The 72089-nt window shown below is 35.2% G+C and overlaps 1 protein-coding gene across 1 annotated transcript; it reads left to right on the top strand.

Moving 5' to 3' along the window:
• Positions 1–34006: 34006 nt before the first annotated feature.
• On the top strand, positions 34007–38935 carry LOC145671432 (uncharacterized). Its single transcript, XM_081740618.1, has 2 exons — positions 34007–35979; positions 38816–38935. Exons 1-2 carry the CDS (start codon positions 34007–34009, stop codon positions 38844–38846), a joined length of 2004 nt encoding a protein of 667 aa, XP_081596744.1. The 3' UTR covers positions 38847–38935.
• Positions 38936–72089: the final 33154 nt, after the last annotated feature.

Raw genomic sequence — 72089 nt, 5'->3', positions numbered from 1 at the left:
TACAAGAAAATTTTTGCCTGAAATATATTGGATCTTTTGATTAAAAAAACAGTATTTGCATATTTCTAAGGACAAAATCATGAGATGGAAAGCTAGTGAAGTAGAATTATTTTCAATGAATTTCTACGCATATTTGTACTGTGAAACAAAATAAAAGCTTTTGGGGTGATTTTGGAACTGGGGGGCCAAAATCAGGTAAAATCACCATACTTACAGGAGAAATGAGTTGATGTTACGTAAGTGTAGTTACTAAGTATTAACATAACATAACCTAATCCAACTTGAACTTACCTAACCTAACCAAATCTAACCTAACCTAGCCTAAACCGTAAAAAAAAAAAAAAAAAAAACAGAAAGTATAGGAAGGAGGTACGAAATTTAAGTAAAATATTCTGGCCCCCCAGTTCCAAAAGTATGCCAAGCTTTTGGTTAAAATAAGAAAATAGAATATGAAAGAAAACAAGATTTTAAATTTAAAATTAGTGTGTGAACGCGGTTTAACTGTATAATCTTCTATAGCTTCAAATGGAGAAAGAGTTAAGTTTTTTTTTAACAATTTTAAAGAAAGAGACCACAAGTAGTCAAAAATTTTGTTCTCGTTCACGTCCTAAAATCGTATCGTAGTTTCATAACTGCGAATAAGAATCACGGAAATTCAGATCTTGTAGCAAGAATCCTAATCGTTCACCTATATTAATCTATGTAATACAAACTTTTTTTTTTTCAAATTTCAGTTACTGATCAAGATGAAAATAAGTTAAGAAAAGAGAAACATTGAAGCAAATATTAATCACAATGTCGAATTATAATCGACTTGGACCATGGTTGGATATGAGCATATCGGATGAATGCTTCGTAGAATTCTGTCCAGTAAAAATGAACCCAAAAAATGTAGGCTTTCTGAACCGATCCTGAATCGATCTTCCTAAACCAACGAATGCAAATATAAAACCCGTGACAAACTGTGAGATAAGGTCAAATTGAGCCAAGAGGTAGTATGGCAAGTGGGCTATTTAGCACGAAGGCCACAACTTACTACCTTCAGTCAATATCTAGCAAGGGGGCCGGGGGGCCCGATCCCCAAAGCTCATATGGGGCCCCTTATTGTACAGGGTTTTCATAAAGTCTGGACGGATTTAATTTGCTTATAATTTTCATAAAAATGCTCATAATGAAATCAAATAAAGTGCAAACGGTAGCGGAAAGATTAAATTTTTAGTTGGCAACACTGTTAGATAAGCGGCAACTCTGAACACGTTGAGAGAGGGAGAGGGAGGGCAAGGGTCAGTTTCTTACCAAATTCCATCCATTGTTGTTTCAATGTTGACTGTTAAAAGTAAGTTGTAAGCTGTATTGGTGTATGTGTCTTTTAAAGAAATAAATAAATGAAAAACTCCTCTGAGAAGACTATTTTTTTAGCGTATCAAAGATGGCGTCGGTGAAAGAGAAAGCGCAATGTGTTCTGTGGTACGCAGAGCTAAAATCACCAATTCTGGTGTGTCGAAAGTTCACCAAAGAGTTCAAAAAGCCGGCACCGACTGAGAGTGCAATCCGAAAGTGGCATGCTAAGTTCTTGGAGACAGGAAGCGTCCTGGACCGTCCTCGAAGTGGGAGGCCGCCAACATCGCCTGCAACAGTGAGCAGGGTAAGGGATTCCAGCGCCGCCTACGCGAATGTGTGGACGTAAATGGCGCCCAGTTGGAGGTGTGGCGGTGAATGAACTGAGCTGGTGCAGATTACAGGTAAAAATTTAATCCTTCCGCTACCATTTGCACTTTATTTGATTTCAATATGAGCATTTTTATGTAAATTATAAGCGAATTAAATCCGTCCAGACTTTATGAAAACCCTGTATTTATGAATATACGATATTTGGCATAATCTGAAAGCAATTTGTCTTTAAATCCTTATATACCTTCTGCATCTGAATGCCCCCCCCCCCCCAATTTACAGAGAAATCGGCGCCCTTGATTTCTAGTATTAGATACGATGGTGTTTAACAACGTCTGATACGTGAAATGTTACTGTACGAGTGTGAACTCAAGCGTAACGCTGCGGCTCCAAACCAAAATATTTGTTGTGCGAAAGAGGTAGGTGCAGTGAACCACAGCATATAGGAACTCGTTGGCTCCAGAAATTTTGTGCAGGTTGTAGATGTGTCTACGATCAGTCAAGGTCCTCTCCTTTCCCAGCTTAGCACATTCTAAGGTAATACGAAACTCCATTGAGGAAAACATATCCACTAGCACACGACCGTTGTCAAACAACTCGACTTGGCCCAGTCCGCCGTAATGCGTCACATTCACGAACTTTGGAATACCATCAGAGACTGCTGCATTGTATCACATGAGTTGATCCCAGCTGAAGTCGAGAAAGGAGTGAGTGTGTGCTAACAACTGTGCAAAATCTATATGGTCTGCGTTTCCTGAAACGAATTGTCACATGCAACGAAAATTGTGCGTTTTTCTGATATCCGAATGTGCACACCCAAGGGCTGAGCAACTTCCAGAACCGGTCTTCGAACAGAGCCGTTTCGATCATAAAGTCGACTACTACTTTACCTGCTTTTATTCTACTGTAATAAATACAGGTATGTTGTACACCAAAAATTGCAAGAATTGTGACTGTATACCTGAGTCGAACGACATTTAATTGCGATTTTTTAATCCTTTTGCTTACCAAGCTCACTTTACATAGTGACACCGTTGGTGCTGGACCGATTTTTAGAAAACAAAATACATATTTCTCAAGGAACATATTTTTGAATCTCGGGCGAGTAAAGATTAAACTGTTACCGTATTGAGCGATATAAACCAGAAACAGTGCTAATTATGGGAAAACCTAAGATATACTGTACTATTTTTCCATAAAAATATAAGTAGTAATTATTCAGGGTGGTAGAAATAATACAGGAAAATTTTTACAAAATTAATTTTAAAACACCAAGAGAAAAAATTCGGAATTTCAGTGAATTAAAATCAAAGGATCATTGTAAGTTCTTCATGAGCCAGAAACCGACGTAATAGTGTAGCTTTCTGATGATTTCTCAGTAATATTATTTTTGAATGGGCAAAAAAGAATACTTCAGTTAGATATAATGTTGAAAAACGTTTGAAAATGTTATTTATTTAATGAAGTATTATGCTGAACACTTAATATTTATAATTATCTTAGAAATTCAATTTTAGAAAAAAAAATGTCCAAACCCATCATAGGTATACATTCGTGCTCGAAAGGCTTAAGCACTTTATGCCAGGAAGACACTTGATTTCTGGTTTATTCTGTATATGTATTGAAGTAGTCGAATATATTATTGGATATTAGTACTATTATTATGCTCTTCAATGCGGCTGAAGTATTCATCCAGTAATATAATTTTACAATGTTTTTATGGCTATTTGAATAACCCTTTAACAAATTAAAATAAACTACTCTGTGAACAAAATTTTGTTGTAAAATGCTTCGTATTTCGTGTGAATAAATGAATGTTACTGTTCCAGAGTAATCCAGATAGCCATTTTGCGCTTTCATGGCCGGAAGATAACGGACATGTGTCTTTGTACTAGTAATTATTGTTTTCAATACCCTGTGGTACTATACAGTATTTCTCTTCCATTTTATTTCCATTTCCTTCTCTACTTGAAATTTCAAATAGAGAAAAAGCGGACTTTTCCCTTAAGCACGACATAATAACGATATATCCACGAGCGGGTGCTGAAAAGTTCCTAGCTTTTTCCCCTTTAAATTGAAGCAGACAAATAAAAGGGTTGGCATATGAAAGCCTCATATCTTAATATGTAACTGTGTTAAAATCATTTGAATCCTGATTGTACAGTCCGCAGCAAAAACCTTGCAACATGAGCATGTAAGTTAATTGTGAAACTGCGCCTAACAGTTTAAGGAATCAACATAACGTCTAAGTGGACGAATCAGGCCAGGAGAAACTTCGGCGTCCTCCCCTGCACACTTAGTTTGGAGCAAAAGACTTCGTCGTTTCACAATACACTTGTGAGCAACATCTGTACAACATCTGTCCTTGCAGGTAGAAGATGAGGTGGAAGAGACACGAGAAAGTTCACGTCGTCAGAGCTGATAACTGTTATGAAGTCCTTATGAAGTCCTTATGGTTCCAGGGAAAGTCTACTAAGGACGTTCATATCGAGATATGACAAACACTAGGGGAGAAATAGAAATGTCCTTTATACAGCTGTGTAAAAACATGGATATCACGTTTAAAGACTGGTCATTTACTGTGGAAGATGAGTTCCGCAGCGAATACTCATCAACCTCAAGAGAACAGCAAACATACGATCCTGTCCGTGCGCTAATCCTTGAAGACCCTCGAATATTCGTCAAAAAGATTGTCTACATACTGGACATCTCCAGAGAGCGAATTGGTTATATTATTATCACAGTCCTAAACATGCACAAGCTTTCAGCGAAATGGGTGCCGACACTTTTGAGTGCGGATCAAAAGAAGGAACGTGTTGAAGCATCCAAAGCCACCTTGACCCACTTTGAAAAGGGAAAGAACTTATTGGCTAGAATAGTGAGAGAAGATGAAACCTGGCACCATATTTATGATCCCGAAACCAAGGAACAATCAAAGGAATAGTGCCATATTGGTTCCACCCGTCCCAAAAGATTCCGTACCTACAAATCGGCTAAAAAAAGTCCTGGCGTCCGTTTTCTTGGACAAGGATGGCATTTTAATGGTAGACTATCTCCTTTATCACCGGAGAGATTTATGCTAATCTTCTAGACTAGTTGAAAGAGGCAATTAAGAGGAAACGCCATGTAAAGCTCACAAAAGGGGTCACGATGTAGCACGATAATGCATCGGTACACAACATTGTTGCTGCCAAATTGGTCACCCTGGGATTCCAATTGTTGCACTATCCACCTTGCTCCCCAGATCTGGCGTCATCTGACTATTTTATATTGCTCAATCTAAAGAGCCACCATAAGAGTCACCGTTTTGAGGACTTTCTGACGTCACACAGGCTGCTGAGAGCTGATTTGAGGGACAATCAAAGGATTTTTTTTGTATGAGGTAGGAAAGCTTCAACAACGCTGTCAAAAGTGCATTGGTCTCAATGGGGAATACGTTGAATAAATATGTAATCTTGGACCTCTGAAACTTGTTTTTCTTGGCAAAGCCAATAACTTTTCAGCACCTCTTTGTATATATGTTGTTGACCGACAGAAGCTTTGCCTGTTAACAAACGGAAATAAATCCTGAATAAGTCCACTTCGTTTAGCTTTCTTCACCATCTTTCTTACTCAGAATTTTACTGTAAAACAAGCCCCAGCAGAGCATGATGTGAAATGTATCTTCCTCGAATAATACTGTAAAAGTAAATTCTAAGTATTGCATACTTGTTATTCAGTACTTCAATTAAAATAAATAAAACTTTAAAAATGCTTTTTAAAAATTATAATACATATAAATGAAAATTATTTAAAATCAAATCTTATAGAACAAAGTTGGGAAGTATCTGTTTGTAAACTCCTCCTTCGACAAGTATCAGATCTAAAATAATAGAAGATAGGAATAAATGTTTGTTTGATATACGTTCACCGAGATAAGAATAACTTGTATCTTTGTCTCGTTCTTCTATTGAAACGAAAAAGTACGGAAAATGCTGTAGAAGTTATATAGCGACTACGAAAATTCAATATGGCTGATAGTAAAGGCAACATTAAATTGAAAGTCTGAATGGAACATAAGGGACGACATGTATTACGTATGTAATTCGATTATGAATATCCCCGACAGATATCGTCATTAAAATGCAGGAACTTATGGAAAGAAACCGAGAAATAAATAGTTGGTAATGATAATGACATAGAAAAATAAATAATTATTTTATTATAAATCATTTCCTAGATTACATTCTCTGCGTACTAATGAGGGAACGTAATGATCCTTTTATCCACTCGCACTTAGTGATATGCTTACAATTAAGTCTACGAAATGTTAACAATACACTAAAAACGGATGTTGTTTCAACATCTAAATTTTAACACAAGACAATGATAAAAAGCATTACTACTATCTCACAATGTTATTTCAACACTATAGGTCTGGTGTTCCTGTTAACACAGCCTTAGTATTACCAATATCCAGTGGCGTATTTACGATTTTGTTTCGGGAGGGGCTTTGCTATCTTTCGGGGGGGGGGGCTTTGCCTGAAAATATAAAAATTCTGCAAGATATTTCATATACTTTACTATAGTAAGTAAGATTTCGGGGAGGGCTTAAGCCCGGAAGCCCCCCCTAAATACGCCACTGCCAATATCACACAGACCGTGTTGAGTATGTAAAAATAAGACCGCAGCGGTGTTACCCAAGTAGATGAATGAACGAAGGAATGTGGAAATAGCAACTGCACCACTGCACATAGGTCATTGGTCTAAGCATGACTCTACCACTTTAGCGTGTTATTTCAACAATAAGGGTCTGGTGTTGCGGTTAACACAGGCTTGGTGTTACCAATTTCACACTTACACGTGTTGAATGATGTGAAAATAGCATTGCACCGGTGTTACAAAACTACGTGAATGAGCAAAGGAACATGGAAATAGCTAGTGGTGAGCAAATGCAAGACCAAGACCAAGGCCACCCCGGTCTTGGTCTTGGTCTTGGTCTTGCACATCCAGTCTAGGTCTTGGTCTTGCATGGAATCCTTGGTCTGGGTCTTGGTCTTGGTCTTGCACACCCAGTCTGGGTCTTGGTCTTGGTCTTGCACACCCAATCTTGGTATTGGTCTTGGTGTTGCTTGCAAGAGTCTTGCAAGTCTTGCTTTTAACAAATCTTATGCTTTTCAAAGGCAAATTATACTCTTGATATAAGAGATAATAAATTCTATAATGCGCCAATAGTAACGGAAATACAACGTATGTTTCTAAATATAATATAGTTTACCTTCTTGTAAGTATGATGACAGTGTACAACATAGGCGACGACCTTTATTTTTCTTCAATGGATGCCCATGCTTCATTACTTATAAGACAAATCACAACGTGTCGAATCTTTTTATATTTTTAACAGATCCAACACTCCACTGGTTCCCAAACTGGGGAGGCTACCCCTGAGACGCATAAAAGATAATCAAGACGGAACAGGTTACTGAAACACCATGAACTGCAAAATTATTTTTACGCTCTAAAGGAGTCAGATTTTTTCTTTTCAACCACGATTAGCTAATCTTTGTATTGAACAAACTTCTAATTGTTTTATTGATTCCAATATATGCTCTATGGGGCAGACACATGGACATTACACAAAAGCGAGAAAAAATGGAGGCTTTTGAAACATGTACACGTGCACATGAAGAAAAAAGGAGAGAATTAACTGGGTTGAAGGTAAGACGAATGAGAAGGTATTAGAAATAGTAGAAGTAGGGGAGAAAAGAAGAATTTTAGATGTAATTAAGAGGAGAAAGAGAAACTGGTTGGGACATTGGCTGAGGAGGAACTATATTATGAGGGACGTGTTAGAGCCGGGCTGTCCAAATGGCGGCCCGCCAAACCATTTTCTGCGGCCCACAAAGCTTTCATGATTTACGATTGTTATAACATAATATTTAAATTTATATTCATTCATTCTTTTAATGTTTCCACTCTTCTTTCGGAATAAGGCATCCATTTAGCGCTTCTGTACAACAAAAAGGCGCGAGCATCCCTGGCAACACTGGAGTCGGTAATGTAATCGCTGCTGAAAGGGACGATTACTTCAATGAACGAATATATATTTGATCTAGCTTTTTAAATCAGACCCTTTCTTCCTCGAGCTTTGCCTAGAAGCCATAGCGCGCAAGAAATACACCACTTCTTGTGATAAACACAATTTAGCATACTTTCCAAGTTGCAATCGTCTGACATTAGATTTTGAAAAGAAAGCATTTAATTTTTCTGAGTTTTGTAGAGACATCGATAGTATCACGAATGGATTTAATGCGAGATTCTCAGATTTTGACAAACTAAAAAACGACATTGCATTATTTACTAATTCATTGACCGTAGACATCGAAGAACATCCTCCAAACTTACAGCTCGAACTTTGTGACTTTCAGGCTGATCCATTCTTTCAGACAAAAACAAAGAAAGGAGTAGATTTTTCAGACTACTTTCTAACAAACGTTTCCGTAAGTTTTGTGAGTTGTGTCGGAAAATAGTGTCAATGTTGGGTAGTACTTATCTGTGTGAAAGTGCATTTTCCACCATGAAAATTGTAAAGAATCGCTCCAGAAGCTACCTTGGAGATTCTTCTCTTTTACATCTTCTGCGGGTTACATCTTTTACAACAAGAGGAATGGATGTAGATACCCCAGCCGTTGTAAACGCTGCTAGTCATCCTCATTAGTCACATTGAATAGGTACGTAATATTTCAAATATATTTTTTATATTTTTCTTTTGTAGTGTAATAATAATAATAATAATAATAATAATAATAATATTATTATTATTATTATTATTATTATTATTATTATTATTATTATTATTATTATTATTATTATTAGCTGCGGCCCTCCACCTTACTAGCAAAGACGGTTATAGCCCTCAGGCTCATTATAATTGGACACCACTGTGCTAGAGGGGATGGTGGAAGGAAAGAGAGGGAGAGGTGAAGGAGACAGTATTTGGAGGAAGATATTAAAACAGAAAATTGCTACCGTCGAGACGAAGAGACTAGCTGAATGCCACTGTGCATCCAAGCTTTTCAGTTCCAGCAAGTAACCTGCCAATAATGGCAGAATAGCTATGATGATGATGAAATTTTTAGAAATATTCGCCAAAAAAAGAGAGAGAGAGAAAATTAGAATAATAATGATTATTAATCAAACCTCTTAATATTTTAGAATAATTTAAGTGAGACCTGAAAACGATTCAACTGTCTATGTATTTTGTGTAAATTCAATTTTTATCAATACTTTTGACCTATATTAGAAATATAAAGTAACGGCATCAAACTCCAAGTTATTTGAAATAATTTTACAAAATCGGTCTCACTTGTGAATATGGGTTATTTATTGTTGTATAATGTTATATAGCTCAATCTTCGATGTGCCGTATACCTAATTAGGCTAAAAGTTATACTGACAAACAATTATTCAAGTATAAACATCCGGCTTCATAGTATAACAATCAAACTTGCGGTTAGATGCACTAAGTTTTTGTCAATATCATGAAAATGTTATTTCGATATTAAGCACAATTCGATATGATCACACATTAAAAATTTTCAACGGATGCTTAAGCCTCGGAGCCAAGACCATACCCATGTAGTCGGCACCTGTGTTGTACGTAACTACTGATGTTCAATACCACATTTAGTTTTGGAAGAACAACACCACGAACATGTTTTGAAATGAAACAAAGTATCTAGTTTAAAGTCCCATGATTATGCACCGAGGCTAAGGGAGGCGGTGATAATGAGAAATGAATAAAACGGTGGAATGAAGAAAGTAGGATGAAACGGGTAAAACTAGGAAAACCCACGTGCACGGCATTTCTCCAACAAAAAAGCTTACATGGCGCAATCTGGGATCGAACCATGGACCCCGTACACAAGAGGGAAACGCTCTACCACTGACCCGCTGCGGCCATAACATGTTTTAGTTTACTTTTCGCTTATCCGCTTCTTATGGAGACAACTACGTATTATTCGTATGATTTCCCAAAATCCAATCATGGGCTGCAGTAAATGAATCAAATGATGACCAAAGTAAATCAGACACTGAAATTCTTATACGTTGTAACAATTCATATTATGGTCTCGGTCATCTTCTAAACGCAGGGATGCATCGTAATTCAGCACCAATGATAAATTTCTTTGTGTGCAACAAGCTTTGATTAGAATGACACATGTGTAGCTTGAAAACGAGTTATAACTACAGAAAACGGGAACAACCGATTCAGAAAAAAATATACTGGACGTATATGCTACAGGAGCAGATTTACACACATGGATAGCATTGCTGCTGGAAACATATTCGCTCTAGCGAATTTTTTACTAACGACAAAAAATTCAAGTGAAAGATGTAATGATTTTTTCCCCTACCTTTTTACATCTATATAACAAAGTAAGTAGTATCGGTACTTGTGCAAGACTCTTGCGCAAAAGTCTTGGTCTTGGTCTTGGTCTTGCAGGTATAGTCTTGGTCTTGGTTTTGGTCTTGCACCCTTGGTCTTCGTCTTGGTCCTGCATCGGGATTCCTGGTCTTGGTCTTGGCCTTGCATGCAAGACTCTTGCAAAAACTGCAAGACCAAGACTCTTGCGCTCATCATTAGAAATAGCTACTTCACCACTGCACACAGGCCAGTGGTCTAAACATGACAACCACTTTACTGTGTTATTTCAACAATAAGGGTCTGATGTTGCGGTTAATACAAGCCTGGTGTTACCAATTTTACAGCTACACGTGTTGAATGATGTGAAAATAGCATTGCAGAGGTGTTATAAAACTACGTGAATGAGCAAAGGAACATGGAAATAGCAATTGTGCTATGACATATAGACCAGTGGTCTAAGCATGACTACCACTTTACTGTGTTATTTCAACAATAAGGCTTTGGTGTTGCGGTAATAATGCTCAATGATTCCAGCATGACAATCGTTTAACTTTGTTATTTCAACACTAACGGTCCGGTGTTCGGATTAACAGAGGCCAATGGTTCCAGTATGACTACCACTTTACTGAGTTATTTGAACACTAAGTATCCGGTGTTGCGGTTAACACAGGTTTGCTGTTACGAATTTCACCTAAATTGTGTTAAGTGGAGTGAAAATACATACATAACTAGGCGAACGATGGGAACGATGAAATAGCAAGTGTGACATGACGTCTTTCTTCATACACACAATATATCGTGTGTTGTTAGTAATATCATAAGTCGTATGGTGATAACTTTAGTCATCGATCTGTTAAACCTTTCATTTTCTACGAATTCAGCAAAGATATTACAGTCGCTTTAAAATCCTGTGTATCAAGCAACTACAAGCTGTACTCTAAGTCCTTCAAATAAATGGCTTTACAATCACGTCAATTTTCTGATAAAACGTGCATTAGAACAAGTGCTGGCATCTGTTTTTAAAGTTCTTACACCTATTCTCGTCGTATTTCAACCGATAAAGACTATATCAGGTAGTTGATTGAATGACTACTACTTTAACAATTTTCTCCAAAATTCGATGGAGCTGAAGTAGCAACATGCATATGTTAAGCGCTAACACAGAAGTAAAAACAGGCATTTGTTAAACGATAACACAGAAGTAGCAACATGCATATGTTAAACGATAACACAGCTGTAGCAAGAGGCATATGTTAAACGCAAACACAACTAGGGTAACACAAAGTCATTCTGCTAAATTAACACAGCAATTTTTTTTCCTTGTGTATGAATGAGGGGATATATAATTATTTTTTTATTCTGTAGGGTTTTGTAATACAATTAAGTTGTTTCATTTCAAAATGTTAATAATGAACACTAGATACGAAGCCTTAAACATGTTGGTCATCGTTTTCACATAGAAAATATCTCGTTTCGAAAGAGAAATATTCTGCAGTTTAGTTGTCTGGACCAATTCTATGTCTTATGTATATAGAATACGGACAAGTTAGTTAACAATGGGCAACATACTGAATTGTAGCATTTTAGAGAGCCTTGAAGCAAAAGGTTAATTTATAGGGGGGAAGAGAGGAGGAGTACGGAGACAGGATGGTCTGAAACACAACAAACTTTTGTATTAGTTCCTTCCTCTCTCGCGGGAATGAGGTAATGTTGCACAAGAGAAATACAACTCAGGATGTATGGATGTTAATCACATGGACTCCCGTCAGAGTTGCTCTGCGAAGGATTTTTTTTCTGGAATTCAAAAATAAAATCAACTGGAAAACATAAGCTGGCTTCTGTAACGTTCCTTCTCCAACACAACATTGGGAGACAATAAAATAAAGAAAAATAAAAGCATCTAAATGTAAATTAATATGTAAAAACTTTCTTATAGTCTGAGCTTTAATTTCTACATACACATGTAAAACAAGTAATCCTGACCGCCCAGACCAAAGCGTTTAAGCTAGAAACTTCACATTTGGGTAATACACAGGATTTGTGATATCAAGTATCACTAATAAGAGAATTTGTAAAAATTCAACACGAAACAGGAATGAAGTTATCAATTATTATAATAAGATATCGACATCTTAGCGTCCCTTAAGACTACAGATGAAATTTGATATATAGACTTTACATTTAAAATAATTAAATTCGTGTTATATGGTCTTTTTATTTTTTTGATATTTGACATAGAAGGGAAGAAAAGGTGTGGAAAGGAAAAACGTATGGATTTTAATTATACTACAGTATCGAGCAAAAGGACCTCTTGTATTTCAAAAGGTAATTACAGACAAACGAAGAAAGATACAGAAGAAAAAATACTTTTATTTGTGTACAAGTACTATACTATTTTACACTACTTGGTCTTAAAAATTATGTTTGCTAAATGGCGTCCTCCATTGTTGACACATTGACGAAGCTATTTTTAGAAATCGTCCATCCATAGTTCTTGTTGCTACTTCCGATGAAATGGCAACCACTGTTTGAGTGATTGAATCCTTGAGCGCATGCAGGGTTGTGAGACGATATTTGTGCACTTGCGCCTTTAAGTGTCCCCAAAGAAATAATAATAATAATAATAATAATAATAATAATAATAATAATAATAATAATAATAATAATAATAATAATAATAATAATAATAAACAAGATGATAAATAGGTTGACCTTGAGGGCCAGGCGATGTCTCCTCTCATCGTCCAAAAGAGAAGACGTCCAAGAAAAAACAATCTCTCAAAATTGCTAGAGAACCCCACGAAGTATGGGCTGTGACTCCGTCTTGTTATAACCAGTCTTAATTCTTGGGTAACCATTATTTTGTAACGGTACATGTGAAGATTTCTGTGCAGGATTCATCTTGCAATCCTATTAGTTCAGGCCCTGGCCATAGGTCCCGTAGGAATTGGATGTCTGACAACTGTCTTCTCCGGATCCGGTATCTAGAATTACAAACAAGTAAAGAAAACTTGGGTAGACATTCCGAATTCCGGGCAGATTTTTCTATGACATCATCAATATGGCCACCAACAAATTTAGACTTACCGAATTTAAAATTTTATAACTTCCTTACTATTCAAAAAAAAAAAAAACTTCGTTCTTCATTTATTTATCAGATAATATATTGGGCTTTTATTATAATAATAAAAATATGCCTTCTATTGCCACCATTTTTAAATATCGCCGCTCAAACTAGAGAAATGATAATTTTCACATTATTTATTGCAGTTTTATGGCAAATAACTTTGAAACGGCTATGTTTAAGGAAAACCATTCTGCAACAAATGTTATGGGACATTCCGATTGCTTTCTAACTCGACCAGAATCATTGATGTATCTCAATTAATAACGGAGATATTTAATTTTATGTTAGCTTAAGTGTAAAATTTTCTTCAATAAGTTTGAAGTATTAAAATTGTTTCTATAGTTGTCGGTGCCATGAACTTTCGGTACCAGAGCTGAAAATCCCGAAAAGTAAGGTTTGCAGAAGTGTTTAGAAATAGTAAGGCTGGATAGGTTAGGTTGAGGGTAGCTTTAAGCGACTAAGCAGCAAAACTCGAAAATCAAAATTGGTTGGGTTAGATATATTTTAATACTGATTTCGAACCTTTTTAAATGCCTTTTCGCCTTAGCTATCTTAGAATTTCGGCTGTAATTCCTTAAAAAAAAAAAAAAAAAAAAAAAAAAAAAAAAAAAAACACTGGGCTGCGAAATATAACGTACCCATAACGTATTCAGTAGTCTGACACAATTATCATTATTTTCTGTAAAGTAAGACGATATTTAACATAAACTAATCAGTTTACATTCTTTCAGATCTATAACTAACTAACTAACTCTATGGCCTATGGAACCCGGAGGTTCAATGCCGCGTTCACAAAACCTCTCCACTGACTTCTATCCTTAGCTAACTGCATCCAGTTTGTACTTTGTATTCCAATCTCTGCGAGATGTATCTTAATATTGTCCTCCCATCTGCGCCTAGTTCTTCCTAATGGTCGTTTTCTGATTGGTCTCCCAGTCAAGACTTTGAAAGCGTTTCTACTTTCTTCCATTCTAGCTACATGACCCGCCTACCTAAGCCTCCTAGACTTGACGACCCTAACAATGTTGGGTAAACCGTATAAATTATGTAGTTGCTCGTTATGAAGTTTCCGCCATTCCCCATTCCCGTTCCTCTTGGGTCGGACTATTCGTCTCAGGATCGTGTTCTCAAATACTTTCAGTCTATGTTCTTCCCTCAGAGTAAGCGACCATGTTTGGCAACCATACAGAACAACAGATATGATTATCGTATTGTATATTTTAAGCTTCAAATTCCTCGACAGAATTCGCGACGACACGAGATTTTGAACCAAATAGTAACACGAATTCCCTGCTTTTAGTCGACATTTAATTTCTCCGTGAATATGGTCTTCCTCTGTTAATATTGATCCTTAATATTATTGCTACCGAAGTTAGGAATTTCGTTTGATATTTACAAAGTACTATTTCCACTTTCAGGATGATGGCGAGAGGACCAATTTACGTTTAATATTATTTATTCAGCTAATATATATTCCAATAATTCTAATTATATTTTTCCTTGTTTGCGGCTATATGAAATATTCAATCTGTAACGATCAGAAACATCCTATACCATGGCAACAAAACCATATTCATCTCAATCATTAGTTGGAATTAAATTGGCAGCAGAAAGAATGACAGATCATTAGACTGGTATCCATATTGACATTGAAAAATGTATTACCTTTCCACAAAACACGAAAACAAAAAACATGTACATCAGTCCTTGGAAGGAAAAATATTCTTCATGCTGCTGAAATAAGGAAAGATGTAGTTTATCAACGAATTTCTGGAGGAATTTTGCAACCAGGAGTAGAGTTTATTTATCATTGCATGTGCACTAATACATGTTACAAACAGTGCACTTGTTTTGTTCCAAGCTGTCAGTGTCATTCGAGGTTTTCGTTTTCCGCATTGTTTTGTAACTGTAATAAACTTTGGGAAAATATATCCAAGAACATATATTATTGATGTCCAGGATTGTTTAAAATCTTCGGAATTACCAATTCTATGATTCAAACAAAATTCACAATTTAAAATAGACTCACGAATCAATATTTCTGTATCCCTTGCACACATGTGTTTCGTATGGCTTCAGCTAACTGATCAACACTTATTTTGAAAGAATAAATAAAACAAGGTTCAAGGATTTCTGACCGGATTAGACATTGTATATCAGGTCCAAAAGGTTTTAGAAGATAAAGTTTAACTTCCTTGTTTGTTACCTTTATTTCTTCTTTCTGGTTTGTTTTGTCAAATATATCAGATAGTATCAAACCATTACCTTTATCTAGAATATCTTTAATTAATGGAAAAACATCTTGCTACATTTCTTCTTTGCTGACTTTAATTTATTTTTATTTTCTTTCTGTTTTCTTCTGTACTTTATAAGGTGAGTTTCAAAGCTTATCTTGTGATAGAACAGGTTAGCTCCAAACAAAGATATTTCATCTTCCAAATGTTAACAGATGTTTCATCTTCGAAGTATATACATCATTTTTCAAACAGAAAGTTGCTTCAAGAAGTACTGAAGCTCTAGAACTTTCACCAATACGATAGTTTTCTTTGATATTGCCACGTTTCTTATAATCACATACTACATAATTCATTTCAAATGGATTTGTTTTGGGATGGCTTTACTCGAGATGCGATATCTGATAGATTTTTTTTCCGTTCCTGCTCAATATTATCAAGTCCATCATCATCATCTTTCCAATTAAACTTTTCTCGAACTTCAGAAATATCTTCTTTAAAGTGCACTGTTTGTAACATGTATTAGTGCGCATGTAGTGATAAATAAATTCTATTCCTGGTTGCAGAATTCCTCCAGAAATTCTTTGATAAACTGCATCTTTCTTTATTTCAGCATCATGAAGAACATTTTTCCTTCCAAGAACTGATGTACATGTTTTTTGTTTTCGTATTTTGTGGACAGGTAATACATCTGTCAACGTCAATATGGATACCAGTCTAATGATCTGTCATTCTTTTCGCTGCCAATTTAATTCCAACTAATGATTGAGATGAATATGGTTTTGTTGCCATGGTATAGAATGTTTCTGATCTTTATAAGTTGAATATTTTATATAGCCGCAAACAAGGAAAAATATAATTAGAATTATTGGAATATATACAGTATTAGCTGAATAAATAATATTAAACGTAAATTGGGCCTCTCGTCATCATGCTGAAAGTGCAAATAGTACTTTGTAAATATCAAAAGAAATTCCTAATTCCAATAGCAATAATATTAATTTAGATCTGAAAGAATGTAAACTGATTAGTTTATGTTAAATATCGTCTTATTTTACAGAAAATAATGATAGTTGTGTCAGACTACTGAATGAGTTATGTGTACGTTAAGTTTCGGATCCCAGTGTAGTTTTTAGGAATTACAGCCAAAATTCTAAGATCACTAAGGTGAAAAGGTATTTAAAAAGGTTCGAAATAAGTATTTTAAGTATCTCTAACCTAACCAATTTTGAGTTTTGAGTTTTGAGGCTTAGTCGTTTAAAGCTATTCTCAACCTAACCTATCCAAACTTACTTCTCATTTTCAAGGCAAATCTATTTCTAAGCTCTTCTGCAAACTTTACTTTTCGGCATTTTCAGCTCTGGCACCGAAAGTTCACGGCACCGACATCTATAGAGACAATTTTAATACTTCGAACTTATTGAAGAGAATTTTACACTTAAGCTAACATAAAATTGAATATCTCGGTTATTAATTCAGATACATCAATAATTCTGGTCGTGTTAGAAAGCTATCGGAATGTCCCATAACATTTGTTGCAAAATGGTTTTCCTTAAACATAGCCGTTTCAAAGTTATTTGCCATAAACTTTCAAAAAATAATGTAAAAATTATCATTTCTCCAGTTTGAGCGGCCATATTTAAAAATGGCGGCAATAGAAAGCAAACTCTTATAGTTACGATAGAAGTCCAATATATTATGTGATAAATGAAAGAAGAACAAAGTTTTTATTTTGAATAGTAAGGAAGTTATAAAACTTTAAATTTGGTAAGTCGAAATTCGTTGTCGCCAATATTGATGACGTCATAGTAAAAACTGCCAGAAATTCAGAATGTCTACCCAAGTTTTCTTTACTTGTTTTTAATTCTAGATACCGGATCCGGAGAGAACAGCTGTCAGATCTGTCATTCCTACGTGACCTATAGCCAGGGCCCGTACTATATCAGACTATCCCAGAGACAGCTGCATGTTTAAGTGCTGAACGCTTTGGAGAATGGTGTATGGACGCTCTCACACGCTCCACATTTTCCAGTATTGTTACGATCCGAGGACAGCCAGGCGATTTTCTTATCAGTACTGAACCTGTTGCTCTTAAGTTTGTTGGGCAGCGGTGGTTCAGTGGTAGAGCGTTCACCTCTGGTGCTTGGGGTCCCGGGTTCGATCCCAGCCCCGCCAAGTGAACTTTGTGGTGGACAAACACCGTGTGCGTGGGTTTTCTCGGGGTACTCCCGTTTCCTCCTACTTTCTTCATTCCACCATTTTCACTCATTACTCATCATCACCGTCTCCTTTAGCCTAACCGGCATAAGCGTGGGAAGTAAAACTCAAAGATTTCATTTCATTTCCTTTCCTTTCTAAAGTTTGTTACCCACGCGCCATTACGACTACTGGAAATAGCATGTAACACAGCTATCAATCGATGCCCCCTCTGCCACCGTATCCCTACCACAAGTCACACAGCGTCCTCTCCAAATACGGGAAGTTTTTATGCCGGTTCCTGTATCTCGATATCTTGAATCAGGCCGGTAGCCAGCCCAAAAATGTAGGGGAGAGGAGGTAGAATTTAGGGGGCCGATCCAACCATGTTATAGTTCATCACCATATTATAGTTCATTTGGAAGCCTATCGTGAAAATTTTAGGGGAACCCGGCTCCCCTTAGACGGCCCCCGTGGTTACGGACCTGTCTTAAATCCTTGAGAAAATCAGATATTTTGAAATCTGTTAACTTTAGACAGATGGAATTTGGTATGTGAACACGTATTTCAGTTTTTTTTCTAATATTTGACATAGATGGAAGAAAACGTCACTAACGTAAGGATGATTCACTGACGTTTCCATATCTAAGAATTCTTTGGGTTTAGAAAAATAATATTTGGTATTCGCACTTCTGATTTAAAATAAGTAAACAGTGTTTCAGTGATTTTTGTTTTAACCTCTTGCGTGGCAAATTTACGTTTTCTTTTTACACTCATTGAAGGAAAATGTATAGTATACTGCATATAGTTTGCAACTATTTGTTTTAACAATAAAAACCTCCCAACAGTCACTCAAATGAGGACTAGCTCAGGAGAGTAATGCTGCCGGAAGTAGGAACGAAAAAAACAGCTCTGATTGGTTGGCGTTATCCATTTCTTGCCACGTTGCTTTTCAATAGCAGAAATCAAACAATTGTTGTTGTCGGTCTTCGTGGCCCAGTGGGTTAGTGTTATTTGTTTGTAACGAAAATCTCTTTTGGCGTGAGTTCAAACCCAGCCCGAGGGAAGTTTCTTTTTTACGTTTTTCTTACATTTTATAACACTTTTTAAATTAAAAGAATATGAAAATAATACTCAAAAAAGTGATTTACTTACTTTTGTGCAGATAAGTAGTAGTAGTAGTAGGAACGGGTTAGAAGCCCCGCAGGACTCCTTTTGTTCCCCTTGTACTCCATGATATAAATTTTGTGACTAACTTAACACAACTGGCTAGGATAGTACGTAAAACAGCTGGCTAGAGTAGCGCGCGAAAAAAAAAACGTACTTCCGCGAGCATTACTCTCTCGAGCGGGTCGTCTCAAATGCATTTGTGTTTATTGAAATGCAGTGTTTGTTGTTCATTGTAGATTGTGCATAGACAGTGTTGCTACTTGTACGTCAAATTGAACTACTAATGTGGCATTGTCTGTGCTTGGTGAAAATTGTGCTTTCCTCGTGTTTTAAAACTGTTTTTTTATTGAGTAAACAGAGCTGATCAAAATAAACATTTGCTCGTTTGTGCATTGCAGAGGACTAATTTTGAATATTATATGCCAAATAATACTCATATTATTTTATATTTGCGTTAAAACGTATTTGAGAAAAAAACATGTACAGTATACTGTACATTTTACCTTAGTCCCGTTGGAAAGTTCTACTCCGCACAGTGTGTTTCTTGTTAAATTCTGGTTGCAACGTAGTTAAAAATAATAAATAAAAAAATCTTTCAATTTTACGTCCCACGAATATGCCGACTAGGTTAAAAGAGACGGTAATGATGAGAAAATTGAGGAAATGATCGAATGAAAGAAGTGGGAATAAACGTAAGTACCCCGAGAAAACCCACGCACGGTGTTTGTCCACCACAAAGTTTACCGACGAAGCGTAAAAGTGGCAAAGTAGGCCATCTTCCTATTCATGATGGTCGGGATGAACCAATCCGTCGCAAATATCAGACATGACGGAAATTTCAGATCTCACTTTCTTTGTCAAAAAATACCAAGTACATTTGTGTCTAAACCAAAAAAGAAATTGTTTCTATGAATTCCACCAAAAGTGATTTCTTATGGTGCGTAATGACAAAAGAGACAGACCTTTTTATAGTATACTTTTTCATAGTCGAAAATCTAGTACAGTGTTCTGAAATTGGTCATTTTATGTGTAGTATATACAAATGCTACAAGGAAAATGTACATTATAGTGTACATTTTGAAAAATATATGTAGATGTATACATTTTTAAAATTTTCATTATAAAGTACCTTAAGGGTCCAAATAAATGTTAAGACGAATAATGATAATTTTATCGCAAATAAATCAATAAGTGTCCTTAAAGCATACTAAAGTTCGATGTACAGTATACTGTACAAATCCACGGATGAGGTTAAAGATGTACACTCATGTCCAAAATCATTGTCGCATGCCTATAAATATATTGTTGTAAAAATATAATTTGATAACGAATTCGCCCGGTATTTCTTACAATGTTAGTATGTATATAATCGGCAAAGATAAGTATGTGGAAAATTTCATGTCAAAAGATCAGTAAATAAGAACAATAAAATGAAAATGAAAGGACGGAATTCTGAGGTTTAGACTCGGGACTTCCAAGTTGTATATTATTACTTTATTATTATTATTATTATTATTATTATTATTATTATTATTATTATTATTAAATTTCACTGTTAGATATCAAATTTTACTATTAGTTTTCTTGGCTTGTGGATATGTTTAACTTACATGTGTTTTCGTGATAAACTAAACTTTCAACATACCGATACCAGTCTCCTAGATTTTCGTAAATAACCATAAAGATGATCCTAAATCTTCCAAATAAGTGCAGATAACGATAACTAAGGTTCATAACTGACTTTTTGAGAGCATGCTGGCCCTAATTGATATATCATATGACTACCTTTCCATTAAATATATATATATATCACATATTTCAAAATGACGGATTTCAAGATGGCGGCGGAGGTTCGTGATCTACTCTGAGCATTCTTCTTTTGTCAATATGTGAAACTATCACCGTTTGCATTGTCTATCTTTCACTATTTTCACGATTCAATAGTTTATTTGATGTATTTCTATAACATAGCACAGCCCATCTCCCACCAACTTTGACCCCCTTCCGCTTCGTTTCTTATGGCGCTCAGCCGCTATAACTTTGCATATGTAAATATGTTCACATCCTCTATCAGGCGCGCTATGTCTCATCCCGCAACTCAAGTTTGTGCTGGAGAACATCGTGTCCGTGTGTTTTCTCTGGGTGCTCCCGTTACCTTCCACAATCTCATTCCAAAAAAACTATTCCATCATCATTCACTTGCCTTAGTCATCATGTCCCTTAGCCTAACAGGCATTATTATGCGACGTTAAACTGAAAGATTTCATTTTCTGTTGGGTGGTCAAATCAGTAAATCTAGCACTGAAGTTTCACGGCTCGTTGCAATCACTATAACATTGAATGTGTTTCACTTCACATCCCACGAGGCTGCGCGACACACTTATTGGGAGATAATACATAAATTCAGGATACAGAAATAGAATGTTCATTTCATATCGGTTGATAATATCAGTGACATTTTGTTTTTTTTCTTTCATCTTTTTACTTTCTTTCTCTAAATTCAGTTCTAAGGTCGATGTTTTTGAAACACGAGAGCTACGCAATTAAAACTTCCGTGTCGGTGTAACAGGAGACATTTTATTATTTAAAAAGTTTTCCTAGAAGTTGTTTCATTTTTTAATTCGCTTTACGAGATGAGAAAAGAAAGAGAGAAACACAGAGAGAGGGAGAGAGAGAGAGAGAGAGAGAGAGAGAGAAGATAGCTAGGCAGAGAAGGAAGTCCATTATCATTTTGATAGAACGAAAGTGAAATTAAGTTAGTAATTTTTTCTGTAATACTTATTTCGTTTTTACTTACAAAGTTATTAAACAAGTTCTACTTTATCTATCTCTATTCAATTTGCCTGTCAATGATTGTTTTCTACATAGTAAGTTTGTTTTTTAATTCAATAGCAGTTTCTGAACACAAACTTCTATTTTAGTAGTTTTGCATAGAATGGAAATTAAAAGCAGACTACTGTTTCTTTTTGTGGTATATTTCAGTAGTGGTTTGTAGTTCGTAAAAGGAGCAGTTGCAACATCAGTGGCTTATAAACAACACTCTTCCCTCTGTTCAAATGTTGTGATTACATACCACAACTGTCCTCAACTTCACCATCAATTGTGTGTTTATATGCCATGCTCGTCTCTAAAGACCTTTGGGGACGATTATCAGTCTTCCTTCAGAGACGTAATAAAACTTAAGATCCTAAAAGTTACTCAAACGTATGATTGGGTGCTCAATGACAAATTAATTTATTTGACAAATTAAAGACAAATGAGGACTACAAATCATATCCGTTCTCCCAGTGCAGATGTTCTGCTTATATGTCACTATTCAACTCCTCAAATAAACGATTGGTTGTATGTTTATATGCCACGCTCGTCTCTAAAGGTTCCTTTAGGAACGATTGTCAGTTTCTTTAGAGACGCAATAAAATGGACGTTCTAAAAGTTATTCAAATGTATGATTAGGTATTAAAAGACTAATTTCACAAATTAAACGCAAGTGAGGCTTATAAGCCACACGCTTTATCTCCATGCAGATGTTGTGCTTATATTTCACACCTGTTCTCAAATGAACGATCACCTTTGTATTTTTATGCCATATCGTTTTTAAACTCCTCTTTAGGGACGATTGTCAGTTATCTTTAGAGACGCAATAAAGTGGGCGTCCTAAAAGTTATTTCAATGTATGATTAGCTATTGAATGACTTATTTGATAAATTAAAAGCAAATGAGGCTTATAAGCCACACGCTTTATCTTCATGCAGATGTTGTGCTTATATGTCACACCTGTTCTCAAATGAACGATCACCTTTGTATTTTTATGCCATACTCGTTTTTAAACTCCCCTTTAGGGACGATTGTCAGTTATCTTTAGAGACGCAAAAAAGTGGGCGTCCTAAAAGTTATTCAAATGTATGATTAGGTATTGAATGACTTATTTGACAAATTAAAAGCAAGTGAGGCTTATAAGCCACACGCTTTATCTCCATGCAGATGTTGTGCTTATATGTCACACCTGTTCTCAAATGAACGATCACCTTTGTATTTTTATGCCATACTCGTTTTTAAACTCCCCTTTAGGGACGATTGTCAGTTATCTTTAGAGACGCAATAAAGTGGACGTCCTAAAGGTTATTCAAATCTATGATTAGGTATTGAATGACTTATTTGAAAGAATATGATGCAACGTCTGCTAACAGACTTTCATTAATTTTGATTAATAATTTCCAGGTTAATTTGGCGAGAATGTAACATTTAAGAACATGTTTTGATTTCTCTTCATGTTTATTGATCGGTGACACGTGAAAAGCCAAACTAAAATTATCCGTCTTTTTATGTCAACAGTATATTTAATGAGAGAAATACGTAAAGATTACGTGACATAATGCTATATTAATATTCTCTACAAAAATAATTGCTGAAGTATTAAAATGTAGAATGTACTTTGGACTTAATTTAGAATGGAAAGGAGTTAATAAGCTATTGCTGAAGACAATATTAAAAGAAGAAAAAGCTGCTCTAATAACAGGATATTTCATTTCATTAATATTTACGTTTTAGTGTAGAGTAATGAATTCTGAGAAACTAGGTAAATATTGTTTATTTGAAACGTTTACTATAAATTTACAGGAATGATAGATTTTTCAAAGTTCTAAGATTTCACGGAAAGAACAATGTTAAGAATGTAAGAAAAATTGAAAGTGTATAGTTAATAAACTTTAAAAAAACGTTTCTTTGTGTAGTTTCGAACGTTAGAGATGACCTGAAATGTTTGGGTTGAAAAGCAGATAGAACCTTATAGAACTTAAAGATTATCAAACATTAGATGCATATATTTAAGCAATATCAAGCCAGCGTTTCCTCACAGATTCCCTAAGGACGTAAGGCAAGAGCGCTTGAATGGACTCGTTATGATTTCTATTGAAAGTGAAACTACAAAGAAATTGCAGGAAAAAGAATGGATACACGAGTTTGATATTAAAAGAGGAAGAAGACTATCTTTCATTAAATGTAACTCCCTTTGGCTCAAGTTGCCAACATAGCTACTAATTCTACAATGGATAATAGTTCTTCAATATTATTAGGAATTAACGATAAAAATATTTTAAAAAAATGATACGAGGGTGATTCAGTAAGTAATGCCTCCAAGCCTACTACTTGGTCAATAGTACTGTAAACATTCTGAACTATTTATCATTTATGCACTAGTGTTTAAGCTATAGAATGTTGCTTGTTTCACCTTTCTATATTTTCCCATCCCAGAATAATGGAGCAATCTATGGTATCCAGTGGTAACATCCGGTCGAAACAGTGGGCTGTCATTGAATTTCTGACTGCAGTTTACAGGGATGCATGTGTCGACGTCAGCACTGTACGGATGTTGGCGAGCACTGTGAAAGACCCAAGACCAGCTGCATCAAATCTTCATCAGAAGCTCCGAATTGGAGGCCCGCAACGGCCTCTGATGATGGTCACCAACATCAGGTGGACCAGTTGATTGCGACTGTGGGCCAGATTGCAACGTACTTGCAAAGATAAACCGGTAATTTTTCACCACGGCAATGTTCGTCCGCATACAAGCCACACAACTCATGAAGCCCAGCAGCGCCTGAAGTTATGAGACATTCTGCGTGATTCTGTTTATAGTCAACATTTTGCGCCCTGCGCTTTTGGTTTTTCCCCAGACATAAGAATTATCTTAAGGGCCAATGCTACAGTTGTAACTCGGAGGTGGAAACAGCAGTTCGCCAGCATGCACAGAATTCTTCGCTGACGGTATGAAAAACCTTCTTTCGCGTTGGCGCAAGTGTGTTGTCTGTATTGGAGACTATGTTGAAAAATGATACTACCATTTGTAGCTGACACTGCAAACTTTCCAGACTATGATAGGCATATCATGAGTTTACTATAAACTTTCAAAACTATATAACAAGTAGCTTAAATTATTTTTGTCACTCAAAAAACTGGGGGAGCCTAGGCCCCCTGGCTCTGGCCTAGATCCGCCATTGGAAAAAATAAGTACTCCCAGAAGACCCACGGGTGGATGCTTAAAGAAAACAACATTATCTAGACAAAAAGGGGTTGAACGGAGCAGATATCCGTCATATTGATAGTACACTTGAACTCCTAATAACACAAAGGGCAGTCCTATTTCTACTCGAATTAATGGATCAGAGTCCTTAAGAGCGTAACAAATAGCAAATAAAACAAAAATTAAAGGGATAAATGGTATGTGAGGTCAGAGAGCACAATCAAAAAATTAAAAGTCTAAGTTCGCCTCCCATGTACAACACAAACATAAATGAAAAGTATGCAGAACAGAAATTTTTAAAATTGCCTGTGGTGTGGAGATAAAATCAACGGAAAGTGTGTTGAGCATTCATTTCTTAATTTCCTGTTTAATTTCGAATGATGTGTAAAGCATTCATAGTTTCTTTTCTTTTCTGTTTTATTTCTAACAGTATATTGAGCATTCACAACTTCAATCCTTTCCTGTTTCTTTGAGCAATCTTTGTGTTCTATTTCTAAAACTATATTGAACATTCATAACTTCAATCCTTTCTTGTTTCATTTCTAACAATCTATTGACTATCCGTGACTTCTTTTCTTTCCTCTTTCATTTCTAACATTACATTGAGCATTCATGACTTATCTTTTTCTGTTTCATTTCCAACAATGTATTGAGCATGCATAGCTTCTTTTCTTTCCTGTTTCATTTCTAACAATATATTAAACATTCATAACTTCAATCCTTTCCTGTTTCTTTGAACATTCTTTGTGTTTCATTTCTAAAACTATATTGAGCATTCATAACTTTAACTTTTTCCTGTTACATTACTAACAGTGTATTGAGTATTCTTAGCTTCCATTCTGTTTCGTTTCTAACAGTGTATTGAACATTCATAGCTTCCTTCGTGTTCCATTTCCAACAGTGTATTGAGCATTCATAACTTTAATGCTTTCCTGTTTCATTTCTACCAGCGTATTGAGCATTCATAACTTCAACCCTTTCCTGTTTCATTTCCAACAGTGTATTGAGCATTCATAACTTTAATGCTTTCCTGTTTCATTTCTACCAGCGTATTGAGCATTCATAACTTCAACCCTTTCCTGTTTCATTTCTAACAGTGTATTGAGCATTCATAACTTCAACCCTTTCCTGTTTCATTTCTATCGTATCTATCATCAGTGTATATAGCATTTTGTAGCTTCACCACTTTCTTGTTGCATTTCTAACACTGTACTAACCATCTATAGCTTAACTTCTTTTCTGTTTTATTTCTACCAGCGTATTGAGCATTCATAACTTCAACCCTTTCCTGTTTCATTTCCAACAGTGTATTGAGCATTCATAACTTTAATGCTTTCCTTTCATTTCTACCAGCGTATTGAGCATTCATAACTTCAACCCTTTCCTGTTTCATTTCTAACAGTGTATTGAGCATTCATAACTTTAATGCTTTCCTGTTTCATTTCTACCAGCGTATTGAGCATTCATAACTTCAACCCTTTCCTGTTTCATTTCTAACAGTGTATTGAGCATTCATAACTTTAATGCTTTCCTGTTTCATTTCTACCAGCGTATTGAGCATTCATAACTTCAACCCTTTCCTGTTTCATTTCTAACAGTGTATTGAGCATTCATAACTTTAATGCTTTCCTGTTTCATTTCTACCAGCGTATTGAGCATTCATAACTTCAACCCTTTCCTGTTTCATTTCTAACAGTGTATTGAGCATTCATAACTTTAATGCTTTCCTGTTTCATTTCTACCAGCGTATTGAGCATTCATAACTTCAACCCTTTCCTGTTTCATTTCTACCAGCGTATTGAGCATTCATAACTTCAACCCTTTCCTGTTTCATTTCCAACAGTGTATTGAGCATTCATAACTTTAATGCTTTCCTTTCATTTCTACCAGCGTATTGAGCATTCATAACTTCAACCCTTTCCTGTTTCATTTCTAACAGTGTATTGAGCATTCATAACTTTAATGCTTTCCTGTTTCATTTCTACCAGCGTATTGAGCATTCATAACTTCAACCCTTTCCTGTTTCATTTCTACCAGCGTATTGAGCATTCATAACTTCAACCCTTTCCTGTTTCATTTCCAACAGTGTATTGAGCATTCATAACTTTAATGCTTTCCTTTCATTTCTACCAGCGTATTGAGCATTCATAACTTCAACCCTTTCCTGTTTCATTTCTAACAGTGTATTGAGCATTCATAACTTTAATGCTTTCCTGTTTCATTTCTACCAGCGTATTGAGCATTCATAACTTCAACCCTTTCCTGTTTCATTTCTACCAGCGTATTGAGCATTCATAACTTCAACCCTTTCCTGTTTCATTTCCAACAGTGTATTGAGCATTCATAACTTTAATGCTTTCCTTTCATTTCTACCAGCGTATTGAGCATTCATAACTTCAACCCTTTCCTGTTTCATTTCTAACAGTGTATTGAGCATTCATAACTTTAATGCTTTCCTGTTTCATTTCTACCAGCGTATTGAGCATTCATAACTTCAACCCTTTCCTGTTTCATTTCCAACAGTGTATTGAGCATTCATAACTTTAATGCTTTCCTGTTTCATTCCTACCAGCGTATTGAGCATTCATAACTTCAACCCTTTCCTGTTTCATTTCCAACAGTGTATTGAGCATTCATAACTTTAATGCTTTCCTGTTTCATTTCTACCAGCGTATTGAGCATTCATAACTTCAACCCTTTCCTGTTTCATTTCCAACAGTGTATTGAGCATTCATAACTTTAATGCTTTCCTGTTTCATTTCTACCAGCGTATTGAGCATTCATAACTTCAACCCTTTCCTGTTTCATTTCTAACAGTGTATTGAGCATTCATAACTTCAATCCTTTCCTGTTTCATTTCTATCGTATCTATCATCAGTGTATATAGCATTTTGTAGCTTCACCACTTTCTTGTTGCATTTGTAACACTGTACTAACCATCTATAGCTTAACTTCTTTTCTGTTTTATTTCTACCAGTGTATTGAGCATTCAAAACTTCCTTTATTTTCTGTTTCATTTTCGAACACTTCATCTTATGTATTCTTCTTGAGAAATTTCTTTTTATTTTTATACTTGTGCAAGGAAACAATTTCACAACAATCTTTGTAATTTATCTCTAGTTACTTAACATCATAAATAAAGCAAATAAGACAATATTTTAAAACAGAGAAACTTGGTGAAGTAAATAAATTAAATTTTCAACCTTTTATTTATGCGCGTCTGCTCAAGGTAGAATAAACAAATATATTTGAATAGACGAAGAAAGAAAATAACAAACAGCGCTGTTGCTTTGCTTTTCTACCTGATTTTGCCAATTCTCTCAGTTCATATATTACTTTATCTGATTTCATTTTCTCTCCAGAGGTTACACAAAAAGCAAAGAGAAAAATGAAAATCCAGTAAATAGTTTTTCGAATGCTCTTTTCTTCTTTTATTTTTTTTAAGTGACGCTTGGGGAAGAGGAGAGACGGGAAAGATTGGTTGTGAAACCAGGCCAAAGAGCTTTTTTTTCTTCGTTTTTCTTATTATTATTCGTACTTCCGCTATTTCTACTGACTCCAATTTCTCTCTCTCTTTTAAAAAGGAGAAGATATTGTAAGTAGGAGGGATGGTGAGAGGTAAGGGCGCAAAAAAATTAGATTTGAAAGCAGACTAGTAAATTAGTTTTACAGTTCCATCTTATACATTTTCTTTAACCTGCAAGTTTTATTTAACTTATACGTCTATTTTCTTTCGGCTTCATCTTTGAAAATAATTAACAAAAGAGAAAAAGAACAGAAACTAATTCTATATTGTGTTAAAGTAGAAGCTGTTTTTTTTTGGGGGGGGGGGCGAGCTTTAGACTGTACTGTAGCTGTCCACAATAGCAATTAACATACGAATGAACCTTGCCAGAGCTGCAATAAGCAGCTGATATACAGACTTATTTCCAGAAGGTTTTGCTATTCAGTTCATTCTTATGAGGAAAGAAATGAGGTCGAAAGGTTTGAGAGAGAGAGAGAGAGAGAGAAACGTATGGAAATAAGGTAACAACGAGACGAAGATAATAAAAGCTAAAAAGAAGATTAAAAAACAATACACTTCTTCCCACAAAGCAAAAGGAATTGAACGAAATTGTTAAAGCAGAAATATGGAGTTAAAAAAGGATAAAAGAAGATATCTTAAAGCCACTCTCTTCCTTCCCGTCATTTTGAAAGGAAATTCAAGGAAATTTCCTTGAGCGAAACTAGGAATTCATTTCCGGATTTTATGCAGAGAGTTTAAACAGATATATATATATTAGAGTATTGCTTATATAAGGTAAATTCGTGTTACGATATACACACCAGTGAAATGTATTCTATGTGGCTGTAAACATGCATTAATAAATAACGTATATTTTCACAAGGGAGTGAGGTACTAACTTTTTGTACACCTTAAATTAAATGTTGACAAGAAGTGTTTCGTAAACTGTGTGCGCCAACGGCGTTTGCATTTCATACATGTTTTGCGTTATTTCTCGAAAAGTTTGAAACATTGATCTGCGTTTACCATTATTCTCTTTTCTCTTCATTTGTATTGTTGCTTGCAATGATGATATCGAATTTAGGACATTCGGTGCACACTGACATAACGTTCTCTTGGGTTGGCAACTCAATACACTGGCAACACTGTTCGTAAGTATGGGAAAATTTACAGAACAGGAATGCCAATTTATACATTCCCCGACAGATATTGCAAAAAATGTTGATAGATTGCGAGAAGCGCTATTCCTAAGTACAGAGAATAAGGAAGTAAGTTGAGTTGATTTTAGTTTAGCGTCCCGTTCAGCAGCGAGGCTATATCAGACGTGGACCTACTGATTAACGTGGAATCCGAACCACATGAGCACCCGCCGGGAATCGATCCCGGGTCTCCCACGCCAAACGCGCGTACGCTAACCGCTTAGCAACGAGGGAACTCTAATGAGGAAGTGAGACAGAACTCTTATTTATCTATATCAATCTATGCATATACACCCATTTATATATATATATATATATATATATATATATATATATATATATATATATATATATATATATATATATATATATATATATATATAGATAGATAGATATAGATAGATATATAGATATAGATATAGATAGATAGATAGATAGATAGATAGATAGATAGATATAGATATAGATATAGATATAGATATAGATATAGATATAGATATAGATATAGATAAATAGATAGATAGATAAGAGAGAGAGAGAGAACGACCAAAGCGTCACCACTTCCGCATTTCAGCGTGTTGAACTGAAACTCTATATAAAGAGGTTCCGTTCTGCCTTCCTTGCTAAATCACAATGTAGTGTTTTTAAAATGACCTTTGGGGATCGAGCAGTGTTCGAAGTGAAAAAAAAAAAGCAGAAGCGGTATGTTTTATTACAATTTTTACTCGACATACCGGATGTCTACAAGTATATGTTAAAATACGATGAGGGTATGTTCCCTAATTGTTTGCATCTTTATTTACCTAATGACTCAAAACCATGTGAAAACTTCTCCGTAGTTAGGGGAAAACGGAGCATGGAAAAACTTTGCCCCCATCCCCAACTTCCTGAGAAAAAATAAAAATATTACCTTATATTATATTATATTATATTATAGAGAATTATACACGAAAATGCTTTTAAGAAACGAGGTTTTATGTGAACAATTTTAAACAATTTCTCGTGGAACAGCTTCCGGATACTTACTCGAGTGAGGGGTACATCCAGATTTCCGGGAAGGTGCACCCCTCCACAGCGGATAACCTTTAAATCCACTCATGCTAAACTTTTCAGATTTGAGTGCACCCAAAGTTCCCTTCGTACTCGTATATATAGAACAACCAAATCCACCATTATTTTATGTTAGCCACGTATATTCTTTAAATTTAGCCTCGCGTTGTACTTTAGTAAAATAATCAGAAATGCAGCGAAAGTCATGTCATAAGGATTAACTTTCTAATTAATGAATTTATTGGTGAAGTATGTAAGAGAGTTTTTTTTTAAATTTTTACTTAAAAAATCCCTCATAATGAAAACATTTAATTTCCATTAACTAACAATATCGGATTGAATTAAAAGCAATCACTACAAAGATCTAGATATTAGGAATCATAAGCAATCACCACACACACAATCATTGCAAATAAATTCAGCGCTATCCAATTATTAGAAAGACGCAAATGTAGTTTTAATGAAGACAACAGATTTTTTTTTGATTGCATAAACTAATTTTTTTCTCGTAAATACTGGACTCAGTTATGCATTTCTTTATCATTGTAGTCACAAAGAAACTCCTGACGAACGCATAACAATACTTTCCGATTTCAGTTTAAACTTAATCACCTCAATACATTACTGTTTTCTTTGGACCCATGATTTATTCCTTTCTGTCATGCGATCCTTCTATTTGCAACAAACACGAATTCTTCCGTAGAGCAAGAGCAAGGGTTGAATTTCTTTGTAGACACCAGTGTTGCCAATTTTAGGGGAAAAGTCGCTAAATCGAGGGGATTCGACTTCCAGGATAGCGACAAAATGTAATTTTTCCGACTAGCGATTTTTTTGGTGATTTTTGAATGGAAATTTGACGACTTACAAATCTAGCGACTTTTTTGCTGCGAACAACTTAGATTGTGATTAAGTACTATTAGCTCGAATCAGTTCAGATATATGTTTATTTTCCTTTTGCTTATTTGAATCAGTGCAGATGTTGATGAGGTGGGGAAGTACTTAGCATTTGTCTCCACATTCCCGGTTTGATGGCTGTTATCTCTTGTCCTCTAACGGGGATCAATTCCAACTTTTAATATCCTTTAGTTTGCAGAATTTACGTTTAAAGGCACAAATAATACACATTACCGATAGCAAGTTGATTATCTGTAGAAGCGTGAGTAAAAGTGAAAGGATGTAAGATTTTTCTTTGTGGACTTTTACTTTTGTTCCTTTTCCTAAACTCATTTTTGATTTCGTTGAAGTGAAATTGATCATAAAGTAAAAGAACATATTGTACTAAAAGTGAAATTATTGTTGGTTACATACCTTTTACTGACTTGAATTGATCACATATGTTATACAAAAACACACACACAAAACTTATATATATATATATATATATATATATATATATATATATATATATATATGAGACGAAATTCTGCGAATAATTTTTTTTAGCGACTTTTCACCCAAAATTGGAGTCATTTCATCTCCTATTTAGCAACTTTTTGTATCAATTTGTTGGCAACACTGGTAGACACCTCATTTTAAAGACGAAAGCTAGGAAAGATAACAAAAAATGTCGATGTTGCCAACTTAGAAATTATTTCTACTTAAAAAAAAAATAATAAAATCTTTGACGTGCAAAGTTATTCGACAATTACTGAGTGTTATAAAAAGGATTTATTAAAGGTATATTAGCATTCACTTTCCAGTGACAGTATATCTTGATCACTGAAAAACCAGAGACGGTATGTCTTCATCACCGAAAAACCAGAGGCGATATGGCATACCACCGCATACCATCTCACTTCGACCACTGGTATCGGGAATTTCTTGTGAGAGTTTGGGGGTAGTGAATTCAATGTCCCAAAAAGTAGATTCAAATTCTTTTCTTATCTCTATATATACAATTTTGCTACTGCTTCTGTTTTCAATATTGATCGCCAAAAAGAAAAAGAAAGCTAGGTCGCCATTTATAAATTCGAAGTTCATAGATTCCACTTCAATCTTATCTTGCTATTAGAACCAGATATGGTACAAAAATACTAACACATCTAAGTATTCAATCAAAGTACTGACACGATAGTGATACCGAGGAAACTTTTTTTTTTTCGTAAGCATTTTGAGTCTTAAGTACTTGTTCCATCCACGTACTTATCTCGATTAAAACTAGAAGTGTTAGAAATTTTCCTCCATTTCTGGTTTCAATGTGGACTATGTAACGAGATGTTTATTTAGAGTTAAAAAAAAAGTAAATCAGCTTCACATTATAACAGCGCCAACAGCGGAATTTGTGCGAACTATCTTCCTACGTTTAATTTCTGTCTATAGGCAACTGTTTGTTTTAATTTCTGTCACACTTTAGCTGTTGAATCCAAAGGTAGAAGTCTGAGCTATCCTGAGTTTCGAATTTTGTTCGAAATGGGTAAAACCAGTTAACCAGTTGCTATTTTGTATCTTGAAAGCATAGTTCTGAAAGTTAAAATCTTATTACGTGATATTAATTATATTTTAAGAATTCAATTGAGGATCGGTGTATGTGTGAAATAAGTTATAGTTATTTGGTGCTACGTTAAAAAAAAAAAGTGTGTTTCCATTTGATCCTGTTAATACATGTTTTGTGTGAAGTTCCATGCCTATAGTATGCAAATAACAAGGAGGAATATTGTATTCAAAATATTGGTGAGTTAATTACTGTATTTATTAATTATAAAGAAATAAGTTTGATATAAGTAACTAAGAATCGTTCAGATTCAAAAATTCTTACAGATTATATGTAATTTTCTAGGAAGTTAATGTTATCTGCTTATTTGCTGAAGAAATATTTGTCTATTGAAGTAGCCTCTTTGGATGGAATTCTTTATTAGCAGTCATTATATGTATTACTTTATTGAATTTGTTATAAAGTTAATGAATAGAACAAAGAATATTATTTTCCCGATTAACCATACTATTAAGTATATTTATGAATAGTAGCTGCATTCGCTCTAATATTTTTGAACTCAGGATTACTATATATTTAATTAACATTGTTTATGTATTAAATAATTTAATTTCTGAACCTGCTATACGTTATAAGTGTGGATGTGCCCGAAGGGTACATTTGTTCTACCTAACGACGGCTCCATTCAATCACTTGTACGAGTAAAGGGTGGAGATCGCGTTACACAAATTCAACAGCTAAAGTCTTCCTTCTTATTTTTCATTAGTAGAAATATTATTATTATAAGTAGCAGGAAGGATAGATTTGGGAAAGCAGGTTCTGTTTTTCATCTACATGAAATATAGTATTGCTAGCACCAGTGAAGTTAATTTTGTTACGATACACGTATCTAGTTCTTACTTGTTAGGAAATTCCTTGTCTGGTAACATATTGGCTGTATATAGAAAGAATTTTGTAAGAGTTGAGTTTTATATATTCCGGGGTTCGAACCAGAAACATGTCAGATACGAGTAGTGAACGTACCCATCAGGGCCAGTTAAATTTAAATCATTTTCCCAATGGAGATGGTGGTTTGATAATACCTAATCCATTAAATCCTTTTTTGAGGGAGCAAGATTTTTCGTTTTTAGTAAACGAAAGATATAGGGACAGTTACTGTAGGGCAGTTGAGCCACAAACAGCTGGTAGTTTATCACCGTTGTTAGATTCAGATACCAGCAGTGTTTACACTTCGACCTTGGCAGGTGCAACGACTCACGATTTGAGGAATGAGAGTGAGAGTGTTGCGGTAGGTCAGTTAAGGCAAACTGGTTTTAGCGCACCTGTGGTAGATAAGAGCTGTTTTGCTTTAAATGAAAAAGACTGTTGGAAAATTGATAAACAAATCAATACAGAGAATGAACGTAGTAAGTCATATTTACATAATTTTATGCCGTTCTCTGTGGATATGAATAAATTAGCAGTATCAGCTGCCAATGAGATTTTTTCGGAAAAAATAAAAAGAATCCCTTTTTGTGATGGAACTAAAGACGAAATTATTTTTCTTTTTTTATTAGAGATTTATAAGATTATGAAACTCAACTTGTTCCCGAAAGAAGCTTTGTTTATTATAGCTTTAGGAAGGAGTAGTGGCCTTATCAATCATGAGTTATCTAATTTGATAAAGGGTTCAAATCAGTGGGTACATATTAGTTACCTATTGTATTCAAAATTTGTGACCCCGATAGGTAAACAACAAATAGAACGTAAATATATTTATTGTTTGCAAAAGCCGGAGGTTAATATAGTATCTCACGTCGAGAGTGTGGTGGATAGTTATGTGATCACACACGGGAGAGAAGATATACAAACATTAATTGACATTCTTTTAAATGGGATCAAGCCTCAAATACGTTATGAACTTTTTAAATATAATCGTCCAGTATCTCTAGAATTTGTGAAAGCAGTAGTGGAAAAATATGAGTTACATCAGCGGAACTTAATTGTTTACAATAGTTTAGTTAAACATCAACAAAAGGAAACAGTAGGAAGAAAAGTAGTTCAGTGCTATTTTTGTCAAGGAAATCATAGAGTTTCCCAGTGCCCACATAAACTTTCTCAATGTATAGCTAAGTTGAACATTGAAAGCGGTGAGCGGGTACGCAGTGTTACAAATAGTGAGAGGTCCCGGGTTAGTTCCCAAGCAAGTAAGGTGAATAACGGTCCAGTTAATAAACTTTCTTCAAACTTTAAGGAGGTTAAGAGTGAGAATCCATATAAAGGAACATTCAAGAACTTAATTGCAGCATTTGTCAATGCCTTTATTATGGGGAAACAATTAAAAGGAGGACTTGACAGTTGTAGCTCAGTTTCCTTGGTGAATAAACAATACTTTGAGAAGTGGAATAAAACTTTAAATAATCCTGTGCGTGTTTATGAGCAAAAATTTAGTGGAGTAGGTGTGGACAGACAAAAGATCGAGTTGAATTCCTGTGTTTTCTTATTTATTAGATTTCATAAGAAAACTTACAAATTGAAGTTCTTTCTAGTGGAAGGTTTAGAACCTACATTTATCGTAGGAGTCCAGGAACTAAAATTTATAAGTGCTCAGATAGACTTTGACAATAACAAACTTTTATTGAAACAAGAACGTGCCGTGGTACCCCTTACTTATAATCTGTCACCCCCCTCCCATAAAGATAATTCTTATTCTGCGCAAAGCGATTTATTTTGTAGCGATGGTGCTTCTGCTTATGCCAATTTGTTTATGAGGATGGACGGTTGTAGAGAAAGGGAAATGACTTCGTCGCCAGGCGTCTGCAAGGTTTCCATATCGTCAGCGCCCTTGGATCCTCCCATTGTTGCCAACCCAGGAGAGACTTTTTCTTCATTGTATCCGGAGAGGTCAGGGAATTTTGAACAGCGGCCATCAGCATTGTCACCAATCACAGTAGACCCTAGTTTCTTGGAACAGGATCATACTTTACAAGGGTATGTTGATAATTTAATAAATAAATATCCTAATGTTTTTTGTGATAAGATAGGATGTATTAATGGATTTGAACATCAAATATTGTTAAAAGACGATACACCTATACGGAAAAAACCTTACTCTCTTTCGCGGGCAGAACAAAAGCAAATGGATGTAATTTTGGATGATTTACTTGCTCAAGGAATAATTCGTCCTAGTAATTCCCAGTGGGCTTTTCCTTGTTTTCTTGTCAACAATAAGTCAGGAAGTAAAAGGCTTGTAGTGAATTATCAATCTCTAAATTCTCGTTTGTGTTTAAATGCACAATATACTCCTCGTATGGAAGATGTGTTAGCTAGTCTATCACAGGGAGTTATTTACAGCCATTTTGATGTTCACGCAGCATATCATCATTTGAAACTTAGTGAAAATTCGACTCAATATACCGCCTTTTTAACTCATCGCGGTTTATTTGAATATAAGTATGTGCCTTTTGGTATATCTTCAGGATCTTTTATTTTGTCAAAGGTTTTAACTGATTTGCTATATCCTTTGAAAGAACAAGGTGTGGATTGGTTTTTTGATGATATAGTGGCAGTAAGTAAAGATATAGAGAGTCATAAACAACTAATTGAGTCAATTTTGCAGAAGTTTAATGAAGTTGGTATAACATTGTCGATTAATAAATCTGCATTATTTCAGAGAAAGATCTCATATTTGGGATTTGTTGTTGAAAACGGAAATCTATGTATGGATCCTTCTAGAATAGAAGTTATCAGGAAATTACCTGCACCGAAAAATCGGAAAAGTTTGATTAGCTTAGCTAGTTTTTTACAGTTTTATAGTAGGTTTATACCAAACTTTCATGATGTGATGGAACCGATAACTCGACTTCGTTCGGCGAAGTGTAAATTTGAGTGGGGAAAAGAACAGCAAAGAGCTTTAGATCAGATAAAGGAATTATTTGAAGCTTATGTAGTATTGAAACTTCCTGATTTGAATAAACCCTTTATAATTACATCAGATGCCTGTTTAAAATCTTTAGGAGGCACGTTAGAACAATTAGATAGTCAGGGAAATAGAGTTCCGGTAGCATTCTTTTCTAGACGCTTACGTAAATATGATTTAAATAAGCCGATCTTTTTGTTGGAACTTATGGCGGCGGTTGAATGCATGGAACGATATAAAACCTTTTTGCATAATAAATTCGAACTGAGGGTAGACCATGTGGGTTTAGCGTATGCTATACGTAACATACGAAGGGTCAAAAGGTATGGTAGTTTATTGTATCGATTATTAGCGTTTGATTTCACTGTAAAATCTGTTTCAAGTAACTTGAATATAAGTGCAGATTTTATGTCACGATTGTTTGACGAGGAAAATTTTGAATCTATGTATTTAGAGCCAACCATGGAACAAGAGATTAATAATTTATGTTTAGTAAATCTCTGGAATATGCCATTTGCTAACATATCTATAAAAGATCATCAAGCTAGAGATCCTGAATTAATGGAGATTATACATCGTTTAGAACGAAAGGAGAGACTAGAGGATTATAAGTTAATTAAAGGGATTCTGTGTAAAAAGACTAAAGCTATAAAAAACCCGTATAAGATTTGTCTTCCAAAATGTCTAGCCAATAGTATTATAGAGTTTCATCATAGTTGTATTTTACCCGGTAGCCATTTAGGGACAAGAAAAACTATTGGGCGTATAGCAGCCAAATATACTTGGAGTGGGATGGTAGAAGATATAAAACAATTTGTGTCATGCTGTGAGCTATGTCAGAAAAATAAACCTAATAATAGGAAACAAATGGGTCAATTAACATCAGATTTTGAAAAATTTGTAAATGGGAGATGGTATACGGACACAATTGGTCCAATGTGCAATACACGATCGGGACGCCACTGTTTGATTGTGGTAGATTCGTTTTCTAAGCGAGTTTTCTTAGAACCACTCCGTGTACTCTCTAGTCAAGCCATTATCAATCGTTTATATAAATTAATGTGTAGACATGGCTTTATATTTTCTTTGGCACATGACAATGCTAGTGTGTATAGCTCTGCACTATTTAAAGATTTTTATATAGTAATGGTATTCGTGATATTCGAATTTCTCCGTACCATAGTGCCTCAAACGCAGCTGAAAGATACATTTCAGTTTTGAAAAATTCGTTGAGGATATACTTTAGTAAGAGACAGAATCAATGGGATACGGGTCTATACGAAATAGAGTACTCGATTAACAGCGCTGTTCATGAGGAGACCAAGTGTAGTCCCTTTGATTTAGTTTGTAACTATAACTGCGGAGACCCATTAGAGGTAAAATGGAATGTGCAGGAGCTAGATATCCAAAAGAAGGACCCCAATTTGTGGGTAAATGCGCTCCATAATATGGAGAAAGCATGGCATAGGAAAAAGAAAATTTTTAATAAACGAAGAATACCTACTAATTATCAAGTGGGTGATAAACTTTTAATTAAAGCCCAAACCAAGTCATCTTTGGCTGATAACATTACGAAGAGTTTATCAGAAAGGTGGTTGGGACCATTCGAACTCCAGAAATTCCTTGGTGAAAACGCCTTACAGGTTAAATCTGTTGTAAATGACAGAGATATTCGTAGAGTACATGTCTCAATGACAAAACCTTTCAGAGAAAGGAGAATCCCTATTGTTAATTAGAAATCTTCATTAAAACAAAAATAAGAAAGAAAGAAAAAAATAAGAAAAAAAAGAAAAATTAAGAATCATAAAGTGTTATTGAAGCTTTACGTTGGTGCTATAAGACAATAGACGAACATAATTTTAAGTAATTTTTAAAGTGTTATATGTTAAAATAGTTTTCTCATTGCAGGCCTGTAATGTGTCCGTCTAAATATGTCTAATGTATTGCTTCCTTAATTGTAAATTGGGCTTTTAGTCCAATAGTCTGGATTGTATCGTCAATTGTTAATGGAGAATTCCGTGGACCGGATTCCAGTCTGTTTTGTCATGTCTCTTGGATGGAAATGGATTATTCTGATAAAACTGGTTATGGATAAATCAACATATTATTTTTCAACTGGAAACTATTCGTTCAGTATGTAATCAAGACAGAAATTGTAAGTTACAATGTAATTTCTTTTTCTATTATTGAATATGTAATAAATATATATATATATATATATATATATATATATATATATATATATATATATATATATATATATATATATATATATCTTTCGCTTTATATTTAATATTGCTTAGGAAAAATCAGGAAATTGCATTTAGGCGCTATTTCATAATTTTTGGAAGTGTTTGTAAATTTATGAAAGATGCGAATCATAGACGAATTACTATAGTTGCTAACTGTAGAGAGAGTGTAGAGTATGGTAGTGGTTTGATTGTATTTTGGGGGTTATTTTTTTATTTTTAGTTTATTTTTCTTTAGTTGGTGTAGTTGGGAAGTATGTTTCTGCTAGTTAGTAGGTATAGTGATAATAGTTTGGTGATTAATCGTGACTTTGAGACAAACGAGATTCTGCATATTTCATAACAAAAAAAAATATTTTTTTTTTTTTTTTGAGGGAGAGGTGAATGTGTAAGGAGATGTTTATTTAGAGTTTTAAAAAAAGTAAATCAGCTTCACATTATAACAGCGCCAACAGCGGAATTTGTGCGAACTATCTTCCTACGTTTAATTTCTGTCTATAGGCAACAGCACTTTAGCTGTTGAATCCAAAGGTAGAAGTCTGAGCTATCCTGAGTTTCGAATTTTGTTCGAAATGGGTAAAACCAGTTAACCAGTTGCTATTTTGTATCTTGAAAGCATAGTTCTGAAAGTTAAAATCTTATTACGTGATATTAATTATATTTTAAGAATTCAATTGAGGATCGGTGTATGTGTGAAATAAGTTATAGTTATTTGGTGCTACGTTAAAAAAAAAAGTGTGTTTCCATTTGATCCTGTTAATACATGTTTTGTGTGAAGTTCCATGCCTATAGTATGCAAATAACAAGGAGGAATATTGTATTCAAAATATTGGTGAGTTAATTACTGTATTTATTAATTATAAAGAAATAAGTTTGATATAAGTAACTAAGAATCGTTCAGATTCAAAAATTCTTACAGATTATATGTAATTTTCTAGGAAGTTAATGTTATCTGCTTATTTGCTGAAGAAATATTTGTCTATTGAAGTAGCCTCTTTGGATGGAATTCTTTATTAGCAGTCATTATATGTATTACTTTATTGAATTTGTTATAAAGTTAATGAATAGAACAAAGAATATTATTTTCCCGATTAACCATACTATTAAGTATATTTATGAATAGTAGCTGCATTCGCTCTAATATTTTTGAACTCAGGATTACTATATATTTAATTAACATTGTTTATGTATTAAATAATTTAATTTCTGAACCTGCTATACGTTATAAGTGTGGATGTGCCCGAAGGGTACATTTGTTCTACCTAACGACGGCTCCATTCAATCACTTGTACGAGTAAAGGGTGGAGATCGCGTTACAACTACCAATGAGTAAAAAAAAGGAGAATAGCGAATAACGTTGTTTTCGTAAGCATTTAGCGTCCTGGGAATATAATAAGCTCTGTGATATGATTTGGACTATTAAATATGTATAAAAAAAAGAAAGAGAGAGAGAATTTAGTATATTATTGTAAAAATATGATTAAGTAATACTTCCTGAAAAATAGGAAATTTCCACTTTCTAGGAAGCAAAGACTTCTAAGATTACTGTAAGTCAAAAACAAAAACAAATACAAAATGAAAATGAAATTTTTGAGTTTTACTTCCCACGATTAGGCTAAAGGAGACGGTGATGATGAGTGACGAATGAAATGGTTTAATGAAGAAAGTGGGAGGAAACGGGAGAACCCCCAGAAAACCTACGCACACGGTGTATGTCCACCACAAAGTTCACTTGGCGGGGGATGGGATCGAACCCGGTACCCCAAGGATCAGAAGTAAACGCTCTACCACTGAGCCACCGCGGCCCAAAAACAAATACAAGTATGCGTACAATAGGTGAAAGGCAAAACGATATATAAACTGGGTGCAAGACAAACAAAAGGGGGGAGGGAGAGGGAGAGACTTGTTCATATTGGATTGTTATTGAGTATTCATAATCATAGTAATTTTCTATTCATGAGCGAAGATGGATAAGGCTGTACTACCTTCTAATCTCTTTCCGTAAGTTGAACCTTAGTTTTGGTTATAGAAAAGAGAACAAATTTACACGCAGTTCATATGCCAGGAAGTCTCCCTCCGTGCAGGTTTTTAATTTAAAAATTAAGATGTAAATATCTACTAAAAATTTCTTGTATGTTAGCATAAAGAAAATAGAAAAGATGCATCTCACTTTTTCTTTTATTTCTACCAATAGATACAATCTATTTCAGTATTTGGTAATTGTCCATTTGCTACTTAAATTATCTAGGTATTTATTTATGTCTCAGAAATTAGCTAAACTTAATTCACAAAAAGCAGCACAACTGAATTTAAAAAATAACGAAACACTTCATTGCGGTTTGGATTTTATATTTAGATTTGTACGTTATACGAGACATATGTCTCCTTTATACAGGGATTGTTAAAAATCCAGGGAACATAAGTGAATTCCATTATGAGCTAAGACACGTAAAAATGGAAAATTTTGATTTTCAATCTAAAATAGTGAAATTTAAAAAAAATTAGGAAAATCTAGGGACAGATGGGAGGACAGTATTAAGATGAATCTCTCAGAAATAGGAAGAAAAGATAAAAAAAATGGATCCAGTTGAAAAAGGAAATGAAATCTTTCAGTTTAACGTCCCATGATTATGCCATTTAAGCTAAGAGAGATTAGGGTTGCCAATGAAAGAATTAACTGTCCCGAAAGAGGCTTTCGGGACGCCTGTTTGTCCCGGTTTTCGTTCTTCAGATTTAGAAAAAATTCAACCCGCAAGAACTAGTATGTCTCACCTAAAAAAAAGGAAGGTAGTATTTCTGATTTAAATGATGATGCAACAAAGAAAACAGTATATCTTCAATCATAAATGGGAGAGTGTGTCGTAATTGACGCAATATTTAGGGCCTGTCAAACACAAAAATTTGGAATAAGGGACACCAGGCAGCTCTCCTTATGTTACCTTTTCACATTCTTTAAATATCCCATAGGGGCGCGGTGGCTCAGAGGTAGAACGTTCACCTCCGGTGCTTGGGTTCCCTGGTTCGATCCCAGCTCGCACCTTGTGGACTTTGTGGTGGACAAACACCGTGCTAGTGCGGTTTTCTCGGGTTCTCGGCGTTTCTTCCCAGTTTCTTTATTCCACCATTTCATTCATTTCTCATCATTACCGTCTCCTTTAGCCTAACCGGCATAACCGCGGGACGTAAAACTCAAATATTTCGTTTCATTTCTTTATATACCCTTTGTGAGGCTTTATTTCTGTTAACCGTACACTGAGAAAGAAATGTAGGTGGCGTACTTAAAAAGATACGTTACATGCGTAATTCCTGTAGTTTTTGGACTTAACGTACAGCAGACGCATAACTGAAAAAGCACGTTTTATAATACTTTCTGTATAATTGTTCCATCTATACGCACTTTCTGTATGAAACAATATAGGCGTCAGGATCTCACATACAAATGGATGTATATAACATATAGCTGACGAAGGTAACATAAGTATATGCACGTGATATAAGGAAAACTGTTAGATGTCAGACATCTTGCAACGGCATGATGTAACATCTAAGGGCAGTGCCTATGTAGCATACGGATAACGTATGCTCCGTACTGATTTCTATAGTAAGCAAGAGGATACCGTGTATTTGTACAATATACCGCTGTCCGGACAACGGATTTTTCTCTGTGTATATAGAATAAACTGAAAAATTGTGAGTACTATCCTGCAAAAGACAGGCAATTAATTGATTCTGACCGAATGTGTAGGAACCGTGATCTTATATATAGCTTGAGGTAAGTGTCCCGGTTTTTCGCTTACAACATCTGACAATCCTAAGAGAGACTGCAAATACATGATGATGGAAGAATTAGTGTAACGCACTGTTAGGACAGACTGATGTGAACTGAAGCAGAACATAACCTTTCTCTGCGTCTGTTAGAAGAAATGCTTACTGAAGAAATGCTTGCTTGCTGCTGCAGGCTTGTGGTAGAAATCAGAAGCGAACCTGCAACACAAAAATAACTTTTTGAGTCTTTTAACATGTCGGAAAAGTTTGTAATACTATATCGAATAAATAAGCTACAATGAATTTATGGAATCGGGTAAATTATTTGTAATAACCCGGTATTAACGTGAAATTTAAAGTCAAATATATACCTACTAAACCTTTTGCTACGAGACTAGCAAGATGAGGTTACATATTATATGTCCAGTGGCGGATCCAAGGGGTGGACTATAGGGGCTATAGCCCGCCTTCCTTGGCGCTCAGGTATACACTGGATAAAATGGGTTTCAATCCTGCTTTACACTGGATAAAACGGCGAACTATGGTTTAGCCCCTCCCTTGATCATATCCTGGATCCATCCGCCACTGGATATAATATAAAGTTATCATAAATTCTTAAACTTTATTTTCGTTAACCAAAACGACAGCAATTAGGATGGAGACAAAAGTGACATAATTAAGAACACAGAAATTACCAAGGATGTTATAAATAGAGGATCTGCCCGTATGTATCTTCATCCTATTAAATCGATGAAGCCAACAAACAACCGAGCATCGACACGTGTGATTGGCTACTCACGTTTCTGCCATCGTCTGTTGGCTACTTTCGTTTCCGCCATGATTGTTGGCTCAAAACATTGCAATCCTATTGGGCGGAGTGGGCAGAGTAAGGATGGCGAAACTGTGATGTATGGCTTCAAGATTTTGTTGTAAGGGCAGATCCTCTATTTTATAAGATCCTTGGAAGTTACGATAGTATTTTTTCTTATTTTTAAGCATTTATGAAGCATAAGCGTGGATATACCCATTGTAACATAGATGTCTCCACGAATTGGTCAATATCCCATTCCCGATGCATCACGAACTAAACCATGTGCAAAATTTTTCAGTAAAGGAAAATTATGTTCAAAAGACATAAATTTAGCGTTACTTGCGAATTACTGAAAAAATATCTATATTCGTAGAAAACTTAACGAAAGCTTTACACATTCTCAGAACAAACTATATGTTATTCCGTTATAAAGGGCGACATAAATATTCAAGGTTAGATTTTGGACATTTTGTCAGATGCAGGGGGATTATTTACTACTTTATTTTGTTTCCTGTTCCGTTACCACTTACGACTTTATCCTGTTAACTAGTAGAGTAAACGAATCATAAACTTCTTAAACTTTACTACATCGCTTATAATACGTTTTCACATTCTTTGTAAATATATAGAGTTATTAAAAATGATTGACCCGATTTCACAAATGGACATATCACAAAACTTTGCAGACATATTGGAAAACTCAAAACATATTTTTTGTGTGTATATTGGAGATTTGCTTCTGATTTCAGCGAATCTCCCACGAGAGCAGAGCACTGAGTATTTATTCACGATGATGACATTCGCATAGAAAGCTTATGTTGTGCTCAAGTTTCATTCACATCAGTCTGTCCTAACAGTGCAACGACACTTAAGAACTAACTTCAACAAAGATCCACCAACTACCAAGACAGTTCGGTGGTGGTATGCACAGTTTACAGATTCAGGAAGCCTGTGTAACTGGAAATCAAATGTTCGGGGTACAGTGACTGAAGAAACGGCTCAGATGATGATCAGTAATTCTTTTCATGGCCTTCACGCTCTCCGGATCTAACCTCAGGCGATTTTCTTTTTTTGTGTGTGGAGTTATGCGAAATATACAGTGTTTACGCCTCCTCTACCAACAAACCTAACAGAACTGAGAGCTCACAACAACAGTGATTTCCAACGGATCGATAGGGACATGTTGCACCAAGTGTGGGAAGAATTGATTACCGATCTTGATTTTTGCAGAATTGCTGGCATATATAGAGCAATTATAACATTTTACTAACAATTTTTTGAGTTTTTCAATACGTCAGCAAAGTCATGTCCAATAATAAAACCACAGCAAATCTATGAAATCGGACCAATCATTTGTAATAACCCTGTATATTCATAATATCACATAGCTATTGTACATTTAGAAAATTAAAAAAAATCTCTTTTAAAGTTGTTAAATTATTAATCACAAAAAAAAAAAAAGAATCTGAGAATACAAGATATTTCAGTTCACGCGCAGTTGGATGTATTAGTATGAATTGGAATAACTTTGTTTTGTTGGTGTTAGTGTTGGGTGTTGTTAGCAGTTGTCACGTATACGGAATTTCTTGAGAAAGTTTTCCCACTAGAATGTTGTCTGCAATGCTGTTGTCTGTTCATTGGAAATGTAACCGTAGCCGCTATCCTCTGGCCGCAGCTACCCATCCCTTCCATTTGAAATACGAAACGACACTGTCTCAAGTGACTCCAAGAAGGAATTCCAAAGTTGAACTTCCATTTTACAGATACCGCATGAAATACGATGTGTATAATGACGAAATAGTTATACATAACTTGGGCTAAGACGTAGCACAAGGAATGTATTTGAATAGCCAATAATTTAAAAAAAAATGTTTATATTCACTTTAAGTCGAAGTTTGGCCACAAATGCAGGAAATTTTGCAAAGTAATTTAAGGTAATATTCTTTTTACACTGACACTGAGAGTGAACTAAGCAATTTTTTTTTTAAAAAAATAAAAGATTTCAACAAATTGTACGAGGGTGATTCAGAAAGTAATGTCCCCAAAGTACTAGGATGTTTCAGAAAGTAATGTCTCCAAAGTACGAGGGTGATTCACAAAGTAATGTCTCCAAAGTACGAGGGTGATTCAGAAAGTAATGTCTCCAAAGTACGAGGGTGATTCAGGAAGTAATGTCTCCAAAGTACGAGAGTGATTCAGAAAGTAATGTCTCCAAAGTACGAGGGTGATTCAGAAAGTAATGTCTCCAAAGCACGAGGGTAATACTTTTATTTGTGTCTGATAGGTAGCACCGATATAAGTGGAAAGCTTGCAATGTCGGCTACAAATGGTAGCATCATTTCTCAACATAGTCCTTATTACGGGCAACACACTTGCGCCAACGCGAAACAAGATTTTCCTGCCGTCGGCGAAGAATTGTGTGGTGGCTACTGGTGACACCATTGCTAAACTTCTCCTTCCATCTCCGTATCACAACTGTAGCGTAGGCCCTTAAGGTGATCCTTAAATTTGCATAAGAGCCAAAAGTCGCATTGCGCAAGATCCAGACTATAGGCAGGAGGAGGCAGAATATCAACAACACTTTGCCAGCAGAGGGAACAACTTTGAATTTTTTTTGGCGGAGGAAAAAACGTATGGCGGTACTCCATCAACTGACGCTCCGTTTCTGGTCGTAATGGTGTATCCACGACTTTGTCGCCGGCGAAGAGTTTCCGCGCACACAACCATCCGCAGTCAGATATTGAATGAAAGCCCGCTGTTTCAACCTAACCTCACCACTAGATTCCATGGATTGTTCCATTACTCTGGAACGAGAAAAGATAGGAAGGTGAAACAAGTGACATTCTATAGCTTAAACATCAGTGCGTTAATGATAAATAGTTCAGAATGTTTACAGTACTATTGGTCAAGTAGTGGGCTTGGAGACATTACTTTTTGAATCACCCTCGTAGAAAAAACATAATTAAGTTATGTTCTCGCTTTAGCTGATGTATGAGTGATGTCAACCTGGAACCATATAAAATTCCATCTTCGAAGGCAAAAATTCCCATTTTGCTCTTCAATTTCCCACGCGATATACTAATTTCAAAATTTATAACATATGGAAAGTTGAAACTACATACAGTATATGTCACTTACTTTCTACAATATTTGAGTGATGTATTCGTAAATTCTGCTTTTCAAAATTTACCAAAAAAAATGATGAATAAGTATTTTCCTTAAGTAAAAGAGGGTATTAGAAATTTGATGATGATGAAAACAAGTAGGTACATTTTATTGTAAGAATTTAGTGTTTTTGTGCCATAATCTATTACTAAACGTAATGAAACTGGACATATTTCAGTCTTAAGTTAGTTTATGTAGTACATACGTTTCAGATGGAAGATTACCATCACTACCGCCTCACTTGGAGCACCTGTATAACCCTTTTACGATTTCCATTTTTTTTAAAGGTAAATTTTAAACTTTCACTCAAAAACCTATTGTTTTCTTACTATTTATCGTAGAATCATGGTTCATACCTCGCTTTCCACGATAAAGCATATTTTCCAACAGTACCACTGACTTGTCCGTATCGTACATATGAACCGGGAAATTCGAAAAAAAAAACGGATTTTTTTCTGAAAAAATCACCCCCTTGGAATATTTGTGTCCCCCGGGCCCAAGTCCGAGTTCACGTAGGGATCTCAAAAAATTGAGAAATAATCAAAGGTTCACACAATCAGTATTCAAAGTTTCAATTTTATATCTTGAAAACTAAGGACGTGAAACATTTTTGATATTTCCTTTTAAAAAAACAATATCACGCCCTCCACCTCCACTTGGCGCCGCCAAGTTGATCATCCGGTTCCAAAACGCATCTGGGGTGTTCTTTGGTCCATGTTTGACTTGACCAATAAAAAACCGGTTTAAATTCCTATTATAGGATCTAAATAAGTGGTCAAACACAACACTATTCTATAGTAACAAAAGTTACCATAAATCTTGAAAGGGATAACCAAGAGGATTTCAGCGACAAGCATCACTCTCTGGTTGGTCAAATCCCCTTCCTCAGCTTGCAGTGGAGCTTTGTCGGAACTCTAACCCCTGTTTACTTGCAGTGGAGCATTGAGTTCCCTACCCCTCCTCACGTAGTTTGCTTCGTGAGGAATCCTTTCCAAGACCGTCAGGTTTAAGGGAACACCTATTTTACCCAAACATTAGAGGGCTAATGTTTAGCAGAAGGGATCCAGCAATTGTTTCTAAAAATGTTGCAATTTCGGTCATTTCTGTTCACATTAGGCTAGTATAGGTTAGGTTAGGTTAGTCTATGTTACATTATGTTAGTGTAGGGGTCCAGCATAATTTTCCAAAAAATGATAGAATTTAGCTTCTTTCTACTAATATTAGATTAGTTTAAGTTAGGTTAGGTTAGATTTAGTTACATTATGTTAGGTGTAAGTACTTGCATCACCCATTTCTCCCGTAAATTTTGTTTGTTTTTTGTTTTTTTTTACGTGCTTCTGAACCCTTTCTGCTAAACATAACCCCATTAGAGAATTTTTATATATTTAGCCCATTATAGAAGAACAAATATTCCATCATATATTGTATCAAATATTTCATCAAAGTGGAATTTGAACATGTATGATACCAAGTTGTATGCAACTTTTGGGTTGGTTACAACATTTGATACAACTGTTCTAAATTAGAACTTGTTCTATTTCTATCCAACATTGTATCAAAGAAAACAAACGAAAATCGCTATGCGGTGGCACTAAAATCCAGTATGTGGACACGGAAAGCAATTGACATTCTTTTGATGCATACTAGCAGTAATCTGTTTTGTATAACTATAAAATTAGAGAATATTAGGGCTAAGTACCCCAGCGACTTCCCAAAATTGGCGTAGATTGAGAATATTCCGTGATTTTTTTAAAAAAGCAAAAATTTTGTTTCACTTTTCTTGATTTAAATGATTTCTTAAGACGTTCTGGCATGTTATTACTTTGGCGCATACTCAGATTATTGCGTACACATTGACAATATGCCTATATATGATGTGTCTGGAATGATATATGTAGTTATGAATGATATATGTCTGGATTATATGTAGTTATTTCTTCACGAAATTAATTCTTAATGCCTTAAAAATTGTTTCTCAGGGTAGGAGTTGCATTCATGAGTGCAGATTCACTTTACGAGGACTTTCTTTAAGGGTCTTCACTTCAGCGAAATTAAACTACCGCTAATTTTAGTTTTTCTGTATTATCTTCAAAATTAATAAAAATATTCGAAAAGCAGAAACGTAGTGAACTAGACAATACAATTGTACATGTGATACTTTTACTGTAATTCACCTATCTGCTTTTGGTATGCCGCTATTTACAGAACCCGCAAAAACTGTCAAATCTATCTACAGGTGCAAATCGAAAGCAGATAGATGAGTTGTGATAACGGTATCACACACAAAATCGTATTGTTTAGTTCACTACGTTTCTGCTTTTCGGATATTTTTGTTTGTTTTGAGGATATTACAGAAAAACTCTAAAATTAGCGGTAGTTTAATTACGCAGTAGAGAAGACCTTTAAGGTATAAATACGCATCGAATGAATATCATTTAAAAAGGGACTGCAGGAAAGGCAACTTACGATAGGTGGCCATTAAAAGCGAGGATGATATTTAACCGATTCAGAGCAGGAGCACAGCATGGGACCCACAAGTTAGTACAGGATTTTGTTCGCAAGAGGCAGAGGCATCAATAGCTGAAAGTGAGACCAAAATCAGGATTGAGAAAAACACTTGATGTTGCATAAAATTAAAATAGGTTAGAGTGCGTAATATTTTGGCATTTCTAAATATAAATTAGTAGTCTCCTACACTGAAAAAATTTCTCCGGAATTTAATATCTTACAGAACCCTCGTTAATATGTACTCTCTCATTTTAACCCTAAAACCTAACATTTGGTAACTGTTTAGTAATGGGGGGCCAACACTAACAAAGACAGAAAACAATGTGTCCTGCGAGACTCTAACTCGCCTTTACTCGCTAACGCTCGCTCGGCAATACTGTGTGAATTAAATGTTATTAACCTAATCTAACCGAATGTGAATAGAAAATTGCAAAAAAAGTCAATTAAAAACTTGGTCCCACAAAGCTAAACAATAGCCTAACATTTTTATGACGGACTATTTATCCTTAATCAGTGCCCCAAAGTTACAAAAGTTAGTCGAAAATTAACTGAATTAGACGAAATTTAAGCATCGAACCAATAAATAGAATATAGATTCATACGTATTTACTGAACAAGAAAGGAACCATGAAAATAAGATTTATTTGGGAATAGCAATAAAGAAGGGAAATGAGACAGAAGTAACTGTGAATAATCATTCCATTCATTTCTACAACCTTATTCATTATAGTTACACCAGCAGGTGCCACCATAAAACTCACATATACGTTCATGTCACCTAACAACTGAATCAAGAAATATAAACAATTAAGCAATGATATTATCTTTATATTTGATCGTTTATAATGGGTGCGAAAGTTTTACCCAACTTATTTGATCAAATTACCGTCAAAGAAAAGTTTGATACAATATTTGATGGAAAAGTTTGACGATGTATAATTGGCTTTAGTGTTATTGTGGAATTTTGCAACAAACTCTGGCAATGGGAAAAAACTATTCCGAACTGTAATTTGCCCTACCTATATCTACTCAAGCAGAACTTTATAATATTGTATATCCAATTAACTATATATTGCACTTCATCTTTCTAGTGTGGTAATGAAAAGATAGATGAGGCCCTTCTTCAGAATCGTTTTCATCTTAAGAGATGGTGTATTTGTTGTACAAGATAATTTATTAACCTTACACTTAATTCGTTTTCCTTAATTTTCTGTAAGACTATTCACCACTGTTTACATTCTCTCGCATTATTATGTTTAGAAGTGAAATTAATTGATTGCTATATGTGTCATCCTGGATATTCTTTAGTAAAGAGTTAATAATATTGTTGAGTCTGATTTTCAGAATTTAAACTTTTTTGGTGGCTTTTATTTAACATAACTTTTGAGAGTTTTACTGTTTCTCTAATGTAGACGGAAGGTTCGGAATTACTGCAGGATTTCAGACCTCTTCCTTTATTTTTTAAGACAAGGTACATATTTCACGTCTTTACATTTTAGAGCGGAGTGAAATAGACTTGAGTTTAGCAATGCCAGTACATTACTTCAGACTGCTCACTGGAACGATTCGGCCATTTTTTGGATATATTTCGGAGACTTTAATTTTTAAGGATCATCACTTTAACATGGGCTATTATCGCTTCTCTTTCTAACAGTACGTTCCTATATGCTTATAAGTGCAAATTTTGTATTAGGTATTCTCGCATTTTACGCATGCTCTAGATCAGGGGGTAAAAATGAGGGGGTACGCCGTCCCTGACCTCGAAAAATGTCTATACTGTTCCCCCAGTTCCTAAAAAATCACAATGAGCAAAGATAGGCAGGGAACGGCGTAACGACATGCCGCTACCTACCGACCATCTACCTTTTCAGATCCACTTTTACCCCTGCTCTAGGTAAGATCCACACCTATTTCCTTTTCTTACATGTTTAGAACTCGCATTTCGTCTGTAGATTTTAAGAAATTGTGCCCTCATAAATTAGAATAGCATCTATAGTTTATTAAGAAAGTGTACAAATGTACGTCGAGTCCCAAAGTATTCGGGGGTTGTCTGCACCAGAGTGGGTCAGTGGATCGTGGTTGAAGTGGGTCAAGAATTGAATGAGTCAGTGGGTCGTGAGTCAACAGGACGTGACCTACTGCGACGCGCTACCCCCTATAATTCACTCTGACTCACCACCAACCATGATCCACTCGGACCCATCGACCCACTCTGCTCATTGTAATGTAAACAGCCCTTTCTGAAGATTGATAAATTTGTCTACGTTTTACTTCCAAGGCCTCCAGTTTTCTTACTTTTCCAATTTTTTCTATTTACTTACCTGAGATGAGTATATCTAACGTAAGTGAAAAAAGAACTTCAAGCACTTTTGGATATTGACATTTGGAATTCTAATAATAGCAACAGACTTACTACTTGTCTTTCGAGACACAGTCGAGTTTTTCTTCTTTGCGTTGGCCTGCTTTACCTTGATTTAATACTTTCAAATGCCATCCTATTTTCCACTGAAACATTCAAGAACATTCCATTTCACAATCCAAATGTCAGACCCACCGTTATTGTAACAGACCAGTGTTTGAGCGATTGACCGTAGAAATTCAAACTCCGATCAGTGCTTATTTCACAACAAGTGTAAACTCCTTATTCAGTTGAGAGAAGCACACGAATCATGGGTCATAGTTGATGATGAGTTTTGGTGGATCAAACTGGGTCATGGTGGGTGGTGGATCACGGTGACTAGCGGGTAAGTGGGTCATGGTTCAAGTTTTCTTTGACCCACGCCATCTGTGGTGCGGACCCGGTGGACTTCCACGTGGGTGTGCCTCTGTTTTGATAGTATCAGAATGAAAAACTTATAGGTACAGTATATTTCTGCATCAGTTAATCCTTAATATGTGATATGAATATCGTATCTAATTAACTATACAGTGAAGTGTCATCTTGCTAGTGTGATAGTGGGAAGCTCCTGTATCAGTGTCATCTTAACAGGTACTGTTGTTACTTTCATGCACTCCGACTACGTGGGTGTTCCGGGGATCCAACACCCACTAGAGTTTTAGTTTGATAGAAGCAAACTAAAATAAATATTTCTCAGTTGCCATTATCAAAAACATAATAAGCAATCAAAACATTGAGATGGAAGTTAAATTTTCTAACCTCTAAAACATAATACTTTATTTTTTCAAATGTGCTGGTGCAAATGTAACCAAGCAACACGTTGAAGTTACAGTCATATTTTTTTTTAGTTTATGTTCACAACAAAATCCTTGCGCTGTTGTTTCTGCAATACCATTAAAGTTTTGCTTTTATGAATACTTTTTCATTCTAATTTCTATGAATGTGGTATTTTCTATTATACTCCGCGTCACTCGAATTGGTGTATGACATTAGCCAATAAGCTCGGAATGCGCTGTTAATAAACCTTCAGTGACTAATCTAATCATTCATAATTGTCCACAAATACGAACAAAATCAATTATGAATGATTAGATTCCTCCCTCAAGGTTTGACAACAGAGCACTGCGAGCTTATTGGCTGATGTCATACGCCAATTCGGGTGACGCTGAATATAGTAACATGTTGACAATCTCATCTCCTCTTGTAATCAGTGTGCATCATGAAAGTTGTTTAAAGTATACTCTTAATGTTACGATCACATACGTTGAGAATATTCATTACAGTATGATATCCTTAATCTTGGATCCGGATTTGAACCCGTTTCTCTTGCGTTTAAGTCAGCCGTGTTACCGACTGAGCTAGGGCAGTCCCAACTTATTCTTATAGTACCGGTGTATTTTACTTCATCACAGCACAGTCCTTTGTGACACTGTTCATGAAAGATTTTAACTGAAACGAAATCAATCAGAAAATGTCGAGATTCCTCCGAAAACATACAACACGCCCTGCCTTTGATAAGTACCTATATAAATTTTGGAAAGTCGGTGTCGGAAAGTTGGAATTTTGGTTACTTTACAGCACTATATTTTAAATTTACAAAATAATTCGTTTTTCTTAATGTCTATAATTGAAGATTCGGGCAATGTGTCTTTCATATTAGGCCATTTTTCTTCGTTACACGCTAATGATATAGTAAAGGTTATAAATAGTGTGTAAAAAAGTGTGCGTCTGTCACCGTTAAGAAACAACGAAAACAACAATATTCTAGTTAACAGTGTTACGTTAATATATATAATAGTTCGTAAATAAATAGCAATTTGTTACAGCAATATCAAAATTGCCAATTATTTTAGCTAGCTAACTAACTAACTCTATGACCTATGGAACCCGGAGGTTCAATGCCACGCTCACAAAATCTCTCCACTGACTTCTCTCCTTAGCCAACTGGATCCAGTTTCCACTTTGTATTCCTATTTCTGTGAGATTCATTTTAATATTTTCCTCCCATCTGCGCCTAGGTCTTCCTAATGGTCGTTTTCCGATTGGTCTTCCAGTTAAAACTTTGAAAGCGTTCCTACTTTCTTCCATTTTGGCTACACGACCTGCCCATCTGAGCCTCTTAGATTTGATGACCTTAAAACCCTTTCCGTCCCAGTGGTTTAAATGTGGAACCACAGTTTTAACTCTTTTTCTCCGTGCAGCTTAGTGGATTTAGAAGGAAACCATCTTTTAGTATGAACTTCGCAAGCCATCTAAGGACAGGAGTTTAAATTATTTCGAGGATTTTCATTCGCGCTGAAACTGTATAACCAATTGACGTTGAAAGTTTGTTGTTTTCTTTCTCTTCATAAATTCATTCTTTGGGAAACAAAGGGTTAACAATGTTCGGTAAACCATATAAATTATGTAGTTCCTCGTTATGAAGTTTCCGCCATTCCCCATTCCCGTTCCTCTTGGGTCCGAATATTCGTCTCAGGATCTTGTTCTCAAATACTTTCAGTCTATGTTCTCCCCTCAGGGTAAGCGACCTTATTTCGCAACCATACAGAACAAAAGGCATGATTATCGTTTTATATATTTTAAGCTTCAATTTCCTCGACAGAATTCGCGACGACAAGAGATTTTGAACGGAATAGTAACACGAATTCCCTGCTTTTAGTCGACATTTAATTTCTTCGTGAATATGATTTTCGTCTGTTAATATTGATCCTAGATATTAGAAAGTGTCCACTTTATCAAAAGTATTATTTGATATTTTAACGCATCCATAATTTGCCGTATTACGATCCCGACGAACTTCCATATATTTAGTTTTCTCTGCATCTACTTCCAAACCCATGTCCCTGCAAGCGTTTAATAAGATCTCTGCATTTCTTTCTATTGTTCTCCTATCATCCCCTATTAAATTTACATAATCAGCATATGCCATAACCTGGTGAATACCGTTCAACTCTAGATCCTGGTTGCTATCTTCGATTTTCCTTATACTGTATTCCAGGATAAAGTTGAATAATAATGGCGAAAACGCATCGGCCATTCTCCACGTGAAAGCTCGTGGACAAAAATTTTCCTACCCGGACTTTACTTTGAGAGTCATTTAAACATATCTTAATTAACCTAATTAGCTTTCACGGTATTGCAAGTTCTGTAAGAACGTTGTATAATATTTCTCTCCTAACCGAGTCGTAGGCCTTTCTAAAATCAATAAATGGTTGATGTACCGGGGTATTGTGTTCCCATTTCATTTCGAGTATTTGGCCAATTATTTTAGCAGTGAATGATTTTTGTTTACTGACACAACAGTTTAGTTTTTCAGATTTTTTCCAAAAATACACATGAAAATTATATACAGGATATTTCAAAACAACACCACCAATGTTTGGGAGGTGATTGTTGACACCAAGATAAAACAAAAAAAGTATAGATCAACCTGCGTGCAGAAATGCTTCCTTTCGGAGTTAAAGGCCGCCGAAAACATGAATAAATGAACTGTAAAGGTCCATAGTTCCAAAATTATAGGAGCTACCATAGTCGCGTCAAGACTTCACTTAGGAACTAATATGTGCGCTATCCAAAAATACATGTTTCAGAATCCTGCGGTACTCACGCAATAATTTTTATAGAGGAAGTTTGTTTACGGGTAAATAATTTCAAATACTCACCAATAACCTCCAGAAGTTGAGGAGGAACAGTTCTGGTTCAGAAGAGGCAAGGGCACAAGAGATGCAATAGGATTATTAAGGGCTATCGGTGAAAGATTTATAGAAAAAGGGAAAGTGGTGTATGTTGTATTTATTGATCTAGAAAAGGCTTTTGACCGCGTGAATTGGAAATTGTTGTTGGGAGTTCTATCGAAGATAGGGTTGGAATGGAAAGATAAAAGACTCATAAGAAACTTATACATAAACCAACAAGTAAGTGTTAGGATAGGGGAAGAACTGACGGAAGATAGTGCAATTGGAAGGGGAGTTCGACAAGGATGCTGCCGCTCGCCAACACTATTTAATGTCTATCTAGAAGAGATAGTGAAAAAGAGTTTACATAATGATTACGGCATTTCGGTAGGAGGTAGAATGATTAGATGCATAAGAGTTGCAGACGATATGGCGCTTCTTGCAGAATCTGAAAAGAAAATCAATAAAATGTTAGAAACAATGAGAAAGGGCTTTGAAGAATATGGGATGAAAATAAATGTTAGAAAGACAAAAGCCATGGTGATTGGAACGAAGGGGTTTGTGTCAAATATAAAAGTAGGAAGGGAGAAAATAGAACAAGTGGATAGTTTTCGATATCTGGGTAGTATTCTTAGTAATGATATGAAATGCGAACGTGAAATAAAAGCAAAGATAGGAATGGCGAAAGAAGCCTTTAGGAGGAAGAAAAGTGTGTTTTGTGGGACTTTCAATAAAGAGTTGAGAAAAAGACTCATAAAATGTTTCGTGTGGAATGTTGTATTGTATGTGGCGGACACGTGGACATTACGTAAAAGTGATGAAAATCGACTGGAAGCCTTCGAAATGTGGGTGTGGAGAAGAATGGAAAGAATTAGTTGGGTCGAGCGGAAAATGAATGAGAGTGTTAGAAATGGTGGGAGAGAAAAGAACACTTTTAGATATTATTAGGGAGAGGAAGAGAAACTGGTTGGGACATTGTATCATGAGGGACGTCCTAGAGGGTATGGTGGAGGGAAAGAGAGGGAGGGGGCGAAGGGGACTACAATTAATGGATGATATAAAAACAGAAAGATCATACGCGAAGACGAAGGGGTTAGCGGAGGACCGTGGAGCATTTGAAGCTTCTCAGCTGCGGCAAGTGACAAGCCAATAAAGGCAGAATACCTATGATTATATATATATATATATATATATATATATATATATATATATATATATATATATATATATAGAGAGAGAGAGAGAGAGAGAGAGAGAGAGAGAGAGAGAGAGAGAGAGAGAGAAGTTCACTTAAATATAACTTCAATGGTGCACATCCGACGAGACTGTGTTTCGTTACTCCTTGCAACTTTCTATCGAATTATACTTCGGTTTTCAATAGCAATTTGACCAAGATACGGAAACATTTGAGTGACATCGAACCGTTTCCGATGTGAACTCAGTAAACATGACAACTAGGTGCATTTTTTCTCACATTTTTGACTATTATATTTTTCAGTTTTCATGATAGTGCACTCTTAAGGAAAGTTATTTTCAATGATATGCATGTTGTATACCTTTCTTCAACTGTTAATATAAACTAAATTACTGTTATTTAATCAGTGGACATTTCAGTTCAGAAATGAAGTATAGTCCTAGAATCTAAAACGCTGTCCTTGGCACATTCTGTAACGCCGTATTCTTATGCAACCCACATTTGTAATATGTAATGTGGGTTGCAGCTTTAGTTAAACAAAACCTAACAAACTAAGCGTGGAACTTATTGTTGGTGCTATCCACAGAGATATTTATACAAGGCAACTAATATACTACGAATATAAACAACAAGACTTACTTTATTTTCCCGCATAAATGTAAAGGACGATGAAACATTGCAATACTGCTTTCCAAAGCCCTTCGATAAACTGTGTGCCCTACTTACGAAAAATCTGCATCACTATTAGTATCACTTCGTCATTAATTCGAAAGTACCTTCCGCAAGAGCCATTTTCAATGCCGAAAAGAGATGGAAATCGCTGGGTGATAGGTCGGAGATGTACGGCGGATGAACAAGGTGTTCAACGAAAAGTATGGTCTCGCATTGTCGTTCAAAAAGAAAACAGCAGATGTCGGAAGGCCAGAAAAATCTCTGCGAATAACACACTTCCTTCTTGTCAGTCTTTGACAAATGGCTGGGCATTAATTAATCCAAACCTCATACTTGCCTGAGACAGAATGGGTCCCTCATCTGAACTTTTTACTAGTACTACGATTGCGCCATCTGAAGGATCTTGCTTATACTTCACCAAATCACATGCGTACGCCTGTCGCACTAAATTGAGATCTTGTTTGTTCCGTTGCTTTAACATTTCTTCGGAAAAAGAAGAGGAACTTATTTTCTGACTTTATCTATCTATCTATCTATCTATCTATCTATCTATCTATCTATCTATCTACTTTCGAAGAAAGAATTTGCTATGTGTAATTAAAATCGATCATTTGAATAATTCCGTCACAGTTGTTTTCATATAACGTAATAGACTCGTTTAACTTATAATAATTTCAACCCTAAGCAACACCAAATTGTCTTTAGCCTTAAAGAATCAAAGAAAGTTTCCACATCACTAACAAAATTTACTACCACTAATAATAATAATAATAATAATAATAATAATAATAATAATAATAATAATAATAATAATAATAATAATGAAGTTTTAAATGTATTACATATTTACTACCTTGGTATTGATTGATTTCCGCTCCAAACTGTGGAGATACTACAGTAATTTAAAAAAACCTTAAAGAATATATTTATACTTCTAGATTCTTTAATCAAAAAATACTAATTTTGCAAAAGATGTACGTAGTTTTTCTAAAATAAAAAATCCCATTGTGTATTTGCAAAAACATGCAAGGTAGAGCTAGTAGCGGTTCTAGAAGGTAAAAATTGGGGTCCAACAAGAACCCAGACTATCATAGGTATATCATGAGTTTACTACAGTATAAACTTTCAAAACCATATAAATAATAGCTTAAATTATTTTTGTCACTAAAAAACTGGGGTCCTAGGCCATCCTGATCCCGGGATAGAACCGCCACTGGCTGGATCAACCTTAGTTCTCCATTTTGATTGTTATGCACACGTTGAGTCCTCCATATAAATATAGTGACGAGAACCTTTTTCCATGTAGGGGGTCCCGAGTTCGATACCCGGTCGGGGAGCATTTGAACGCATTTCGGTGGTTTGAATTCAACCTTAAATTCTAGATCTACGTCTCAAATAGCCACGATGCTGAAAAGGGTGCTAAACTTTTAAAACGTCATGTTAAGTTGCATGGCAAAAGTTTGCTTCAGTGGAATGGGATATGAATATACCCTTTACTAAGGCTATGTTGTAAATAAAGCACAGATTATTTAGCTAGTATAATCTCAATTTTAACAACTTTGGCATTTGCATCATTTAGGGTTTCGTGTTTAACTATTATTACTTATATGAGCTTAGTCTCTCGTTCAATACTTGGTTAAATTTGTTGTTTCCTTTGATACAAGTTAAGCGAGTCTTTCTTAATTACTGACGCTATATAAGACATGGACCTAGAATTTCAAATGGTACGGTAATCGAACCATTCTATTGCATTCAATAATCTTCTACCGAGAATCAAACCCAGACCCCGTACCTTCAAGATGGGCATTACCCACTAGGAAAGAGCGAAAAACAATTTAAATACTTCCATTGGATATAAATCCAAATTGTGGTTTATATGCACTGACGGCGATCCAGTGGGACCGAGTGGATTCTTTCTCTGAAGTTTTCTTGGGCCAACGTAATTGTACTAAAATCCTCATTGACGTCATGATAGATTATATCTAGCGAACCTGTATTCCTCCAGAAATTTCTACAGAAATCGGCACCACTGTTCATATTCCAATTTAAGCTATAAGGTTTCTTAATATTGCTAAATAAAATACATTTTGTTAAAACATATGAACAAACTTAAAATATGCACTAAAAAACAGAAAGTATTTTTTTTATTATAGGTAAGATTACAGTGGTGGATGTAGACGGTAAAAACTGGGGGTTCTACAAAATCCAGACTACACTAAGAAAAAAATTGTATCTGGCGTACGTAAAATCGTATGTTACATACGTAATTTCTGTAGTTTTTGGACTTAACGTACAGCAAACGTATAACTGAAATCGCATATTTTATAATACTTTCTGTATAAGTATTCCATCTGCACGTACTTTCTGTATGAAACAATATAGTCGGTCAGGATGTCAAATACAAATGGACGTACATAACATACAGCTGACGAAGGTAACATACACATATGTATGTAATATAAGGAAGACTGTTAGATATCAGATATCATGCAACGACATGATGTAACATCTAAGAGGAGTGCCTATGTAGCATACGGATAACGTATGCTCCATACTGATTTCTGTAGTAAACAAGAAGATTCCGTATATTTGTACAATATAAATGCTTTCTGGAGAAAGGATTTTTCTCAGTGTATGATAGGTATATCATCAGTTTACAATAAACTTTCAAAAAAATATAAAAATAATAACATAAATTATTTTTGTCATTTATAAAACTGAGAAGGGGTCTAGGCCTCCCGATCCCAGGCTGGGTCTGATACTGGGTAAGAAGATAGCACTATAATTCCATATTGCAGAGTATGTTTCCTGCAGCGGGTGGAGTCAGTCTTCATTTGACAGCTAATAGTTGTTGTTAATAAATCTGTAAAAAAAATTTAAAAAAAGGTTGGAATTCTTAGAATCAAACATAACATACTGCGCCGTAAAAAATGAGTAAATTTTCTTAAAAATGGGTAAATTTTGCTGCGCAAAATAAAAAGCGCAAATGCTACGTAGACCCGTAAAGAAATATGCACTGATTATGGGCAAAATGCGTTATCGAAAGCAACAACCAAAAGATAGTCCAATAGCTTTAATTCTTAAAACTTGATGTCCATGATTCTCCTTCCAGCGGGTGACTAGTTACAAAAATAAAATAAATGACATTCTGCCAAAAATTGACCAAGACCGGAATATAAACAGTAATGGGCAGTGACCTAAGCCGTTGTTAAATTGTTAAAGCTTTTGTAGAAAGCTGACTACAAGGATGCTTTTATATCCTTAAGTATATGCAACCAAATTTACTTTGTTCAATTTCTGGTTGGAGCGTATTTTAGGATAATATTTTCTCATTAGATGTTGCAGGAATTGTTTGACATTTTAATGAATCATTAATTAATTACTATTTTTTTAGTAAAAAAAAACTTTCTTGGGAATAGCTTATTCGGTTAGGAAAATCGAATCGAAATACTATCGAGAGTTCTCAAAAGAGTCGAGAATAACTCAAAAACTTAAGAAGTTGGTTAAAAATAAGATTAAATTTCAATGCCTTTTTAAGTTACTTTATAAAAAAAGAAAGCTTTCACCTGACTAGTATCTAACTTTGTGTTTCACTTTGTAACTTTGTGTTTCTATTTGAATTTAAAATTTACTGCATCATAGCACTCAGTGAATTAATCATTTATGTCTTCTTCTTTCAGTGATCTCTTTGTGATGTAAATAAGCTTAATCAACGAGTGAGAATTATTAATAGATATGAAAACAGCCAGACGTTTAAATTATTTATGTCAAAAGCCTGCAATGATGACCATTACTCTTCAAACATAGACAGTGATCACTAAGGAAATAATTCCTTTCATTAGTACAAACGGTTGAACTGCTTTTTAGTTGCTCCAGAAAAGTGATAATGCAAGGACTCGAAACAAAATGCGTAGCAATTGTATAGAAAACGTTTTCCGGTTTATATTTTGCTCGTCTGCACCAATGGTGTTCCATTGGAGCCTAATACTGTGGACTACCGCACGATGTCGCAATTTCCACACACCAAACTACGTTGGAGCACAAAGATAGAAATTCTGCACAAACTCGTCTCTCTAAGTTTCCACAGACAATAAGGGCGATATTGTAGAAGACGTCATTTTAGCAACCCCAAAACTCAGAACTTAATTCGGTTGGAACGAAACCTTTGAGTTTTACGTCCGTGTAGCTAAAGGAGACTGTGATGATGAGTAATGTATGAAATGGTGGAATGAAGAAAGGGCGAGGAAACGGGAGAACCCCGAGAAAACCCACGCACGTGATGTTTGTCCACCACAAAGTCAACTGTGATCTGGGATTGAACCAGGGACCCCATACACCAGAGGTGAACGCCACCGCGTCCCCAGTTTTCCGTAAGAATGTCATGCCGAAATAATTGAGATTTCCGTTTTCTGCTTCATGGCGAAATAAAACCCAAGGATATGAATTGACACATGAATCCGCACCTTATTCGTGTTGACTATGTACAAAGGAGCTATAGCTTTCCGACTAATTTGGGTCATGATGGATTGTTGGAAGTATGCGGCGTTCATTATCACGTATTAGTCTATCGTTGATACTTATAACGTCTCTTTGTAACTATATCCGGTGAGAATCACGAAGTTCCGAAAAAATTCTCTACATTGATGTTACGAGTCGGTACATACCTCTCAATGCCCTGCTCAGTTACGTTATCACCCGAATAATACCATTACATTTGAGATAAAAATAGGAAACATCTGAAGTAAGAACAACTTTCGATTGCCTTCTTTCTCCAACTGTTTTCCTTACTATTTGCAACAGTTTGTCTTATATTCAACTTTAAGAAAGAGGTTGTGAACTCAAGGAAGTTATCGTTGATAGTGAACTCTGCCCCTAGGCCATATCATCATTGGTGTCGTGTTGAAGAATTATCCCAACCCTCCAAATCCACGTTATTTCACTCCCGGTGGACTGTGATTATTGGCTATAGGAGGTGTTGCTTCATTTCTTCCATCACTTGCACCACAGTTTCATGATGGTTATGAGTGACAATCCGCTTTAATGCTCGGTAGGACCTGTCACTGAGGGATTTCTTCCGGCCATTATTCCTCTTCGAAGATGTTATTTTTCCGTGAGTTTTGCATGACATCATCATCTTTTCCAATGTTCCTCGCAACACACATGTCAGTTTCATCACACTCATATCCCATAACTGAGCACCAATACTATGCTTGTTGGAAATCAAAGGCCGCCTATTTTATGTTATCTCCTTCCGCTCAGTTCCGTGCACACTGCTGTTCTACAGCTCCTCACGTAGTACGGAGTTTGCCCTATCAAACTACCACCAATAATAACAAACCGGTATTGTCATCACCACTTGTCCGTTTCCAACCCAGACACCCATTGGCGTATTTTGTTTCGGGGGGGGGGGCTTTGCTAAGTCTCGGGAAGGGCTTTGCCTGAAAATGTGAAAATTCTGCAAGATATTTCATATACTTTACTATAGTAAGTAAGATTTCGAGGGGGGCTTAAGCCCGGAAGCTCCCCTAAATACGCCACTGCAGACATCTAAGGTTTTTCTAACTTCAGGTGCTCCATTAAATTGATTATTATCTGCATATCAAACGTGAAATGGTATTTCTTGATAACAAAATTGTGTACCTTTAATAATTTGACACAGAGCAGGGTGACATCTAAGAATATATTAAATACAAGTGGGTTTCGTTTCACAGTGTAATATTAGGGTAGACTTCCAAACTATGAGAATTCAATACTCTAACTTGAAGTAGTACATGTATAACTACTAGTTACAATAGATTATTAAGACCAAAAATAGAACTTGTTCCTAGGACCGTTGGATCCATATCAAAATGTCATTACTCGCTATTCTTTTCTGATTTTGTTGTACGGTAGAAAATGTTAAAACCGGAAATCATTAATTTAAGCCACTTTCGGATTAAATAGATGGTTAGTGATGGAGATAGAACCTAGTCTTGCGAAGCTGAAGTCTCGATATCTTTTGCCGTTTTTGCTCGTCGGAAATCAGTACTGAAACCGGAAGTAATATTAAATTTGAACCATTTACTGTTTTGGTAGAGTGTTGCAGATATTTATGGTACGTTGCCTTGAGACGTTGAATCGTTCGCAAAAAGAAATATTGCTCGATAACCGTTACCGTTTTAGTTCTATAACGATAGACGCTGAAATCGGAAATTTTAAATTTGAACCACTTCCAATTTAAATAGAAGATTAATAGAAAAGATGGAAGCTATTACTGGGACGTTAAATTGATTGCAAAATAAACTCTTCTCGACATTTCTTGCTGTTTTTGCTCTGATACCTGTCAACAGACGAACGGACGGACGGATGGGCAAATTTCTTGTATAAGACTTCCGACACTGCATAGTTTGTAACTCTAAAACTAAATGTTCTCAATCTCATACAGAGAATAATGACCATAATAACATTGAGATCTACAATAGAGATGATCAACACACATTTGGAACAGGGTTGCTTTCAGACATAATGTTTTTTGGGGGGGCACACTTAGTATTTCGGGGGGCACTCCTGGTACTATTTTCCTTATTATTATATTATAAACGTATTATTTTGGTCTCCTCTGGGGGACACTCTCAGAACTCCGGGGGGCGACAATGCAACCCCAAAAAAATATGTCTGGAAGAAACACTGATTTGGAATGTGCTGATTAGTTATTGTAAAAGAATATTCATTGTAATTATTTTGAAATTTTTGGAAGCAAGGGTATTGCAAATAGCCTAATTTATTTTAATGAAAAGTATTGTCACGGTTGTACGTTTGTGTGTGTTATACAGAGATTGAAAGTGTTCATAAATAGCTCTTTCTCTCTCATATATGTACGTATACTTGAGTTACATGTATAACTTTATTAGCTATTTTAATTTATTTATTAGAATAATGTGTATTTATTCTAATGAATTACTTATAATTTTAGATACTTATATGATGGACTAGTTAGATAATTTATATATTATAACTTAATTGTGCTATGGTCTATTGCGGTTAATGAAAATAGAGTTGAAGGGGTGGATTCCAAAAGAGCCTAAGTCAATTTTTGTCAATTTTGAAATATTGGTTTTATTAAGTTATTTACGTATCTTCGTATATTGAACAGGGTTTCGTGCCAAATAAAAACTTCATAAGCCAAATTAATTGTAGGCAAAAGAAAATAACTTTGTTTTCCAAAATGTCCTTAGTCAGCGGTATTCTCTGAAGTTATTTTCTGACTCATGCCTAAAAACATTTATAAAACTCTTGCTATAGACGATTATTTCACAGTTCTTTTACGAAAAGTAGGCAATTACAAGTTTGTTTTATGTAGATTACAAGTTTTATGGAATTACAAGTTTTTGCAGAAATAGAATGATGGAAACACACACAAAATATTCGTCTCCTGAAAAACTTACTTTTGTGACTTAGACTATTTTGGAATTGAGCACATCAGTTGTGTATTTTAACCCTTATGTACTATCAAGAACATTGTTACACAGGAATTACCATGGGGTCTTCTAGAACCCCATCTAAATTATGTTCTTTACGCAGAACCATCAAACAGACAATTGAAATTTTTAGTAGGCATCTTTAGCATACACTCGAGATAGAATTCAAGCAAAGACTGAATTCTAGTCTCTCTTGTTTAAAAGATATATATCATGATAAACATGTCTGGGGTTCCAAAAGACCCCATGGTAGTACACAAGGGTTAAACGTAATAACAAATTGTTTCTAATATATATATATATATATATATATATATATATATATATATATATATATATATATATATATATATATATATATAGTATCAACGAGTATTATAATTTGGTGTATATGTTTTATAAAGTAAAACAAAATGGAGCGAAATGATATCTTTCACTTTAACATACGACGTTCATGAGTTTTAGGATAAAGGAGACGGATGATATAGGCAAGTGAATTATGATGAAAGAATTGATGGAATGGAATGTGGAAGGACATGAGAGTAAACCAGAGGAAACCGATAGACGTTGTCCACCACAAACTTACTTGCTCGGAAATCGAACCACGGACACCATGCACCATGCACCACGGACACTCTACCACTGAACCATCGTGCCCTGCGCCACAAAGAAAAATCTCTGGCAGTTAGTTTCCCACATAATCAGGATCATTGTTTCAAGAAGTATTCGTTTAGCATAGACCTGTATTCTGTGATGTTAAGTGTTTATGTTCAGGCTTACGTTGTGTAAAAATTATATATAATTTGAATACTTTAAATAGTAGAGAAAAGGAGTAGAGTACAAAAATGGTAATAGTCATGAACCAATGCTAGTCACATAATATTCATTTGAGCCTCATGAAAAATTATTAGTTTGCAATTTGGTACGTAGATCTTTCGTTTAAAATGGTTAGACATGTGCCCAATGATTCTGAATAACAGGAGAGATTTCTTTATTGCCTTTTAATGTTTGACCAAGATTGGAAAAAAAAGTGTTGCGGTAGTTCATTAGATATCTATCTATACGAGGTGTTCGAATTTTGTGCAAAAGTATGAATTAAAATAAAAATTTATAAGAAAGTATGTACAAAGTAAGAAACAAAAGTAACCAACATAAAATACGGCTATTGTTTAGCTTCGGGGTTGCCAGGTTTTTTGATTGACTTTTATGCGATATTTTATTCACATTCGGTTAGGTTAGGTTAATAACTTTTAATCCAGACAGTATAGCTAAGCGAGCGTTAGCGAGTGAAAGCGGGTTAGAGCCCAACAGGGCACGTTGTTTTCTGTCTTCATTAGTGTTGGCTCCTCATTACTAAACAATTACCAATTGCTCACATAAAGGTAGAAACGTTTCTTAGTTAAACAATAAACCCGATACTAATTATACTAAGAGAATTAGCCAAGTTCAAATGGTCAGATATCTGCATGGATTACACTATGATAGGAGGGCTGCAAATACTAAAAACTTGCTTGCCATATTAAGTATCAAAAAATACTTGACTATACCCTTGAAGAAGACACCAGTAATATTATATTATTAAAATACCAGTTCATTTGAACGCAAGTAATTGCCCTTTTACGAGGCGGTGGTTAAATCAATCAATTAACCAATCAACGTAAATCAATAGGTGAAAATTAAAAGGTAGGGTAAGTACTCAACGCCATTAAAAGATTGCTCAAAAAATCGATGAAAAGGCACAGAGGCATTCGCACCATAGGCGAACATTCTAATTATTTGGTAGGACAGAGTTTTGAGAGTTAAGTTTCAGACTTAATTTTCACAATACTAGAATATATGAATTTATCATCATCATCATCATAGGTATTCTGGAATTATTGCCAGGTCACTTCCTGCAATTGAGAAGCCTCCATCTTCCACGGTCTTCCGCTAACCTCTTCGTCTTCCTGTAGATTTCTCTGTTTTGACACCGTCCATTAATTGTAGTCCATTTCGCCCTCTCCCTCTTTTTCCTGTCACCATACCCTTTAGCAAAACCCTCATGATATAGTTCCTTTTTATCCAATGTTCCAACCAGTTTTCTCTTCCTCTTCTTAATAATACCTAGAACTGTTCTTTTCTCTCTCACCATTTCTAACACACTCTCATTCGTTCTTTGCTCGACCCAGTTAATTCTTTTCATTCTTTTCCACACCCACATTTCGAAAGCTTCCAATCGCCTCTCATCATTTTTGTGCGTAATGTCCATGTTTCTCACACATACAGCACAATACTCCACACAAAACCCTTTATGAGTCTTTTTCTCAACTCTTTATTCAAGGTCCCACGAAACAGACTTTTCTTCCTCCTTAAGGCTTCTTTCGCCATTACTATCCTTGCTTTTATTTCACCTTCACACTTAATATCATCACTAATAATACTACTCAGGTATCGAAAACTAGTCACCTGTTCTAACTTTTTGCCCTCCTACTTCTATATTTGACATCAACCCTTTGGTTCCAATCACCATGACTTTTGTCTTTCTGATATTTATTTTCATCCCATAATCAAAATCCTCCCCACCCGACAAATAAGTGTCTTCGTAAAGGTGGTATTTGTCGGGGAGGATATGAATTTAGGTAAAATAAAAAAAAATCCAGGAATTTCATATTATAACTTTCTTTCAAGGGACTTACATGTCTTAATAACTTAGACGTCACAAACTTGATAACCTACTTTTTCTTCCAAAAGAATAGGTTTACCTTGGTAGAAAAGGATACATTTGTATTACTCTTTGAAATTATATAGTCGCCAACATCTCTCTTTACATACTAATGCTCTCTTTTTTTTAAAAAAAAAACGTATAACTTTTGTTTGTTTTTCTGTGCATAAAATGAACTACAGTTACATATTATAGTAAGTAACTTTTATACATATGATATGAATATATATTGTCTTATAAAGGAAAATTCCCTGAAGACGGCCAACGAGTGGGTTTCGAACAATTTCTAAAATTGAGGAATAAATAGGAAAAAAAAGGAATTAAAACTGAAGTACGTTAGAAAAGGGATTGATGGAAGAACAAGAGGATGGATGAACATATAATTGTGAAACACAGAGAAAGGAGACAGAAGGAAAGAAAAAAAAAAAGACAGGACGAGAGTCATGAATTGTAAATGTAAGAATTCATGAATGACTGATGAATATGAACGAATGGGTAGGTGCCATGTGAAAATAGATCTCTCTTTCTTTCGTCCCTGTTGTTTTATTACTCGTGGGTGAGAAAGTTATATATATGTATATCATATATATATATATATATATATATATATATATATATATATATATATATATATATATATATATATGGGGGGCTGAGTGGGTGCATGGAAATAACGATCTAACAAACAAGGACATGTAAAGAAATAAAATACGACATAAAATTACTTTTGTAAAAGAGAAGAACTGTAAAAAAAATGCCTTAAAATTTGACAATGAAAGGGTGAAACTTGAATAGTGAGCTAGAATGGTATTTTTGTTTCCTTTCTGCTCTTTCTTTTTCTCCCTTTCTTTCTTTCCTTTCTTCCTTCTCTCTCTTTCTGTACTTTTCTTTCTCTTTTATTTGTATCTTTCTTTGTCTTCCTTTCCTCTCTCTCTTTCTTTCTCTCTCTCTCCTTTTTTCTGTCTATTTTTCTTTGTTTTCTCTATATTTCCTTTTCTCTTTTTCTTTCTCTCTTTTGCACTATTTGTCCTTTGTGTGAATTTGCAACGCAGCAAACAGAATAATAGTTTGGGCAAACAAAAGAAATGACAAACTACTTGCATGTTTGGGAAGACAAAACTTCCAAATGTTTTGTTTATCCTATGTTTCGGAAGACAAAAATAAACAAAAAAATCAGGGACGTCCCTGACTCATTTTTTTTTTACGATTTTTTCAGGGGGGCGTCGTTATTTGTTTTCTTTTGGTTCAAAATGATATAATACTCTTAGGTGAAACATATATTTTTTCAGGGTCTGAAAGTGATGGTAACATAGTCAAAAAAAAAAAAAAAAAAAAAAAACTAAAACTGAACAAACTTTTTTTTTTTTTTTTTTTTTACAGTTTGTGGACCATTTAAGGACCTTAATGTCAAAATGTTGAATCCTACTTAATATTTAAAAACAGTGCCTTGAAACTCTCCTTGTATCATATTTTTGAGTAACGAACTTCGTTTTGCAATTTTACCCCAAGTTTGCCTCTTATTTATTATAATGTTTCTTTTATAAAAGATCAATTTGAAATCTATTTTATATACAATTGCTGTTATGTTTCTCCAATTCGCAATTTTGGATGCAATTGAATCTTATAACTAGGGACCGGATTTTAAGGTGCAAAAACGTGATACGAAAAAGGGAATAAAAGGGGCTGAAAAATCATTTAAAAAGGTGCAAAAATGGTGCTAATAGGATTTCTTTATTAAGTTCTGTACTTCTATATAACTTTAATTTAGCAATAGTGTGGCTTAAGAAACCGTTACATACCAGTTTTCAGAAACTGGTTATACTGGATAATGCACAACCAGTGGCGTGTTTACGATTTTATTTCGGGGGGAGCTTTGCTAGCTTTCGGGGAGGGCTTTGCCTGGAAATGTGAAAATTCTGCAAGATATTTCATTTACTTTACTATAGTAAGATTTCGGGGGGGTCTTAAGCCCGGAAGCCCCCTTAAATACGCCACTGTGCACAACATTTCAATGTTTTCGAATGTTACTTTCTGTCGCTTGGAGCTCAGGAGATCCTTGTATATGGAAAAACTTCGTTCGACAACAACGGAAGCCTGTGGTACACACTTTGTAAGCATATGGACAGGAAGTTTAGTTGACGTTGCAAAGGTTTCTATGTCCGGATTGTTTTCGGACATTCAGTTCAAATTTATCCCTAGCAAATCTGTCAAGATTGCGCCTAAATTTATGGAATGTTATGTGTAAACTAAGTTGAAAATAAAACATATTGCTCTGTCCATTTTTTTTAAATAAAGAGAAAAAAGGGACAATGAAGGTGCTAAATGCTAAAAGAAATAAGAAAAAGTAAAATCTTATGACTCTAGCAAAAAAAGGTGCAGTATTTACTAAAAAGGTGCAACAAAGTGTGTTCATTTCAGTTTGTTTTACGCCCAGAAATGCTTTTTTTAAAAAACTTTGGTTGTTATAACAACTATCTTTATAGACAAGGTACTGCACCTTAAAATCCGCTCTCTGCTTATAATTTTAAGCATAAGGAAATTAAAGTTTTAATGTACAAAGATAAAGTTTAAGGGTTCAAAAATAAGCACAAAAATACATTCAATTTAAGAGAAAAACAAGAGAAAACGATATTTGGATTATAGCTATATCAATGTGTTTTCATTATATGTTTGAGTAAAATTATACTGTGCATATTAATTTATTTTAACATTCAAAGCAATTAGGTACACATAAATCTTCTCTCATAATGAGACCAAATGAAAAAACCCAAACACCATATAATTCGGAATAATTCAATCATCGTCGCTTGTCGTAGATTGGAATATTTTCAACTTTGTAGCCAGTTTTAAATAAATTAGTGAGAAAAGAGAAAGGAAAATACCACACTATAGCAAATAAAAGTTCGAAGCTTTGACCTTGAGAGTTCTAAAATTGTAAAAAAAAAAAAAAAAAACTGTAAAAACAATTTTTTCAGTTTTATTTTTTGATAATATTGTCATGACTTTCAGACCCTGAAATACCCTGAAAAAAGGATATTACGTTTTAAACAAAGAAATCAGAGATGTGTCCCTTCAAAAAAAAATCTTACCATTTTTTGAAATTTTCAGCATGCAAGAACAACAAAAAAATACGCATCGATTGTTTAAAAAAAATCACATTTATACCTACATAAGTACCTCGTATCTACAATCTGTGAAACTTTCAAATTATTTGCACCACCCTCATCAGAATTTAAAAATATTAAATTTTGAGCGTGTATGATACGATAATCCAGTAAGGGGTGGGGTAGGCGGTCAAAATTTGTTTCGGAGTAGGTTTAGATCAAAAGCAACATTTTGAGTCAATAACAACCCAATTTGGATCACGGGCCGATTTCAGTATATTTCTAGGGAAGACTCTTTCCTAGCAGACCGTTTGGTGGCGTGGTAATGCAATCTAACTCTCTTGGAGGCGAAAATGGTGTGATGGGGAGTGGCCTTCACTATATACGTTGATCTTACTTAATGGTGTGTGCATGCACAAACTGCACTGAATTCAATCCAGGGTTAAAATGTGGTAGGACCTATTCTTCATAAACTCAGACTTCCATAAATACGCAAAGTGCAAAAAATTAAATTTACTTCAAATAACACATGTATAACGTATGTTTGGATTACACTGAAGAAAGATGTTGTTTACGGAACTTGTTGACACAACAAAATAGTTTTGGAGGCAATGCCGTCCTCTAATGAAAAAAAAAAAAAATAGCAATGTTTGCTGAAAAAAGAGCTTCAGAAAAGAACAAGATATCCTTGGAAATATACATTCCCCGAGGACACTCTGTTCGACTCGTTTTATCCTACAGAAGCAAAATATACAAAGCAAATGTTATTCGAACTGCTATTCCGGTCTATGCGAGGAAAGCGGATAGGAAGGAAGATATCACACCTAAGGGGAAGAAACGCTGAACTAAATAACAAGCTAGCAGGGTTGTTAAGGTCACTGAACACTAATGGAAGAAAACAAACCTCCAGGGTTATTATTATTAATTTCTTTTTCCCGAGCTTTACTAATTGAGATGATGCTAACAGAGAAAAAAGGGACTAGAACGAAAGGGATATTTCTAAGTTTCTTTCTTTTCGTTAGCTCCAGGGATAAAAGTGAGAAGAGAACGCGAGGGAACGCCGTCCCTTCACCTCCAAAAAATTTACGGCGTCCCCGAGTTTCTAAAAAAAATTACAATGGGCAAAGATAGGTAGAGGGACGGCCTGATATCATGCCACTACCCTACCGTCCCCTTCCTTTTCAGATCCACTTTTACTCCTGGTTAGCTCGCTTGTGCCTAAATGGTTCGCGTATGTTCCTTTGGTGTGGGAGATTCAGGTTCAATTCCGGGAGGGCGCTCATGTGGTTTGAATCCTACATTAGACTGTAGGTCCATGTGTCATATAGCCTTCCTCTTAAAAAGGACGATGAACTCAAATTCAATCAAATCTTTCTCTTCGTTCTTCATTGGCTATCATCCTCAAAAATTATGGACTCCTAATTACATATTAGGAATGGGCAGACCCGTTTTTTTAAAAACGAAAAACAGAAAACAGTTTACA

Source organism: Thermobia domestica, chromosome 15 (genome assembly GCF_964235325.1).
Source record: "Thermobia domestica chromosome 15, izTheDome1.hap1.1, whole genome shotgun sequence".
Lineage (NCBI taxonomy): Eukaryota > Metazoa > Arthropoda > Insecta > Zygentoma > Lepismatidae > Thermobia > Thermobia domestica.
This window is presented reverse-complemented; position numbering and strand designations above follow the sequence as displayed.

Excerpts from the sequence above, each read along its gene's own strand:
- LOC145671432 (XM_081740618.1), top strand. The coding sequence starts at position 34,007 with ATGTCAGATACGAGTAGTGAACGTACCCATCAGGGCCAGTTAAATTTA. Across the intron at positions 35,980-38,815 it reads CAGGATCATACTTTACAAGG|GCCTGTAATGTGTCCGTCTA; the intron begins GTATGTTGATAA and ends TTCTCATTGCAG.